The following is a 60,948-nucleotide window of genomic DNA, read 5'->3' on the forward strand; positions in this document are numbered from 1 at the left end:
TTATAGAACAATATAGTAGATAAAAAATAAATATTTCTCGTGTCCAAAAATCTTTTCCAAAGGAAGATTCTAACCCTTTGCTTTGTGGAGGCTTTTAAGTTGTATTTTTTTAATTTTTTTGAGGCTTTCATTGTCATTTTTTAAAACTTTCTAAGCCATCTTTGTTACATTTAAATTTATCTAAGGGTTTAGATCAATTTAAAAAGATTTTTGGGCACTGCCTACGTAGGGTGGGGACAAACAAATGAATCGCATCTAAATATGAGGCGCCACTTTACTTTTGTAAGTATACTGATGTATCATATAAAATTGCCACTTATCAAACAATAGAATAATAGACAAAAAATAAAAGATTACGCATTCCCCCGTTATCGATAGGTAATATCCCAAAAATCTTCTCTTTAAGATGATTTGTGAATGTTTTTATGTTGTCATTTTTTTATTTTTGTAGACTTTTATGTTGTTATTTTGAACTTTTTAAGTCGTCTATGTGACATGAAATATATTTTTAGGGTTTGAACCATCATATGGAGATGGAATTTTGGGAGCAGGCCTACAATGGTGAGGGACCAGAGTTTACATGCCACTAGATAGGGAGCCCAAGAACCAAATTATTGGACTCAAATTTACGTTTAATTTTGAGTCAAATAATTGGTTTTGGACTCACAACATGTTCACACAATCTCAAATGAACAGATCTCTCAGTGGGGCTTGTCTACAATACACGGATAAACCATGCTTGTATACCCTGCCATGGCCTCAAACCTAGGGCAATTAGGGCCTAGCCGATCCCTGTGGAGAACACCCCCAATGGTGGTTACACCCCATGCAGTACCAATGAAAATTGTGAGGTTCAACGCAAAACGAAAAGAACTAGGCCTAATATGGTAATATTATCTTGAATAAACCCTTAGGATCCTTGGTTACCCTGCTTGTATGGGTTACTAGGGATTGGCTAGGGTCAATAAACCTATATTTGACCATGAATTCGGGCCTAGGGCGTAGACATAGCAGCCCGGGACCACCCATTGAAAGTAGAAGTAAGGGGGGATATACCTCAGATGGCCTTGTGAGCTTTCGAGTGACAAATAACATCAACTACCCTGCACAAAATAACAACACCTTCAAATATTAATTAGTCTATCATCTACAAAATCTCTACAAAATCTCATAGAACATAGATGCATGAGCCCCACAAACAAGAACATACATAAGCCCCAGAAATAGGTACAAACTACATACATACAAAAGGCTCTTCATTCAGGCTTGTTCTAACACTTTTTCTCCATTGCCAAGAACTGGTCTAGTTACCACAAATCAGGATCCCACCTAATAAGTAAAACCTCTCTGGATGTCAGAAAATTTGATATAAAATGAATTACTTACCTCACCCACCTTGTTTGTGAGACTCCATGTATTTTCATCGAAATACACACTCATGTATCATACACACTTATGTATCATATAATATCATCACTTTATAAAACGTTAATGTTTTATATAAAAAATAAAAAATACTTGCATACTCTTGTTGTAGATAAGGTCGTGCCCCGAAAATTTTCACCATAGGATGATTTAAGCCCTTTATTTGTTAAGGGTTTATGTGGCAACTTTCTAGGTCGTCAATGTTACACTGAATTTATTATGTGTTTGAGGGTTTGTATCAACTTTGGGAGAATATTTTTGGGGCACGGCCAACCTATGATGGGGACCAACAAATGAATGACATCTAAATATGAGGCCCCACTTTTAATTTTCTTTTTCTTGTAGGGGATATATTTATATTACAATACACATCCATATTATATAAACCACTTATAGAACAATATGAGGCCCCACTTTTAATTTTCTCTTTCTTGTAGGGATATTTATATTAAAATACACATCCATATTCTATAAACCACTTATAGAACAATAAAGTAGTAGATAAAAAATAAAGATTAATTGCATACCCTCCTATAGATAGGTTGTTCCCAAAAATCTATTTCATATGATGATTCTAACCCTTTGATGTGGAGGCTTTTAAGTTGTAAATTTTTTTTTAAATTTTTTTGGAGGTTTTTATTTTTGTCATTGTTTTCATCTTTCCAAGTTGTCTATATCTAAGGGGTTGGATCATCAATTTAAAAAAATTTAAAAAGATTTTTGGGCACTGCCACTTATGGTGGGACAAACAAATGAACCACTTCTAAAAGTGAGGACCCTAAGCAGGTACGACCTCAAGCCTGGGCTAGTAGGGCCTAGTCAATCCAATGGAAAACACCACCAATGGTGGTTACACCGCATGAAGATTGGCGGCCTTTCATGGGTTGAATGAACCCTAGGATCTGTTACTCTGGCTGTACAGTTTACCCCCCCCCCCCCGCCTTTCTTGGGTTAGGGCCAAGACAGATACTGCCCAGGCCCCAGACCCTTTGTACATGACTACCCTGTACATTAGAGAAAAAACCTTCAAATATTAGTATCTTTACCTGGTGCAAATCAATAGAAAAAAATGAGATAGAGAGTTCTTAAACCAACCTTAATAGCCACTTTTTCAGTTTTACTCTCGGCTGCTTGAACAATATTCAAGAAGTTGTGTGCGGGAATTCCTGAAAATAAATGAAAAAAAGGAGAATTACAATGGAGGTAAAAAGGGTACTTGACAATGAGCCAAATAAATTTCAAGATTAAGAATCAAATGACCTCAACAGACCGAGCATTATCTCTCGTTGCTGCTGCGACTACTTCCAATTCCGCCGTGAGCTTTGCAAACCACTTTCAGTTTACTCTCAATCGCAGAAATCTTCAGCTGGAACTTAGACCCCCACACCATGAACAAGATGGTTTAAACCATTCACATAGACCTTACACAGTGTTACATAAGCTGTGATTCATACAACATTTATTATATACATAAACCACTCAAACTAAGAAAAAAATAGTTTAGACTTTAGACCACTCACACAGACCTTCATTTCATAGTGCTACATAAGTTGCGACTCATAGAACATACAGCCCCCCACAAACAAGAACATTAGCCCCACAAATAGAAACATACATACACAAACCCACAAAAACCTGTGTGGGGTGCTTTAGGGTCTCCATTCAAGCTTGTTCTACAATTTTTTCTCCATTGCCACTAAATACCACAAATCTGGATCCCATCTAATAAGTAAAACTTTTCTGGATGTCAGAAAATTTGATATAAAATGAATTACTGTATATTTTTACCTCTGCAGCCAACTCTCCTTGCAATTGATTTGCTCTCACCCATGACCTTTGTTTTTGAGTCCATGTATTTATGTCGAAATACACACTCACACATCATAAATATCATTATGCATCATAAAATATCATACCACATCCAAGGAATATATCATTACACCTCACGCATCATAAAATATAAAATCTTCACTTATAGAACAAAATAATAGATAAAAAATAAACATTACTTGAATTCCCTCCTTATATCATAGATCGTGCCCAAAAATCTTTTCCAAAGGAAGATTCTAACCCTTTGATTTGTGGAAGCTTTTAAGTTGTATTTTTTTTAAATTTTTTTGCGGTTTTTATTGCCATTTTTTTTAAACTTTCTAAGCTGTCTTTGTTACATTTAAATTTATCTAAGGGCTTGGATCATCAATTTAAAAAGATTTTTGGGCACTGCCTACCTACGGTAGGGAGAAACAAATGAATCACATCTAAATATGAGGCCCCCCCTTTACTTTTTTAAGTATATTGATTATTGATGTATTATATTTGCCACTTATCAAACAATAGAATAATAGACAAAAAATAAAGAAAAGTGCATTCCCCGTTATCGATAGGTCATGTCCCAAAAAATCTTCTCTTTCAGATGATTTTAACCTTCCTTCGATTTGTGGGTATTTTTTTTATGTTATCATTTTTTTTTTTGTGTGCAGATTTTTATGTTGTTGTTATTTTGAACCTTTAAGAGTGACATGAAATTTGAGGGTTTGAATCAGAAGAGGTAGATGATTTTTGGGACACAACCTACCTATGGTGAGGAAAAAAAATGCATGGCATTTTAATGTGAGGGCACAGTTCCTTTTCTGTTGGGCATGTATTCATATTGAGGTATACATTCCACATACCTCACAGCTTGTGAGCTTTTAAGTGACAAATAACCGCAACTACCCTACACATCAGAGAAAAAACCTTCAGATATTAGTCTATCATCTGCAAAATCACTAAAAAAGATGAGCAATAATAAAGTTCGACCTTGTGAGCTTTTAGTGACAAATAACCGCACTACCCTACATATCAGAGAAAAAACCTTCAGATATTAGTCTATGATCTGCAAAATCACTAAAAAAGATGATCTAGTTCGTAAACTAACCTTAGTTTTTACTCTCAGCTGCTTTCAAGAAGTTGTGAGAGAGAATTCCTGAAGATAGATGAAAAAGGAGAATTAATAAGGAGGAAAAGGGTACTTGAAATTGTGCCAAATAAATTTCAAGACTAAGAATCAAATGTCCTCAACATACCGAGGCATGATTTTGCCGCTGCTGCGACTCCTTACAATTCAGCTGTGAGCTTTACACCAAATAAATTTCAGTTTACTCCAGTTGTGACTCATACATACATAAACCACTCACACAGACCATCACACTGTTACATGAGTTGTGACTCACAGAACATACATACACTACTCACACAGCCCACACAAACATACATAAGTTGTAACTCAAAAGAACCTACTGTGGTGCTTTACGGGTCTCCATTCAAGCTTGTTCTTCAACTTTTTCTCCGCTGCAGAGTCTGTCAATGATCTACAATTACCACAAATAATCCCACCTAATAAATAAAATTTCTCTGGGTGTCAGAAAATTTGATATAAAATGAATTACTATACGTTTACCTCAACTGCCCAAATATCTCCCTGTATTTGATTTGCTTCTCACCCACATATTGGCCTTTGTCTGTGAGTCCATGTCACATAGTTATGAATCCAATTCGAATTCTGCATTAAGGATTTTACATCATTTATCAATAGAGAGAGAGAGAGAGAGAGATATATATATATATATATATATATATATATATATATATAGAGAGAGAGAGAGAGAGAGAGAGAGAGAATTTGCCTGCACTGCAAAATTCCAATATGAAAATTTGCCTGCAAACAAAGAAACAATGTGTACATTGTTTGGGTACACAATGTACACTCTTTCCTACAACTGATTTATGCACATTGGATGCCCAATTAAAAGAAGAAGATGGGCATATTAGTAGCATGATATTTTTGTTCCAAACCATAAACATCTAAAAATTGTAGTCCAGGATGTCTTAAAATTAAACTTCTTAGCCACAACAATTTTAGATAGGCATTTGCAAGTTAAGTGCAAAAATGTCTGAAAACATAACTCAGACTAAGAGAGTGAAAAGGGAGACTATGGACAAAAGGAACTGATATTATTTGTAAGCTGAATAAAAATTCAAGAAAGAAATTAGATGCAAAGAGAGGAATGCATATATAAAATGGATTTCAATTTAGAGAGTTGAGAGCTAGGGTCTTCATCTCAGCCCTCTTTTTATAATATCCTAGAATAAAAGGGTGTCTTGAAAGCCCCCAGAAGCTCTGGTAAAACACATACACATTCTAGAAGAAGAAAAAAACTAAAAAAGGTTACAGAAAGAAAACCCATCAACAGAGAAAACCAATGAGAATTCGAAGGGCTAGCAGGCTTAAAAGATTTCAGAAGAACCAGAGAAACATCATAAACTAAAGTGTTAATTGGGTTTAGAAACATGTAAAACAAAATGTTAGAACTTGTTGTCAAAATAAAGGAAATGTGAGAGAAAGTACCTCTTGTCCTTGACATCATGAAATCAAGGCTCAAGACCGATTTCAACTTCTTCCAGCATTTTAAATTCAAAACAAGGAGAGGCCAACGGTCAATTTCTTTTGAATTTTGACCATCCGATATTTAGAAGCTAAGGGCTAGAAAACACCTTTGGAAATTGTAGGGTATTTTGAATTTTTATGACTTTTTTCTTGAGCAAACGGTCAACTTTGTTTGAATTTGGATGGTTTAATTTTGAGATGATCTAACGGCTAGAAAGTTCTTTTTAGACTTGGATGGTTTAAGTTTGATTTTGAATTAATTTCTTGAAAAGATTAAGGCTACTGATGTTGGCACTACCATGTTTTGATAAATTAATCAGCTCAAAGGTTTTTACAGTTTCATAAAAAGCTAAGCCAATTAAAAACGCAAAGACATTTGAAGTGCAAATATCAGGAGCAATATATATTAGTCCCTATTTTCTTCCCTGGGCCACCCCCTTGTGGTGTAAATAGAGAGTGGTAACTAATACACTAGAGGGGGTTGGCTCTAACTAAATACACATCTAAAATATGGGGACCTACAAATGAACGACATCTAAATATTAGTCCCTCTTTTCTTCCCTGGGCCACCCCCTTGTGGTGTAAATAGAGAGTAGTAACAACTAACACTAGAGGGGGTTGGCTCTAAATACACATCTAAAATATGGGGACCCCACAAATGAAATAACATCTAAATATGGGGACCCCACTTCTAAATACACATCCATATTATATAAACTACTTATAAAACAATAAAGTAGTAGATAAAAAATAAAGATTACTTGCATACCCTCCAATAGATAGGTTGTGCCCAAAAATCTATTCCATATCATGATTCTAACCCTTTGATTTGTGGAGGCTTTTAAGTTGTAATTTTTTTTAATTTTTTTGAGGTTTTTATTTTGTCATTGTTTTCATCTTTCCAAGTTGTCTATATTACATTTAAATCTATCTAAGGACTTGGATCATCAATTTAAAAAGATTTTTGGGCACTGCCACTTACGGTGGGACGAACAAATGAATCACATCAATTTAAAAAGATTTTTGGGCACTGCCACTTATGGTGGGACGAGCAAATGAATCACATAAAAAAAGTAGGGCCTAGCCAATCCAATGGAAAACACCATCAATTTACATCCCATGGAGATTGGAGGCCTTTCATGGGTTGAACAAACCCCTAGGATTGGTTACTCTGGTTGAATAGTTTACCCCCCTACCTTATATAGTGCCTTTCTTGGGTTAGGGCCAAAGACTTGCCCAGGCCCCAGACCCATTATTGTACATGAGATGACCACTTGTGAGGATTTAACTGACAAATGACACAAACTACTCTGCACATTAGAGAAAAAACCTTCAAATATTAGTATCTTTACCTGCAAATCAATAGAAAAAAGACGAGAAAGAGAGTTCTTAAACTAACCATACTAGCCACTTTTAAGTTTTACTCTCAATTGTGAGGGAGAATTCCTGAAAATAAATGAAAAAAAGGAGAATTAATAAGGAGGTAAAAAGGGTACATGCATGCATAAGCCACACAAACATACATAAGTTGTGACTTAAAAGAACCTAGAGTGGTGCTTTAGGGGTCTCTCCATTCAAGCTTGTTCTACAACTTTTTCTCCATTGCCATAACTCTCACTGATCTAGAATTACCACAAAACAGGACCCCCCACCTAATAAGTAAAACTTTACCTCAGCTGCCCAAACATAAGTCTCACTGATCTTTGAGTCTCCTTGTATGACATAACATAAGCCCCACAAACAAGAACATACATAAGTTGGGACTCAGACATACATAAACCACTCTCACAAACCTTCACAGTTACATAAGCTGTGACTCATATAGAAGATACATACATGCATAAGCCACACAAACAAACATAAGTTGTGACTCAAAAGAACCTAGTGTGGTGCTTTAGGGGTCTCTCCATTGCCATAACTCTCACTGATCTAGAATTACCACAAAACAGGACCCCACCTTACACCATAGGTCGTGCTTTAGGGGTCTCTCCATTGCCATAACTTTTCTGGATGTCGGAATATTTACCTCAGCTGCCCAAACATAACTCTCACTGATCTTTGAGTCTCCTTGTAATTGATTTGCTCTCACCCCGATGTACCGCACTTTTGTCTTTGAGTCCATGTATTTACGTCGATATACACACTCTCGCATAAAAAAATTATCATTATCCAACAAATCTTCACTAATAGAACAATATAGTAGATAAAAAATAAAGATTACTTGCCTTACACCATAGGTCGTGCCCAAAAATCTTTTTCAAAGGATGACACTGATTTGTGTAAGTTGTATTAATTTTTAATTTTTTTTGAGGTTTTTATTGTCATTTTTTTAAACTTCCTTTTTTTTTTTAAATGGGTTTTTTTTTTTTAAATTTTGAAATGGCTTTTTTTTTTTTTTTTAAACTTTCTAAGCCCGTCTTTGTTACATTTAAATTTATCTAAGGGATTGGATCATCAATTTAAAAGACTTTTGCGGAGGCTTTGAAGTTGTATTTTTTTAATTTTTTTGAGGTTTTTATTGTCATTTTTTCAAACTTTCCAAGCCGTCTTTGTTACATTTAAATTTATCTAGGGCCTGGATCATCAATTTAAAAAGATTTTTGGGCACTGCCTATGGTGTAAGGCAAAAAATAAAGATCACTTCCATTCCCCGTTATCGATATAGGTCATGTCCCAAAAATCTTCTCTTTCAGATGATTTTAACCCTCCTTCGATTTGTGGGTATTTTTATGTTATCATTTTTTTGTGTGTGTGTGGAGATTTTTTTGTAGTTGTTATTTTGAACCTTTTAAGTCGTCTGTGTGACATGAAATTTGAGGGTTTGAATCATCACAGGGAGATGATTTTTGGGACACAACCTAGATATGGTGAGGAACAACAAATGAATGGCATTTTAATGTGAGGGCACACTTCCTTTTTTGTTGGGCATGTATTCATGTTGAGACATTCCAAATAATATAGGGGTTATAATATATCTCAGAGATTGTGAGCTTCTTCTAAGTGACAAATATAACCACAACTGCCCTACACATCAGAGAAAAAAACCTTCAGATAATGTCTATCATCTGCAAAATCACTAAAAAAAAGATGATCTAGTTCGTAAACTAACCTTAGTTACTCTCAGCTGCTTGACCATATTCAAGAAGTTGTGAGAAAGAATTCCTGAAGATAGATGAAAAAGGAGAGAATTAATAAGGAGGTAAAGGGTACTTGACAAAGCGGCAAATAAATTTCAAGACTAAGAATCAAATGTCCTCAACATACCGAGCATGATTTTGCCTCTGCTGAGACTCCTTACAATTCAGCTGTGAGCTTTACGCCAAATAAATTTCAGTTTACTCCCCCACTAAGAACAAGATGGTTTAAACCACTCACACAGACCTTATACAGTGGTGTTACATAAGTTGTTCCTCATACATACATAAACCACTCACACAGACCATCACACTGTTACATAAGTTGTGACTCATAGAACATACATACATTGATACATACAAAGGCCCACACAAACATACATATGTTGTAACTCAAAAGAACCTACTGTGGTGCTTTAGGGGTTTCTCCACTCAAGCTTGTTCTTCAACTTTTCTCTGCTGCAGAGTCTGTCAATGATCCCACCTAATAAATAAAATTTCTCTGGGTGTCAGAAAATTTGATATAAAATGAATTACTATACGTTTACCTCAAGCTGCCCAAATCTCCCTGTATTTGATTTGCTTCTCACCCATGTATTGGCCTTTGTCTGTGTATCTTCTCTCAGGTCAGAAAACAACAAACAAAAAATCTTAATCTCAACAAAGAAAAGAGAAATTGCAAATGCAAAATTTTACAGTAGACCCACCCACTTACAGAGAATGAAATAAAGAAACCATCATCATTCTAGAAGAAAAAAAAAACTAAAAAGGGTTTCGGAAAGAAAAGAGGTAATATCAATAGAGAAACCAATGAGAATTCGAAGGGCTAGCAGGCTTAAAAGATTTCAGAAGAACCAGAGAAACATAATAAACTAAAGTGTTAATGGGATACATTTAAAACAAAATGTTAGAACTTGTTGTCAAAACAAAGGAAATGTGAGAAAGTACCTCTTGTCTTTGACGCCATGAAATCAAGGCTCTCTCTCTCTCTCTCTCTCTCTCTCTCTCTCTCTCTCTCTCTCTCTCTCTCTCTCTCTGTTTTCAACTTCTTCCAGCCTTTGAAATTCAAAACAAGGAGAGGCCAACGGTCAATTTCCTTTGAATTTTGACCATCTGATATTTAGAAGCTAACGGCTAGAAAACTCCTTTGGAATTTTGATCAACAAATGAATGACATCTAAATATGAGGACCCCACTATTAATTTTCTTGTTCTTGTAGGGATATATTTATATTAATACACATCCATATATTTATATTAAAAAATAAAGATTACTTTGCATACCCAAAAATCCCTAACCCTTTGATTTGTGGAGGCTTTTATAAGTTGTAATTTTTATTTTTATTTTTTGGAGGTATTTATCTTTCCAAGTTGTCTATATTACATTCAAATATATCTAAGGGCTTGGATAATCTAAAAGTGAGGTAGGGGCGCTCAAGCCCGGGGCTAGTAGGGCCTAGCCAATCCAGTGGCAAACACCATCAATGGTGGTTACACCCCCCCCCATGGAGATTGGCTGCCCTTCATGGGTTGAATAAACCCTATTTACTCTACTTGTATGGTTACCCCCCACCTTACATGGTGCCAAGACATACTACTACCCAGGGCTCCGGACCCATTGCACGTAATCACAGCGGATAGATGACCAATTGTGAGCTTTCAACTGACAAATAACTGCAATTACCCATACATTAGAGAAAAAACCTTCAAATATTAGTCTCTTATCTGCAAATCACTAGAAAAAGATAAGAAAGAGAGCTCTTAAACTGACCTTACCAGCCCCCACTTTCAGTTGTCGTGAGTGAGAGAATTCCTGAAAATAGACGAAAAAATGAGAATTAATAAAAGGAAGTGTGAAGGAGAGAATTAATAAGGAAGTGAGAATTCCTGGAAATAGACAAAAATTGACAATGAACGCCAAATAAATTTCAAGACTAAGGAATCAAATATCGTCAACATACCGAGCATGATTTTGCCACTGCTGCCAACTCCTTCCAATTCGGCTGTGAGATTTGCTGCTAGACTTGGGTTGACTCATAAGTTGGGACTCAAACATACATCACACATACCTTCACAGTGCTACATAAATATCAAGACTAAGAATCAAATGTCCTCAACATACCGAGCATGATTTTGCCTCTGCTGAGACTCCTTACAATTCAGCTGTGAGCTTTACGCCAAATAAATTTCAGTTTACTCCCCCACTAAGAACAAGATGGTTTAAACAACTCACACAGACCTTATACAGTGGTGTTACATAAGTTGTTACTCATACATACATAAACCACTCACACAGACCATCACACTGTTACATAAGTTGTGACTCATAGAACATACATACAATGACTCATAGAACATACATACATTGATACATACAAAGGCCCACACAAACATACATATGTTGTAACTCAAAAGAACCTACTGTGGTGCTTTAGGGGTTTCTCCACTCAAGCTTGTTCTTCAACTTTTCTCTGCTGCAGAGTCTGTCAATGATCCCACCTAATAAATAAAATTTCTCTGGGTGTCAGAAAATTTGATATAAAATGAATTACTATACGTTTACCTCAAGCTGCCCAAATCTCCCTGTATTTGATTTGCTTCTCACCCATGTATTGGCCTTTGTCTGTGTATCTTCTCTCAGGTCAGAAAACAACAAACAAAAAATCTTAATCTCAACAAAGAAAAGAGAAATTGCAAATGCAAAATTTTACAGTAGACCCACCCACTTACAGAGAACGAAATAGAGAAACCATCCTAGAAGAAAAAAAAAAAACTAAAAAGGGTTTCGGAAAGAAAAGAGGTGATATCAATAGAGAAACCAATGAGAATTCAAAGGGCTAGCAGGCTTAAAAGATTTCAGAAGAACCAGAGAAACATAATAAACTAAAGTGTTAATGGGATACATTTAAAACAAAATGTTAAAACTTGTTGTCAAAACAAAGGAAATGTGAGAAAGTACCTCTTGTCTTTGACGCCATGAAATCAAGGCGCTCTCTCTCTCTCTCTCTCTCTCTCTCTCTCTCTCTCTCTCTCTCTCTCTCTCTCTCTGTTTTCAACTTCTTCCAGCCATTGAAATTCAAAACAAGGAGAGGCCAACGGTCAATTTCCTTTGAATTTTGACCATCTGATATTTAGAAGCTAACGCCTAGAAAACTCCTTTGGAATTTTGACCAACAAATGAATGACATCTAAATATGAGGACCCCACTTTTAATTTTCTTGTTCTTGTAGGGATATATTTATATTAATACACATCCATATATTTATATTAAAAAATAAAGATTACTTTGCATACCCAAAAATCACAAACCCTTTGATTTGTGCAGGCTTTTATAAGTTGTAATTTTTATTTTTATTTTTTGGAGGTATTTATCTTTCCAAGTTGTCTATATTTTTTGGAGGTATTTTTTGGAGGGATTTTTTATGTTTTCATTTTTTTATTTTTGTAAACTTTTATGTTGTTATTTTGAACTTTTTAAGTCGTCTATGTGACATGAAATATATTTTGAGGGTTTGAATCATCATATGGAGATGGAATTTTGGGACGAGGCCTATCGGTGAGGACCACACTTTACATGTTTTTTGTTGGGCATGTATTTATGTTGGAAGTATAACATGTGTGCCTATTCACGTCGAGAAGAGTAAGGACATGTTTGTTCAACTGATTAGGATCCCAAGAACCAATTATTGGACTTAAATTTACGTTTACTTTTGAGTCCAATATTTGGTTTTGGACTCACAATATGTTCACATAATATGAAATGAACAGATCTCTCTGTGGGGCTTGTCTACAATACATGGATAAACCATGCTTGTACCAATGGTGGTTACACCGCACGCGGTGCCAATGAAAATTGTGAGGTTCAACACGAAACTAAAAGATCCAGGCCTAATATAGTAATATTATATTGAATAAACCCTTAGGATCCATGGTTACCTTGCTTGTATGGGTTACTAGGGGGCTAGGCTTCGGGCCTCTAGGGTCAATGAACCTATATGGTTTGACTGACCGTGGGCTCGGGCCTAGGGCCTAGACATAGCGGCCTGGGACCCATTGAAAGTAATAGTATGGAGGATATACCTCAGATGGCCTTGTGAGCCCTGCACAAATAACATCACCTTCAGATATTAGTCCATCATCTACAAAATGACTAGAATAGATGAGAGAGAGTTCTAAAACTAACCTGAAGATAGACAAAAAAAAATGAGAATTAATAAGGAGGTAAAAAAAGGGTACTTGACAACGTGCCAAAAAATTTCGAGACTAGCATGATCTAGCCGGTGCTGCGACTCCTTCCAATTTGGCTTTGAGCTTTGCTACCAGATGAAGTAGACGGTCTGGACTTGAGATTTTTTAGAAACCACTAAGAACAAGATGGTTTAAAACCCTCACACACAGAGACCTCACACCAAGAACAAGATGATGGCTTAGACCACTCACACAGACCCTTTACATTGTTACATTGTTACATTGTTACATACATACATGAGCCCCACAAACAAGAACATACATACAAACAAGAACAAGATAGACCCCAGAAATAGGTACAGACTACATACATACACAAGCCTACACAATCATGCATAAGTTCTCCAAAAGGGTCTTCATTCAGGCTTGTTGTAACACTTTTTCTCCATATATTTGAGTTGCTCTCACCCACGTTGTCTGTGAGGCTCCATGTATTTTCATCGAAAGACACACTCATGTATCATATAATATCATCACGTTAATGTTTTATATAAAAAATAAAAATTACTTGCATACTCTTGTTGTAGAGGTTCGTGCCCCTAAAATTTTTACCATAGGATGATGATTTAAGCCCTTTATTTGTTACACTGAATTTATTATGCGTTCGGTTTGTATCAACTTTTGGAGAATACTTTTGGGGCACGGCCAACCACCTATGGTGGGGACCAACAAATGAATGACATGAGATATGAGGACCCCACTTTTAATTTTCTTTTTCTTGTAGGGATATTTACAGTAAAATAGACATCCATATTATATAAACCATTGGTAGAACAACAATAAAGAGATGAAAAATAAAGATTACTTGCATACCCATACACCCCCCCTCCTCGCTCTTCTATAGATAGGTTGTGCCCAAAAACCCTTTGATTTAGGGACCTTTTAAGTAGTAATTTTAATTTTAATTTTTTGGAGGTGTTTATTTTGCCATTGTTTCCATCTTTCCAAGTTGTCAATATTACATTTAAATATATCTAAGGGCTTAGATCATCAATTTAAAATGATTTTTGGGCACTACTTATGGTGGGACAAACAAATGAATCACATCTAAAATTGAGGGACCTATGCAGGTAGGGCCCCTCAAGCCTGGGGCTAGTAGGGCCCCTCAAGCCTGGCGCTAGTAGGGCCTAGCCAATCCAGTGGAAAACACCATCAATGGTGGTGTACCCTATGGAGATTGGCTGCCTTTCATGGGTTGAATAAACCCTAGGATTGGTTACTCTGCTTGTATAGCTACCCCCCTACCTTATATGGTGCCTTTCATGGGTTAGGGCCAAGACATACTGCCCAGGCCCCCGGACCCATTGTACGTAATCACAGCGGATATACCTTAGATGACCAATTGCGAGCTTTTCAACTGACAAATAGCTGCAAATATTAGAGAAAAAACCTTCAAATATTAGTCTCTTATCTGCAAATCACTAGAAAAAGATAAGAAAGAGAGTTCTTAAACTGACCTTACCAGCCACTTTCAGTTGTCGTGAGTGAGAATTCCTGAAAAAACCTTCAAATATTAGTCTCTCAGCTGCTTGAGAATTCCTGAAAATAGACGAAAAAAGGAGAATTAATAAGGAGGTGAAAGAGAATTAATAAGGAAGTGAGAATTCCTGAAAATAGACGAAAATTGACAATGCACGCCAAATAAATTTAAAGACTAAGAATCAAATATCGTCAACATACCGAGCATGATTTTGCCACTGCTGCCTTCCAATTCGGCTGTGAGCTTTGCTGCTAGACTTGGGTACTTTTTGCAAACCACTTTCAGTTTACTCCTACTAAGAACACGAGTGTTACATAAGTTGGGACTCATACATACATAAACCACTCACACATACCTTCCACAGTGTTACATAAGTTGTGACTCATAGAAGACATACATAAGCCCCACAAACGAAGAACATACATAAGTTGGAACTCATACATACATATAAGTCATAAACCACTCTCACATACCTTCACAGTGTTACATAAGCTGTGACTCATAGAAGATACATACATGCATATAAGCCCACACAAACATACATAAGTTGTGACTCAAAAGAACCTAGTGTGGTGCTTTAGGGGCCTCCATTCAAGCTTCTTCTATAACTTTTTCTCCATTGCCATAACTCTCACTGATCTAGAATTACCACAAAACAGGACCCCACCTAATAAGTAAAACTTTTCTGGATGTCGGAAGATTTGATATACAATGAATTACTATATAACTCAGCCGCCCAACAAATCTTTGAGTCCATGTATTTGATTTACCTCAGATGCCCAACATAACCCTCACTGATCTTTGAGTCTCCTTGTAATTGATTTGCTCTCACCCCCATGTACCCGCACCTTTGTCTTTTAGTCCATGTATTTACGTCGATATCCACACTCTCGCATGAAAAAAATACCATTATCCAACAAATCTTCACTTATAGAACAATATAGTAGATAAAAAATAAAGATTACTTGCTGACACCATATAGGTCGTGCCCAAAAATCTTTTCCAAAGGATGACCCTTTGATTTGTAGAGGCTTTTAAGTTGTATTTTTTAAAAAAAAAAAATTGAGGTTTTTATTGTCATGTTTTAAAACTTTCTAAGTCATCTTTGTTACATTTAAATTTATCTATTGGATCATAAATTTAAAAGATTTTTGTGGAGGCTTTTAAGTTGTATTTTTTTAATTTTTTTGAGGTTTTTATTGTCATTTTTTGAGCTTTCTAAGCCGTCTTTGTTACATTTAAATTTATCTAAGGGCTTGGATCATCAATTTAAAAAGATTTTTTGGCACTGCCTACGGACAAGTAAATGTATCATATAAAATCGCCACTTATAAAATAATAGAAAAAAAATAAAGATTACTTGCATTCCCCGTTATCGATAGGTCATGTCCCAAAAATCTTCTCTTTAATATGATTTTCCCTTTGATTTGTGGATATTTTTATGTTGTCATTTTTTTGGGTGGAGATTTTTATGTTGTTGTTATTTTGAACCTTTTAGGTCGTCTGTGTGACATGAAATTTGAGGGTTTGAATCATCACAGGGAGATGATTTTTGGGACACAACCTACCTATGGTGAGGAACAACAAATGAATGGCATTTTTTGTTGGGCATGTATTCATGTTGCGGTATACATTCCACATACCTCAGAGCTTGTGAGCTTTTAAGTGACAAATAACCGCAACTACCCTACACATCAGAGAAAAAACCTTCAGATATTAGTCTATCATCTGCAAAATCACTGAAAAAGATGAGCAATAAAGTTCGAGCTTGTGAGTTTTTACTGACAAATAACCGCACTACCCTACATATCAGAGAAAAAACCTTCAGATATTAGTCTATCATCTGCAAAATCACTAAAAAAGATGATCTAGTTCGTAAACTAACCTTAGTTTTTACTCTCAGCTGCTTTCAAGAAGTTGTGAGAGAGAATTAATAAGGAGGTAAAGGGGTACTTGACAATGCGCCAAATAAATTTCAAGACTAAGAATCAAATGTCCTCAACATGCCCAAGCATGATTTTGGCGATGCAAAGAGAGGGAATGCATATATAAAATGGATTTCAATTTAGAGAGTTGAGAGCTAGGGTCTTCATCTCAGCCCTCTTTTTATAATATCCTAGAATAAAAGGGTTTCTTGAAAGCCCCCAGAAGCTCTGGTAAAACACATACACATTCTAGAAGAAGAAAAAAACTAAAAAAGGTTACAGAAAGAAAACCCATCAATAGAGAAAACCGATGAGAATTCGAAGGGCTAGCAGGCTTAAAAGATTTCAGAAGAACCAGAGAAACATCATAAACTAAAGTGTTAATTGGGTTTAGAAACATGTAAAACAAACTGTTAGAACTTGTTGTCAAAATAAAGGAAATGTGAGAGAAAGTACCTCTTGTCCTTGACACCATGAAATCAAGGCTCAAGACCGATTTCAACTTCTTCCAGCCTTTTAAATTCAAAACAAGGAGAGGCCAACGGTCAATTTCCTTTGAATTTTGACCATCCGATATTTAGAAGCTAACGGCTAGAAAACAACTTTGGAAATTGTAGGGTATTTTGAATTTTTATGAATTTTTTCTTGAGCAGACGGTCAACTTTGTTTGAATTTGGATGGTTTAATTTTGAGATGATCTAACGGCTAGAAAGTTATTTTTAGACTTGTAGCCGGTTGGGGTGATTTGAATTAATTTCTTGAAAAGGTTAAGGCTACTGATGTTGGCACTACCATGTTTTTACAGTTTCATAAAAAGCTAAGCCAATTAAAAACGCAAAGACATTTGAAGTGCAAATATCAGGAGCAATATATATTAGTCCCTATTTTCTTCCCTGGGCCACCCCCTTGTGGTGTAAATAGAGAGTTGTAACTTATTACACTAGAGGGGGTTGGCTCTAACTCAATACACATTTGTAGATTTTTATGTTGTTATTTTGAACTTTTTAAGTCGTCTATGTGACAATGAAATATATTTGAGGGTTTGAATCATAATATGGAGATGAAATTTTGGGAAGAGGCCTACCAATGGTGAGGACACCCTCGGTCTCGATAGGTCATGTCCCAAAAATCTTCTCTATAAGATGATTTGTGGATGTTTTTATGTTGTTATTTTGAACATTTTAAGTTGTCTATATGACATGAAGTATATTTGAGGATTTGAATCATCATAATACGGAGATGGATTTTTGGGACCAGGCATATCCATGGTGAGGGACCAGACTTTACTTCTCTTCTTTTATTATGCCACTCGATAGGGATCCCAAGAACCAATTATTGGACTCAAATTTACGTTTAATGTTGAGGCCATTAATTGGTTTTGGACTCACAATAATCTCAAATGAACAGATCACTCTGTGGGGCTTTGTGTACAATACGGGGATAAACCATGCTTGTATAGTTACCCAACCTAGGGCTAGTAGGGCCTAGCCGATCCCGCGGTTCACCACCAATGGTGGTTACACCCCACGCGGTACCAATGAAAATTGTGAGGTTCAACGCGAAACTAAAAGATCTAGGCCTAATATAGTAATATTATCTTGAATGTTTCCTTTCGATCCGTGGTTACCCTGCTTGTATGGGTTTCTAGGGATTGGCTAGGGAGTAGACATAGCGGCCTGGGACCCATTGAAAGTGACAAATAACATCAACTACCCTGATGGCCTTGTGAGCTTTCGAGTGTCAAATAACATCAACTACCCTGCACAAATAACAGTACCTTCAAATATTAGCTATCATCTACAAAGTCACTACAATAGATGAGAAAATAACTTGTGAGAGCCACTTTCAGTTGTAATCTAAACTTAAGAGCCACTTTCAGTTTTAATCTCAGCCGCTTGAACATACTTGTGAGAGAAAATTCCTGAAGATAGACCAAAAAAATGACATTTAATAAGGAGGTAAAAAAGGGTACTTGACAATGTGCCAAAATAAATTCGCCCCACTTTAAATTTTTGTTTTGTAGGGGTATATTAAAAACACATCCATATTATATAAACCACTGCTATGAGGCCCCACTTTTAAATTTCTTTTTCTTGTAGGGATATATTTATATTAAAATACACATCCATATAGGGATATATGAACCACTTATAGGGGTAAAGTAGTAGATAAAAAATCAAGATTACTTGCATACCCTCCTATAGATAGGTTGTGCCCAAAAATCTGTTCCACATGATTATTATAACCCTTTGAGTTGTGGAGACTTTTAAGTTGTAATTTTTTGGAGGTTTTTATTTTGTCACTGCTTTCATCTTTCTGAGTTGTCTGTATTAAATTTAAAGGGCTTGGATCAGCAATTTAAAAAGATTTTCCATTTATGGTGGGACAAACAAATGAATCACATCTAAAAGTGAGGGCTCTACGTAGGTACGGCCTCAAGCCCGGGGCTAGTAGGGCCTAGCCAATCCAATGGAAAACACCATCAATGGTGGGGTTACACCCCATGGAGATTGGCGGCCTTTCATTGGTTGATTAAACCCTAGGATTGGTTACTCCGGTTGTATAGTTTACCCCCCTACCTTTATATAGGATTGGTTACTCTGGTTGTATAGTTTACCCCCTACCTTTATATAGTTCCTTTCTTGGGTTAGGGCCAAGACATACTGCCCAGGCCCCTTGTGAGCTTTCAACTGACAAATATCCCAAAGTAACCTTTAACTGCACATTAGAGAAAAAACCTTTAAATTTAGTATAAAGCCTGCAAATGAATAGAAAAAAGTTGAGGAAGAGAGTTCTTAAACTAACCTTACTCGCCACTTTTTCAGTTTTACTCTCAGCTGCTTGAACATATTCAAGAAGTTGTGAGCGAGAATTCCTGAAAATAAATGAAAAGAAGGAGAATTAATAAGGAGGTAAAAAAAGGGCACTTGACAATGAGCCAAATAAATTTCATGATTAAGAATCAAATGACCTCAACAGACCGAGCATCACCTCTCGTTGCTGCTGCGACTCCTTCCAATTCGGCTGTGAGCTTTGCTGCCGGAGAAAGCAATGGAAACCGTACAATAGTCTGGACTTTTTGCAAACCACTTTCAGTTTACTCTCAGTCGCAGAGGAGTGAAGAAATCTTCAGCTGGAACTTAGACCCCCACACCAAGAACAAGATGGTTTAAACCATTCTCACATAGACCTTACACAGTGTTACATAAGCTGTGACTCACATACAACATAAACCACTCACTCTAAGAAAAGAATGGTTTAGACTTTAGACACAGACCTTCACTTCGTAGTGCTACATAAGTTGTGACTCAGAGAACATACAGCCCCCAACAAACTCCATACATTAGCCCCACAAATAGGAACATACACACACAAACCCACAAAAACATACATCATAAGTTGGGACACAAAAGAACCTAGTGTGGGGTGCTTTTTCTCCATTCCCAAGTCTGTCACTAATTACCACAAATCTGGATGTCAGAAAATTTGATATAAAATGAATTACTGTACACTTTTACCTCAGCTGCCAAGTCCATGTATTTATGTCGAAGTATCATATTTTTGGGTATGCAAGCAATCTTTCTAAGTATTTTGATTTGCTTCACCCATGTATTTTGCTCTCAACGCATCATAGAATATCTTACACATCCAAGTATCATATAAAATCTTCACTTATTTATGGTAGATAGAAAATAAATACTACTTCAATAACATAGGTCGTGCCCAAAAATCTTTTCCAAAGGAATCTAAACCCTTTGATTTGTGGAGGCTTTTAAGTTGTATTTTTAAAATTTTTTTTTGAGGTTTTTATTGTCATTTTTTTAACTTTCTAAGCCGTATTTAAATTTATCAAGGGCTTGGATCATCAATTTAAAAAGATTTTTGGGCACTGCCTACCTACGGTGGGGACAAAACAAATGAGTCACATCTAATATGACCACTGTATCATACAAAATCGCCACTTATACAATAGAATAATAGACAGAAAATAAAGATTACTTGTATTCCCCCATATCGATAGGTCATGTCCCAAAAATCTTCTCTCTAAGATGATGTGAGGATGATTTTATGTTGCCATTTTATGTGTGGATGTTATGCTGTCGTTATTTTGAACATTTTAAGTTGTCTATGTGACATGATTTATATTTGAGGGTTTGAATCATCATACGGAGATGGATTTTTGGGACCAAGCCTACCCATGGTGAGGGACCAGACCTTACTTCTTTTCTTTTATGCCACTCGATAGGGAGCCCAAGAACCAGTTTTGGACTCAAATTTACGTTAATTTTCCAATAATTGGTTTTGGACTCACAATATGTTCACATAATCTCAAACGAACAGATCTCTGTGGGGCTTGTCTACACATTCATTAAACCATGCACGGCTAGGGCGTCAAACCTAGGGCTAGTAGGGCCTAGCCGATCCTGTGGAGAACACCACCAATGGTGGTTACAACTTACACCCGACGTGTTACCAATGAAAATTGTGAGGTTCAACACGAAAAAAAAGATCTAGGCCTAATATTTAGGGGTGCAACTCGGGTCGGTTTTTTGGAATTCGACCCGACCTTTAAATTGGGTCGGGTTTGGGTTGATTCCAATTCATTTTTCAATCGACCCAAGTTGCACCCCTACTAATATTATCTTGAATAAACCCTTAGGATCCGTGGTTTCCATGCTTGTATGAGGGAATATGGCTAGGCCCCGGGCCTCTAGGGACAATAAAACTATATTGGGGATATACCTCAGATGGCCTTGTGAGCTTTCGAGTGACAAATAACAGCAACTACCCTGCACAAACAGCACCTTCAAATATTAGTCTATATCTACAAAATCACTAGAATAGATGAGAAAGAGAGTTATACACAATCGCCACTTTCAGTTTTACTATCTATTCAAGAACTTGTGAGCGAAAATTCCTGAGGATAGACAAAAAATAAAGAGAAATAAGGGAGGTAAAAAGGGTACTTGACAATGTGCCAAATAAATTTCGAGACTAAGAATCAAATGTCCTCTACACGCCGAGCATGGTCTAGCCGCTGCTGCGACTCCTTCCAATTCGGCTTTGAGCTTTGCTACCAGAGGAAGCTTAATCGAAACCGTACAACAGTCTGGACTTGAGAATTGTTACAAACCACTAAGAACAAGATGGTTTAAAACCCTCACACACAGAGACCTCACACCAAGAACAAGATGGTTTAGACCACTCACACAGACCCTTTACATTGTTACATAAGTTGTGACTCTCATAGAACATACATACACAAGCTTAAGTTCTCCAAAAGGGTCTTCATTCAGGCTTGTTCTAACACTTTTTCTCCATTGCCAAGACCTGATCTAGAGTTACCACAAATCTCAGCTGCCAAAGTCTCCTTATATTTTGATTTGCTCTCACCCACCATGTCTGTGAGACTGCATGTATTTTCATCAAAATACACACTCATGTATCATATAATATCATCACGTTAATGTTTTATATATAAAAAATAAAAAATAAAAATTACTTGCATACTCTTGTTGTAGATAGGTCGTGCCCCTAAAATTTTCACCATAGGATGATTTAAGCCCTTTATTTGTTAAGGGTTTTACGTGGAGGATTTTAATGTTGTCATTTTCTTTTTAACTTTCTAGGTCGTCAATGTTACACTGAATTTGTTAAGTGTTTGAGGGTTTGTATCAACTTTTGGAGAATATTTTTGGGGCACGTCCAACCACCTATGCTGGGGACCAACAAATGAATGACATCTAAATATGAGGACCCCACTTTTAATTTTCTTTTTCTTGTAGGGATATATTTATATTAATACACATCCATATATTTATATTAAAAAATAAAGATTACTTTGCATACCCTAATCAGGTTGTGCCCAAAAATCTCTAACCCTTTGATTTGTGGAGGCTTTTATAAGTAGTAATTTTTATTTTTATTTTTTGGAGGTGTTTATCTTTCCAAGTTGTCTATATTACATTCAAATATATCTAAGGGCTTGGATCATCAATTTAAAAAGATTTTTGGGCACTGCCTACTTATTATGGTGAGACAAACAAATCACATCTAAAAGTGAGGTAGGGGCGCTCAAGCCCGGGGCTAGTAGGGCGTAGCCAATCCAGTGGAAAACACCATCAATGGTGGTTACACCCACCCCCATGGGTTGAATAAACCCTGCTTACTCTGCATGTATGGTTACCCCCCACCTTATATGGTGCCAAGACATACTACTACCCAGGGCCCCGGACCCATTGCACGTAATCACAGCGGATAGATGACCAATTGTGAGCTTTCAACTGACAAATAACTGCAACTACCCGTACATTAGAGAAAAAACCTTCAAATATTAGTCTCTTATCTGCAAATCACTAGAAAAAGATAAGAGAGTTCTTAAACTGACCTTACCAGCCCCCACTTTCAGTTGTCGTGAGTGAGAGAATTCCTGAAAATAGACAAACAATGAAACAATTTTAGCCATAAACATCTGAAAATTGTAGTCTTAAAATTAATCTTCTTAGCCACAACAATTTTAGATATGCATTTGCAAGTTAAGTGCAAAAGTATCTGAAAACAGAACGCAGATGAAGAGATTGAAAAGGGAGATTATGGACAAAAGGAGCTGATACTATTTGATAGATGAATAAAATTCAAGACAGAAATTAGATGCAAAGAGAGGAATGCATAGATAAAATGGATTTCAATTTAGAGAGTTGAGAGCTAGGGTTTTCACAGAGCCTTAATAATCTCAGCTCTCATTTTATAATATCCTAGAATAAAAGGGTTTCTTGAAAGCCCACAAGCTCTGGTGAAATGGGTTTTGGTAGAAACTAAACTGTTAATGGGTTTAGAAACATTTAAAACGAACTTGTTGTCAAAACAGAGGAAATGTGAGAGAAAGTACCTCTTGTCCTTGACGCCATGAAATCAAGGCTCAAGACCGCTCTCTCTCTCTCTCTCTCTCTCTCTCTCTCTCTCTCTCTCTCTCTCTTCAACTTTCTTTTCCTCTTCTTCCAGCCTTTCAAATTCAAAACAAGGAGAGGCCAAACGGTACCATCTGATATTTTGAATCTAACGGCTAGAAATCACCTTGTGAAATTTTAGCCGTCGGGTATTTTTAATTTTTATGACTTTTTTCTTGACCAAACGGTCAACTTTGTTTGAATTTGGGTGGTTTAATTTTGAGATGATCCAACGGCTTGGGGTGATTTTGAATTAATTCCTTGAAAAGGGATAGGCTACTGATGTTGGCACTACCATCTTTTGATAATTGCACTAACTCATCTTATCTTTTATTATTTATACAGCTGTCACAGGTTTTTACAGTTTCCTTTTTTAAGAAATTCTGCAGGTTTCTGCATTGCAGATGGCTTGCCATTTACACCTCTGCCTCTTTCATATTTAAGTTCGAGTCTCCTATTTGGTCCCATTTACACCTCTGCCTCTTTCATAATATATTTTCTTCTAAAGTGATACGAGGACACACCTGCGTCTGGGTTGGGAAAGGTCATAATTTCATGAGGGCGATGATTTTTTGTACCCCTGTAAGATTATGCGCCCCCCTTTTAACGGTGAATTGTGGGCATACTTTTAACAAACAATGAAATAATTGATCATGAGTACACTATGGATAAGTCGCTGAGAGAGAGAGGTCTAAGAAGTTAGCATAGTTGCGTCTTCCTAGCCGGGGAGTTTCCTTCACTAATGATAAAAAGAAAACACTTTCCAAAACGGGCTGTGGAATTGGCATTCTTTCTTTCGTGGTACGCCTTTGTTTATAGTTTATTACTTACCCAAATGTAGTATTAGCAGTCACCAAAGACTATTTAGGCTCCATTTCTTTCGACATAAAATGGGCAAAAAACAAATTTTACGCTCATTTTTCAACTAAAAAATGGGTGTAAATTTTGTTTAATGTAAAAATGAGCTAAAATTGGCACTAACTGGTAATTTCTAACAAATGAATCGCATCTAAATATGAGGGCCCCACTTTACTTTTGTAAGTATACTGATGTATCATATAAAATCGCCACTTATCAAATAATAGACAAAAAAAAAAAAAGAATCACTTGCATTCCCCGTTATCGATAGGTCATGTCCCAAAAATCTTCTCTTTAAGATGATTTGTGGATTTTTTATGTTGTCATGTTTTTATTTTTGTAGATTTTTATGTTGTTATTTTGAACTTTTTAAGTCATCTATGTGACATGAAATATATTTGAGGGTTTGAATCATCATATGGAGATGGATTTTTGGGATGAGGCCTACCAATGGTGAAGAACAGTGCATTCACTCGTTGTACGTACGTCATGCCCCAAAAATCTTATATCTATAGGATGATTTTTAAACATTTGATTCGGGCAATGATATTTTCACTCCCCCTGCAGTACGCATACTGCAGGGGGCGCATGCTCCCCTTTTAACTTGATCGGACATCAAAAAGAGTTAAGTTTCCCCACTGTTCACATTATAAAGGGGGCGCATGCGTACTGCTGGGGGGCTGAAAATATCATCGCCCTTTGATTTGTGGAGGGGTTTATGTTACTATTTCTGGTTGGTTTTATGCTGTCATTTTTTTTTTTTTTTTGAACTTTCTAAGTCGTCAATGTTACATAGATCAGAGGGTAATTTGAATCATCTTAGGGAGATGATTTTGGGGCATGTGCTTCCTATGCTGAGGACCAAAATTTTATGAAATCTAAAATATAAGGTCCCCACTTTACATTTTGTTGGCATGTATTTACGTCGAAATACACACTCATGTATCATATGATATCATCACTTGTAAATAAATAATGTTTTGTATAAATAAAACTAAAATTTACTTCCATGCGCTCGTTTTAGATAGGTTGTGCCCCTAAAATTTTCACCACAGGATGATTTTAATCCTTTTATTTGTGAAAGGTTTTTTATTTAATCATTTTTTTATTTGTAGAGTTTTTTTTTTTTACGTTGCCATTTTTTGAAATGAATTTATTGAACATTTGAGGGTTTGTATCATCATATGGAGAATATTTTTGGAGCACGACCAACCCATGGCGGGGACCAACAAATGAATGACATCTACATTCATATTAAAATAAAGATTACTTAAATTCCCTCCCCAAAAATCTTTTCCATAATATGATTCTAACCCTTTGATTTGTGGATGTTAAATTTTTTGCAGGTTTTAATTTTGTCATTTTTCGAACTTTCTAAGCTGACTATAAAGGGCTTGGATCATCAATTTGAAAATGATTTTTGGGCACAATGGGGACAAACAAATGAATCACATCTGAATATGGGGGGCCCCCATGCTGTTTGTTGTGGATGCATTTAAATTGAAATACATTGTTGTATCATATAAAACCGCCATTTAATTGATAGGCCATGTCCCAAAAATCTTCTCTATAAGATGATTCTAACCCTTTTATTTGTGGGATGTTTTTATGTTGTCATTTTTTTATTTTTGGAGATTTTTATGTTGTTATTTTGAACCTTTTAAGTCGTTTAAGTGACATAAAATATAATTGGGAGTTTGAATCATCATACATAGATGGGGATTTTTGGGACGAGGCCTACCAATTAATTGTGTTCGTTTAAGATTATGCCAAACGATTGTGAGCCCAAGAACGAATTGTTGGACTCAAACTTATGTTTGATTTTGAGTCCAATAATTGATTTTGGACTCATAATAGGATGACATAGTCTCAATTTTGAGTCCAATAATTGATTTTGGACTACAATGCATGGATAATTCTACCTTGAATAAACCATGCTTGTATATTTACCCTGCATGGCTAAGGCCTCTGAAACCTAGGGCTAGTAGGGCCTAGCCGATCTTGTGGAGAACCCCACCCCTACCAATGAAACTTGTGAGGTTCAATGCGAAACTAAAAGATCTATGCCTAATATTATCTTGACTAATCCCCTAGGATGGTTACCCTGCTTGTATGGGGGGTTGCTAAGGGATTGGTTAGGGTCAATGAACCTTGTATAGGCCTCAGATGGCAGCTTGTGAGCTTTCAAGTGACAAATAACACCAACTACCCTTCACATTAGGTAAAAAACCATCAAATATTACTCTATCATCTGCAAAATCACTAAAACAGATGAGAAAGAGTTCTTAAACTAACCTTAATAGCCACTTTCAGTTTTACTCTCAGTTGCTTGAACCTATTCAAGAAGTTGTGAGCGAAAATTCCTGAAGACAAAAAAATGAGAATTAATAAGGAGGAAAAAAGGGTACTTGATAATGTGCCAAATAAATTACAAGACTAAGAATCAAATGTCGTCTACACATCAAGCATGATCTAGCTGTTGCTGCGACTCCTTCCAATTCAGCTTTGAGCTTTGCTACCAGAGGAAGTAATCGAAACCGTACAACGGTCTAGACTTGAGAATTTTTACAAACCACTAAGAACAAGATGGTTTAAAATCCTCACACGGACCTCACACCAACAACAAGATGGTTTAGACCACTCACACAGACCTTTACATTGTTAGATAAGTTGTGACTCATAGAACAAACATACATGAGCCCAACAAACAAGTACATACATACATACTACACAATCATGCATAAGTTCTCCAAAAGGGTCTTCGTTCAGGCTTGTTCAAACACTTTTTCTCCATTGCCAAGAATCAGGATCCCACATAATAAGTAAAACTTCTCTGGATGTCAGAAATTTTGATATAAAATGAATTATGTTTACCTCAGCTGCCTGAGTCTCCTTATATTTGATTTGCTCTCACCCACCTTGTTTGTGAGACTCCATGTATTCTCATCGAAATACATACTCATGCACATATAATATCATCACTTATAAAACGTTAATGTTTTATATAAAAAATAAAAATTACTTGCATACTCTTGTTGTAGATAGGACGTGCCCCTAAAATTTTGACCATAGGATGATTTATGCCCTTTATTTGTTAAGGGTTTTATGTGGACGATTTTAACATTGTCATTTTTTTTTTAACTTTGAGGGTTTGTATCAACTTTTGGAGAATATTTTTTGGGGCATGGCCAACCTACAAATGAACGACATCTAAATATGAGGACCCCACTTTAATTTTCTTCTTCTTGTAGGGATATTATTTATATTACAATACACATCCATATTATATAAACCACTTATTGAACAATAAAGTAGTAGATAAAAAATAAAGATTACTTGCATACCCTCCTATAGATAGGTTGTGCCCAAAAATCTATTCCATATCATGATTCTAACCCTTTTATTTGTTGAGGCAAAAAAGTTGTAATTTTCTTTCCAAGTTGTCTATATTACATTTAAATATATCTAAGTGCTTGAATCCTCAATTTAAAAAGATTTTTGGGCACTGCCTACTTATGGTGGGACAAACAAATGAATCACATATAAAGTGAGAGCCCTACGCAGGTACGGCCTCAAGCTTAGGGCTAGTAGGGCCTAGCCAATCCAGTGGAAAACATCACCAATGGTCATGGAGATTGGCTGCCTTTCATGGGTTAGGGCTTTTAAGACATACTGCCCAGGCCCCGGACCCATTGTACGTAATCGCACAGGATATACCTTAGATGGTGTTTTCAACTGACAAATAACTGCAACTACCCTGCACAATAGAGAAAAAACCTTCAAATATTAGTCTCTTACCTGCAAATCACTTCAAAAAGATGAGAAAGAAAATTCTTAAACTAACCTTACAAGCCATTTTTTCAGTTTTACTCTCAGCTGCTTGAACATATGCAAGAAGTTGTGAGCGAGAATTCCTAAAAATAAATGAAAAAAGGAGAATTAATAAGGAGGTAAAAAGGGTAGCCAAATAAATTTCAATAATAAGGATCAAATGACCTCAACAGACCGAGCATGATCTCGTTGCTGCTCCAATTCGGCTGTGAGCTTTGCCGCTAGAGAAAGTAATGGAAACCGTACAATAGTCTGGACTCTTTGGCAAACCACTTTTAGTTACTCTCAGTTGCAGAGGAGTGAAATCTTCAGCTGGAACTTAGACTCCCCACCAAGAACAAGATGGTTTAAACTTTTAGTTACTCTCAGTTGCAGAGGAGTGAAATCTTCAGCTGGAACTTAGACTCCCCACCAAGAACAAGATGGTTTAAACCATTCACATATACCTCACACAGTGTTACATAAGCTGTGACTCATACACTAAGAAAAAAATGGTTTAGACTTTAGACTACTCACACAGACCTTCACTTCATAGTGCTACATAAGTTGTGACTCATAGAACATACAGCCTCACAAACAAGAACATAGATTAGCCCCACAAATAGGAACATACATACACAAACCCACAAAAACATACATAAGTTGGGACTCAAAAGAACCTAGTGGTGCTTTAGGGTCTCCATTCAAGCTTGTTCTACAATTACTACAAATCTGGATTGACTTCTCTGGATGTCAGAAAATTTGATATAAAATGAATTACTATACATTTTACCTCAGTTGCCCAAGTCTCCTTGTAATGATTTGCTCTCACCCATGTACCGACCTTTGTCTTCGAGTCCATGTATTTACGTCGAAATACACACTCACGCATCATAAAATATCATTACACATCCAAGTATCATATAAAATCTTCACTTATAGATCACTATAGTAGATAAAAAATAAATATTACTTGAATTCCCTCCTTGTACCATAGGTCTTGCCCAAAAAACTTTTCGAAAGGAAGATTCTAACCCTTTGATTCGTAGAGGCTTTTAAGTTGTATTTTTTTTAAAAAAAATTTTGAGGTTTTTATTGCCATTTTTTAAAACTTTCTAAGCCATCTTGTTACATTTAAATTTATCTCAGCGCTTGGATCATCCATTTAAAAAGAAACAAATGAATCGCATCTAAGTATGAGGGCCCCACTTTACTTTTGTAAGTATACTGATGTATCATATAAAATCGCCACTTATCAAATAATAGACAAAAAAAAAAAAAGATTACTTGCATTCCCCCGTTATCTTCTCTTTAAGACGATTTGTGGATTTTTTATGTTGTCATTTTTTTATTTTTGTAGATTTTTATGTTGTTATTTTGAACTTTTTAAGTCATCTATCTGACATGAAATATATTTGAGGGTTTGAATCATCATATGGAGATGGATTTTTGGGATGAAGCCTACCGGTGGTGTGGACCACACTTTACATGTTTTTTTGTTTGGATTAGTCACATGTCAAGAAGAGTAGGCCAACCGATAGGGATCCCAAGAACCAATTACTAGACTTAAATTTATGTGATAAATCCGCTCATTCTGATTACTTGGGACACCCAGCAGATGTACGTGGCAATCAACCCCACTGAATCCTTCTGATGTGAAGTACATCAGACCCTCTGCAGTCATTGACTGGGTGTCCCGAGTAATCCAAAGGGGCGGATATATCACTTCCCGTAAAAAAAATAAAGATTTCTTGCATACCCTCGTTATCGATAGGTCATGTCCCAAAAATTTTCTTTATAAGATGATTTGTGGATGTTATTATGTTGTTATTTTGTTTTTGTAGATTTTTTTTTTGTTGTCGCTGTTTTGAACATTTTAAGTTGTCTATGTGACATGAAATATATTTGAGGGTTTGAATCATCATACGGAGATGGATTTTTGGGACCAGGCCTACCCATGGCGAGGGACCAGACTTTACTTCTTTTCTTTTACTATGCCACTCGAGAGCCCTTATTGGACTCAAATTTACGTTTAATTTTGAGTCCAATAATTGGTTTTGGAATCACAATATGTTCACATAATCCGGCTAGGCCCCCCACAAACCATGCTTGTCTCTGCATGGCTAGGGCGTCAAACCAAGGGCGAGTAGGGCCTAGCCGATCCTGTGGAGAACACCACCATTGGTTTACACCCCATGCGGTACCCAATGAAAATTGTGAGGTTCAATGTGAAACTAAAAGATCTAGGCCTAATATTTGGTGCAACTTGGGTCAATTTTTTGGAATTCGGGATTAGTTTTAAATCGGGTCAGGGTCGGATTGATTCCAATTCATTTTTCAGCAAAAGCTCAACTCAAGCCAACCCAAGCTGCACCCCTACTAACCCTTAGGATCCATGGTTAGTACCTTGCTTGTATGGGTTACTAGGGATTGGCTAGGCCCCGGGCCTCTAGGGTCGATGAACCTATATGGTTTGACCGTGGACTCGGGCCTAGACATAGCAGCCCGGGACCCATTGAAAGGAATCCCAGGACCCCATTGAAAGTAATAATAGGGGGGGAATATATACCTCAGATGGCCTTGTGAGCTATCGCGTGACAAATAACAGCAACTACCCTGCACAAAATCAGCACCTTCAAATATTAGTCTATCATCTAAAAAGTTACTGCAGTAGATGCGAAAGAGAGTTTTAAAACTAACCTTAAATAGCCACTTTCAGTTTCTCTCAGCCACTTGAACATATATTCAAGAACTTGTGAGCGAAAATTCCTGAAGATAGACAAAAAAAAAAGAAGAGAATTAATGAGGCAAAAAGGGTACTTAACAATGTGCCAAATAAATTTTGAGACTCAGAATCAAATGACCTCTACACACCCAGCATGATCTAACCGCTGCTGTGACTCCTTCCAATTCGGCTTTGAGCTTTGCTACCAGAGGAAGTAATTGAAACCGTACAACGGTCTGGACTTGAGAATTTTTACAAACCACTAAGAACAAGATGGTTTAAAATCCTCACAGACCTCACACCAAGAACAAGATGGTTAGACATCTCTCACATTGTTACATAAGTTGTGACTAATAGAACATACATACATACCCCACAAACAAGAACATACACATAAGCCCCAGAAATAGCTACATACTACATACATACACAAGCCTACACAATCATAAGTTCTCTCCAAAAGGGTCTTCATTCAGGCTTGTTCTAACACTTTTTCTCCATTGCCAAGACCTGATCTAGAGCTACCACATATCAGGATCTCACCTAGATGTCAGAAAATTTGAAATAAAATGAATTACTAATATGTTTACCTCACCCACCTTGTCTGTGAGGCTCCATGTATTTTCATAGAAATACAAACTCATGTATCATATAATATCATCACTTATAAAACGTTAATGTTTTATATAAAAAATAAAAATTACTTGCATTGATGTAGATAGGTCGTGCCCCTAAAATTTTCACCATAGGATGATTTGAGCCCTTTATTCGTTAAGGGTTTTTATGTGGAGGATTTTAACGCTGTCATTTTTTTTCTTACTTTCTAAGTCGTCAATGTTACACTGAATTTTATTATGTGTTTGGGGGTTTGTATCAATTTTTGGAGAATATTTTTGGGGCGCGGCCAACCTATGGTGATGACCAACAAATGAATGACATCTAAATATGGGGACCCCACACTTTTAATTTTTATTTTTGGGGCGCGGCTAAATATTAAAATACACATCCATATTATATAAACCACTTTTAAAAGTTCTGGCAAAGAAACAGAGAAAGCCATACGACCCAGTCCCTATGTGCCCATACGCTAAGACGCTTAATGGGTATTTCGTCAGAGAAGGAGAGGCGGCGAAGCCCCCAATCCGTTGCTCTGTATTCTTTTCGGTACTGTCAGATAGGAAAAAGGGAATACAGTTCGTGATAGAATCCGTTGCAAAGGGAACCCGCTCCTCGATATAATAGAAGGTAATTAGCTTCTTAAGATCCCATGTAAGCGATAGAGGTTCAATCATCTCCAAGCTGAGGAGTAAAGGGAGAGGCCGAAATTAGGATAGCCTTCAGGGACATGATTTGGCTCGGACTCTTCTTCCGTTCAACAATGTTGGAATCCGACTTTTGAGCAATCAATAGTTGGACTTGCTGCTATCATTATGTATCAGATCATGTATAAATATAAAGAAAAAGAATCTTAGAGATTTATTTAGACCGAACAAATTGTGATTGTCCATATCTGCTATCCAGAAGAGCCCTATTCGTAAGGGCGCTAGCGCGCTACAACTATTTTATAGCCAGCTTCACAGAACTTTGCGCGGAGTTGTTCGCGTTGGAGGGCCCTCCCAAATCCCCCGTGGCCCTCCCCCCTGGCGCTGGCGGCCCATTCACAGAGCCAGAGCCCGATGAGGAATCCGGCAAGTAGCAGGAGCGGTTCGTAGGTTAGCTCGTTAGTAAAGCAGATTCTCATTGAGAGTCGGGAGGGAATGATGGCTATGCTTATCCCGCCGCTGTTATCCGTATTGGAAGCTGCTATAGATTGACTAGAAAGGCCCCCCCCCCCCCCCCCCCCCCCAGAAAGAACAACCCTTACTTTAGCGCTCTAGTAGATAAAAAAATAAAGATTACTTACATACCCTCCTATAGATAGGTTGTGCCCAAAAATCTATTCCATATGATGATTCTAACCCTTTGATTTGTGGAGGCTTTTAAGTTGTAATTTTGTTTTTTAATTTTTTGGAGGTTTTTATTTTGTCATTGTTTTCATCTTTCCAAGTTGTTTATATTAAATTGAAATATATCAAAGGGCTGATCATCAATTTAAAAAGATTTTTGGGCACTGCCACTTATGGTGGGACAAACAAATGAATCGCATCTAACCCTACGCAGGTACGGCCTCAAGCCTGGAGCTACTAAAGCCTGGAGCTAGTAGGGCCTAGCCAATCCAATGGAAAACACCATCAATGGTGGTTACACCCCATGGAGATTGGCTGCCTTTCATGGGTTACATTCCTAGGATTGGTTACTCTGCTTGTATAGTGCCTTTCTTGGGTTAGGGTCTGGACCCATTGTACCTGCCTTTCTTGGGTTAGGGTCCGGTCCCTACCTTATATAGTGCCTTTCTTGGGTTAGGGTCCGGACCCATTGTACATATATACCTTAGAGATAAAACCTTCAAATATTAGTCTCTTTGCCTGAAAATCAATAGAAAAAAGATGAGAAAGTGAATTCTGATTTTTTTTTTGTTGAGAAAGTGAGTTCTTAAACTGACCTTAATAGCCAATTTTTCAGTTTTACTCTATTCAAGAAGTTGTGAGCGAGAATTCCTGAAAATAAATGACAAAAAGGAGAATTAATAAGGAGGTAAAAAGGGTACATGAAAATGAGCCAAATAAATTTAAAGATTAAGAATCAAATGACCTCAACAGACCGAGCATTATCTTTTGTTGATGCTGTGACTCCTTCCAATTCAGCTGTGAGCTTTGCTGCAGCAGAAAGCAATGGAAACCGTACACAATAGTCTGGACTTTTTGCAAACCACTTTCAGTTTACTCTCAGTCGCAGAGAAGTGAAGAAATCTTCAGCTGGAACTACTGTGTTACATAAGCTGATGGTTTAAAACATTCACATAGACCTTATTACACAGTGTTACATAAGCTGTGACTCATACAACATTTATATACATAAACCACTCACACTAAGAAAAAAATGGTTTAGACTTTAGACCACTCACACAGACCTTTGCTACATAAGTTGTGACTCATAGAACATACAGCTCCCCACAAATACACAAACCCACAAACACATACATAAGTTGGGTCTCAAAAGAACCTAGTGTGGGGTGCTTTTTAAGGTCTCCATTCAAGTTTGTTCTACAATTTTTCTCCATTGCCAAGTCTGTCACTAATTGCCACAAATCTGGATCCCATCTGATAAGTAAAACTTTTCTGGATGTCAGAAAATTTGATATAAAATGAATTACTGTACATTACCTCAGCTGCCCAAGTCTCCTTGTAATTGATTTGCTCTCACCCATCTAGCGACCTTTGTTTTTGAGTCCATGTATTTATGTCTACACACTCACGCATCATAAAATATCATTACACATCCAAGTATCATATAAAATCATCACTTATAGAACAATATAGTAGATAAAAAAAAAAAATTTCTCGTGTCCAAAAATCTTTTCCAAAGGAAGATTCTAACCCTTTGCTTTGTGGAGGCTTTTAAGTTGTATTTTTTTAATTTTTTTGAGGTTTTTATTGTCATTTTTTAAAACTTTCTAAGCCATCTTTGTTACATTTAAATTTATCTAAGGGTTTAGATCAATTTAAAAAGATTTTTGGGCACTGCCTAAGTAGGGTGGGGACAAACAAATGAATCGCATCTAAATATGAGGGCGCCACTTTACTTTTGTAAGTATACTGATGTATCATATAAAATTGCCACTTATCAAACAATAGAATAATAGACAAAAAATAAAAGATTACGCATTCCCCCGTTATCGATAGGTCATATCCCAAAAATCTTCTCTTTAAGATGATTTGTGAATGTTTTTATGTTGTCATTTTTTTATTTCTGTAGACTTTTATGTTGTTATTTTGAACTTTTTAAGTCGTCTATGTGACATGAAATATATTTTTAGGGTTTGAATCATCATATGGAGATGGAATTTTGGGACCAGGCCTACAATGGTGAGGGACCAGAGTTTACATGCCACTAGATAGGGAGCCCAAGAACCAAATAATTGGACTCAAATTTACGTTTAATTTTGAGTCCAATAATTGGTTTTGGACTCACAACATGTTCACACAATCTCAAATGAACAGATCTCTCAGTGGGGATTGTCTACAATACACGGATAAACCATGCTTGTATACCCTGCCATGGCCTCAAACCTAGGGCTATTAGGGCCTAGCCGATCCCTGTGGAGAACACCCCCAATGGTGGTTACACCCCATGCAGTACCAATGAAAATTGTGAGGTTCAACGCAAAACGAAAAGAACTAGGCCTAATATGGTAATATTATCTTGAATAAACCCTTAGGATCCTTGGTTACCCTGCTTGTATGGGTTACTAGGGATTGGCTAGGGTCAATAAACCTATATTTGACCATGAATTCGGGCCTAGGGCGTAGACATAGCAGCCAGGGACCACCCATTGAAAGTAGAAGTAAGGGGGGATATACCTCAGATGGCCTTGTGAGCTTTCGAGTGACAAATAACATCAACTACCCTGCACAAAATAACAACACCTTCAAATATTAATTAGTCTATCATCTACAAAATCTCTACAAAATCTCATAGAACATAGATGCATGAGCCCCACAAACAAGAACATACATAAGCCCCAGAAATAGGTACATACTACATACATACAAAAGGGTCTTCATTCAGGCTTGTTCTAACACTTTTTCTCCATTGCCAAGAACTGGTCTAGTTACCACAAATCAGGATCCCACCTAATAAGTAAAACCTCTCTGGATGTCAGAAAATTTGATATAAAATGAATTACTTACCTCACCCACCTTGTTTGTGAGACGCCATGTATTTTCATCTAAATACACACTCATGTATCATATACACTTATGTATCATAAAATATCATCACTTTATAAAACGTTAATGTTTTATATAAAAAATAAAAATTACTTGCATACTCTTGTTGTAGATAAGGTCGTGCCCCGAAATTTTCACCATAGGATGATTTAAGCCCTTTATTTGTTAAGGGTTTATGTGGCAACTTTCTAGGTCGTCAATGTTACACTGAATTTATTATGTGTTTGAGGGTTTGTATAAACTTTTGGAGAATATTTTTGGGGCACGGCCAACCTATGATGGGGACCAACAAATGAATGACATCTAAATATGAGGCCCCACTTTTAATTTTCTTTTTCTTGTAGGGGATATATTTATATTACAATACACATCCATATTATATAAACCACTTATAGAACAATATGAGGCCCCACTTTTAATTTTCTTTTTCTTGTAGGGATATTTATATTAAAATACACATCCATATTATTTAAACCACTTATAGAACAATAAAGTAGTAGATAAAAAATAAAGATTACTTGCATACCCTCCTATAGATAGGTTGTTCCCAAAAATCTATTCCATATGATAATTCTAACCCTTTGATGTGGAGGCTTTTACGTTGTAAATTTTTTTGGAGGTTTTTATTTTTGTCATTGTTTTCATCTTTCCAAGTTGTCTATATCTAAGGGCTTGGATCATCAATTTAAAAAAATTTAAAAAGATTTTTGGGCACTGCCACTTATGGTGGGACAAACAAATGAATCACTTCTAAAAGTGAGGACCCTAAGCAGGTATGACCTCAAGCCCAGGCTAGTAGGGCCTAGCCAATCTAATGGAAAACACCATCAATGGTGGTTAGACCGCATGGAGATTGGCGGCCTTTCATGGGTTGAATGAACCCTAGGATCGGTTACTCTGGTTGTATAGTTTACCCCCCTGCCTTTCTTGGGTTAGGGCCAAGACAGATACTGCCCAGGCCCCAGACCCTTTGTAGATGACTACCCTGTACATTAGAGAAAAAACCTTCAAATATTAGTATCTTTGCCTGGTGCAAATCAATAGAAAAAAATGAGATAGAGAGTTCTTAAACCAACCTTAATAGCCACTTTTTCAGTTTTACTCTCGGCTGGTTGAACAATATTCAAGAAGTTGTGTGCGGGAATTCCTGAGAATAAATGAAAAAAAAGGAGAATTAATATGGAGGTAAAAAGGGTACTTGACAATAGCCAAATAAATTTCAAGATTAAGAATCAAATGACCTGAATAGACCGAGCATTATCTCTCATTGCTGCTGCGACTACTTCAATTCTGCTCTGAGCTTTGCAAACCACTTTCAGTTTACTCTCAATCACAGAAATCTTCAGCTGGAACTTAGACCCCCACACCAAGAACAAGATGGTTTAAACCATTCACATAGACCTTACACAGTGTTACATAAGCTGTGATTCATACAACATTTATTATATACATAAACCACTCAAACTAAGAAAAAAATAGTTTAGACTTTAGACCACTAGTGCTACATAAGTTGCGACTCATAGAACATACAGCCCCCCACAAACAAGAACATTAGGCCCACAAATAGAAACATACATACACAAACCCACAAAAACTTGTGTGGGGTGCTTTAGGGTCTCCATTCAAGCTTGTTCTACAATTTTTTCTCCATTGCCACTAAATACCACAAATCTGGATCCCATCTAATAAGTAAAACTTTTCTGGATGTCAGAAAATTTGATATAAAATGAATTACTGTATATTTTTACCTCCGCAGCCAAGTCTCCTTGCAATTGATTTGCTCTCACCTATGACCTTTGTTTTGAGTCCATGTATTTATGTCGAAATACACACTCACACATCATAAAATATCATTATGCATCATAAAATATCATACCACATCCAAGGAATATATCATTACACCTCACACATCATAAAATATAAAATCTTCACTTATAGAACAAAATAATAGATAAAAAATAAATATTACTTGAATTCCCTCCTTATACCATAGATCGTGCCCAAAAATCTTTTCCAAAGGAAGATTCTAACCCTTTGATTTGTGGAAGCTTTTTAAGTTGTATTTTTTTTAATTTTTTTGAGGTTTTTATTGCCAGTTTTTTAAAACTTTCTAAGCTGTCTTTGTTACATTTAAATTTATCTAAGGGCTTGGATCATCAATTTAAAAAGATTTTTGGGCACTGCCTACATAGGGTGGGGAGAAACAAATGAATCACATCTAAATATGAGGCCCCCCCTTTACTTTTTTAAGTATATTGATTATTGATGTATTATATTTGCCACTTATCAAACAATAGAATAATAGAACAAAAATAAAGATAAGTGCATTCCCCGTTATCGATAGGTCATGTCCCAAAATTTTTCTCTTTAAGATGATTTGTGGTTGTTTTTATGTTGCCATTTTTTTATTTTTGTAGACTTATTATGTTGTTATTTTAAACTTTTTGACATGAAATATATTTTGAGGGTTTGAATCATCATATGGAGATGGAATTTTGGGACGAGGCCTATCGGTGAGGACCACACTTTACATGTTTTTTGTTGGGCATGTATTTATGTTGGAAGTATAACATGTGTGCCTATTCACGTCAAGAAGAGTAAGGACATGTTTGTTCAACCGATTAGGATCCCAAGAACCAATTATTGGACTTAAATTTACGTTTACTTTTGAGTCCAATATTTGGTTTTGGACTCACAATATGTTCACATAATATGAAATGAACAGATCTCTCTGTGGGGCTTGTCTACAATACATGGATAAACCATGCTTGTACCAATGGTGGTTACACCGCACACGGTGCCAATGAAAATTGTGAGGTTCAACACGAAACTAAAAGATCTAGGCCACTCGATAGGGAGCCCAAGAACCAGTTATTGTACTCAAATTTACGCTTACTTTTTGAGTCCAATAATTGGTTTTGGACTCACAATATGTTCACATAATCTCAAACGAACAGATCTCTGCGGGGCTTGTCTACAATACATGGATAAATTCTACATTGAATGAATCAAGCATGATTGGTAGGGCGTCAAAACCTAGCTGATCCTGTGGAGAAGACCTATAATAGCAACTTCCAATTACCCCGCACAACAGCACCTTCAAATTAGTCTATCATCTACAAAATCACTACAATAGATGAGAAAGAGAGTTCTACAAAATTGCCACTTTCAGTTTTACTCTCTATTCAAGAGCTTGTGAGTGAAAATTCCTGAAGATAGACCAAAACAAATGAGAATTAATAAGGAGGTAAAAAGGATACTTGACAACGTACCAAATAAAATTTCGAGACTAAGAATCAAATGTCCTCTACACACCGAGCATGATCTAGCCACTGCTGCGACTCCTTTCCAATTCGGCTTTGAGCTTTTCTACCAGAGGAAGATCGAAACCAGACAACGGTCTAGACTTGAGAATTTTTACAAACCACTAAGAACAAGATGGTTTAAAACCCTCACACCAAGAACAAGATGGTTTAGTCCACTCACACAGACCCTTTACATTGTTACATAAGTTGTGACTCTCATAGAACTACATGAGGCCCACAAACAAGAAACATACATACATACACAAATACACAAGAACATATGTACAAACAAGAACAAGAAGGTTTAGACCCCAGAAGGTACATACTACATGCAAACACAAGCCTACACAATCATGCATAAGTTCTCCAAAATCATTCATGCTTGTTCTAACACTTTTTCTCCATTGCCAAGACCCACTCTAATAAGTAAAACTTCTCTGGATGTTAGAAAATTTGATATAAAATGAATTACTGATATGCTTACCTCAGCTGCCAAAAAGTCTGCTTATAATTTGATTTGCTCTCACCCACCTTGTCTGTGAGACTCCATGTATTTTCATCGGAATACACACACTCATGTGTAACATATAAAATTTTGGAGAATATTTTTGGGGCACGGCCAACCCACCTATGGTGGAGGGACCAACAAATGAATGACATCTAAATATGAGGACCCCACTTTTAATTTTCTTTTTCTTGTAAGGATATTTATTTATATTAAAATACATATCCATCTAAATATAAACCCCTTGTAGAACAATAAAGAGATAAAAAATAAAGATTACTTGCATTACCCCTATAGGTTGTGCCCAAAAATCTATTCCATACGCTTTTAAGTTGTAATTTTTATTTTTATTTTTTGGAGGTGTTTATTTTGTCATTGTTTCCGTCTTTCCAAGTTGTCTATATTTACATTTAAATATATCGAAGGGCTTGGATCATCAATTTAAAATGATGTTTGGGCACTGCCTACTTATTTATGATGGGACAAACAAATGAATCACATCTAAAAGTGAGGGACCTATGCAGGTACGGCCTCAAGCCCGGGGCTAGTAGGGCCTAGAAAATCCAGTGGAAAACACCATCAATGGTGAGATTGGCTGCCTTTCATGGGTTGAATAAACTCTGTTACTCTGCTTGTACAGTTAGCCCCGGGGGGGCGGGGGGGTTGTGATTAGGGCCAAGATACATAGGTCCATTGTCTGTAATCACAGCGGATATACCTCAGATGACCAATTGTGAGCTTTAAACTGACAAATAAGTGCAACTACCCTGCACATTAGAGAAAAAACCTTCAAATATCTCTTTATCTACCAATCAGTAGAAAAAGATAAGAAAGAGAGTTCTTAAACTGACCTTACTAGCCACTTCCAGTTGTCCTGAGTGAGAATTCCTGAAAAAACCTTCAAATATTAGTCTCTCAGCTGCTTGAATATTCGAGTTGTCGTGAGTGAGATTTCCTGAAAATAGACGAAAAAAGGAAAATTAATAAGGATGTGAGAATTCCTGAAAATAGAAGAAAATTGACAATGCACGCCAAATAAATTTCAAGACTAAGAATCAAATATCGTCAACATACCGAGCATGATTTTGCCACTGCAACTCCTTCCAATTCGGCTGTGAGCTTTGCTGCTAGACTTGCGTACTTTTTTGCAAACCACTTTCAGTTTATTCCATCTTTCAGTTGGGACTCATACATACATACATTAACTCACACACATACCTTCCACAGTGTTACATAACTTGTGACTCATAGAAGACATACACAAGCCCCACAAACAAGAACATACATAAGTTGGGACTCATACATACATACATAAACCACTCTCACATACCTTCACAGTGTTACATAAGCTGTGACTCATAGAAGATCATGCATAAGCCACACAAACATACATAAGTTGTGACTCAAAAGAACCTAGTGTGGTGCTTTAGGGGTCTCTCCATTCAAGCTTGTTCTACAACTTTTTCTCCATTGCCGTAACTCTCACTGATCTAGAAATCTCACAAAACAGGACCCCCCACCTAATAAGTAAAACTTTACCTCAGCTGCCCAAACATAACTCTCACTGATCTTTGAGTCTCCTAGTATGACATACATAAGCCCCACAAACAAGAACATACATAAGTTGGGACTCATACATACATAAACCACTCTCACAAACCTTCACAGTTACATAAGCTGTGACTCATATAGAAGATACACACATGCATAAGCCACACAAACAAACATAAGTTGTGGCTCAAAAGAACCTAGTGTGGTGCTTTAGGGGTCTCTCCATTCAAGCTTGTTCTACAACTTTTTCTCCATTGCCACTGATCTAGAATTACCACAAAACAGGACCCCACCTAATAAGTAAAACTTTTCTGGATGTCGGAAGATTTACCTCAGCTGCCCAAACATAACTCTCACTGATCTTTGAGTCTCCTTGTAATTGATTTGCTCTCACCCCGATGTACCGCACCTTTGTCTTTGGGTCCATGCATTTACGTCGATATACACACTCTCGCATAAAAAAAATATCATTATCCAACAAATCTTCACTAATAGAACAATATAGTAGATAAAAAATAAAGATTACTTGCCTTACACCATGGGTCGTGCTCAAAAATCAAAGGATCATAATCCAACAAATCTTCACTAATAGAACAATAGAGTAGATAAAAAATAAAGATTACTTGCCTTACACCATAGTTCGTGCCCAAAATCTTTTCCAAAGGATGACCCTGATTTGTGTAATTTGTATTTTTTTTATGAGGTTTTTATTCTCATTTTTTAAAAACTTTCTAAGCCCGTCTTTGTTACATTTAAATTTATCTAAGGGCTTGGATCATCAATTTAAAAGATTTTTGTGGAGGCTTTTAAGTTGTATTTTTTTAATTTTTTTGAGGTTTTTATTGTCATTTTTTCAAACTTTCCAAGCCGTCTTTGTTACATTTAAATTTATCTAAGGGCCTGGATCATCAATTTAAAAAGATTTTTGGGCACTGCCTACCTAGGCGCCACTTATAAAATAATAGACAAAAAATAAAGATTACTTCCATTCCCCATTATCGATATAGGTCATGTCCCAAAAATCGTCTCTTTCAGATGATTTTAACCCTCCTTCGATTTGTGGGTATTTTTTTAATGTTATCATTTTTTTTTTGTGTGTGCAGATTTTTATGTTGTTGTTATTTTGAACCTTTAAGAGTGACATGAAATTTGAGGGTTTGAATCATCACAGGTAGATGATTTTTGGGACACAACCTACCTATGGTGAGGAACAAAAATGCATGGCATTTTAATGTGAGGGCACACTTCCTTTTTTGTTGGGCATGTATTCATATTGAGGTATACATTCCACATACCTCACAGCTTGTGAGCTTTTAAGTGACAAATAACCGCAACTACCCTACACATCAGAGAAAAAACCTTCAGATATTAGTCTATCATCTGCAAAATCACTAAAAAAGATGAGCAATAATAAAGTTCGAGCTTGTGAGCTTTTAGTGACAAATAACCGCACTACCCTACATATCAGGGGAAAAAACCTTCAGATATTAGTCTATGATCTGCAAAATCACTAAAAAAGATGATCTAGTTTGTAAACTAACCTTAGTTTTTACTCTCAGCTGCTTTCAAGAAGTCGTGAGAGAGAATTCCTGAAGATAGATGAAAAAGGAGAATTAATAAGGAAGAAAAGGGTACTTGAAATTGCGCCAACTAAATTTCAAGACTAAGAATCAAATGTCCTCAACATACCGAGGCATGATTTTGCCGCTGCTGCGACTCCTTACAATTCAGCTGTGAGCTTTACACCAAATAAATTTCAGTTTACTCCAGTTGTGACTCATACATACATAAATCACTCACACAGACCATCACACTGTTACATGAGTTGTGACTCACAGAACATACATACACTACTCACACAGGCCCACACAAACATACATAAGTTGTAACTCAAAAGAACCTACTGTGGTGCTTTAGGGGTCTCCATTCAAGCTTGTTCTTCAACTTTTTCTCCGCTGCAGAGTCTGTCAATGATCTACAATTACCACAAATAATCCCACCTAATAAATAAAATTTCTCTGGGTGTCAGAAAATTTGATATAAAATGAATTACTATACGTTTACCTCAGCTGCCCAAATATCTCCCTGTATTTGATTTGCTTCTCACCCACATATTGGCCTTTGTCTGTGAGTCCATGTCACGTAGTTATGAATCCAATTCGAATTCTGCATTAAGGATTTTACATCATTTATCAAGAGAGAGAGAGAGAGAGAGAGAGAGAGAGAGAGAGAGAGAGAGAGAATTTGCCTGCACTGCAAAATTCCAGTATGAAAATTTGCCTGCAAACAAAGAAACAATGTGTACATTGTTTGGGTACACAATGTATCTTTCCTACAACTGATTTATGCACATTGGATGCCCAATTAAAAGAAGAAGATGGGCATATTAGTAGCATGATATTTTTGTTCCAAACCATAAACATCTGAAAATTGTAGTCCAGGATGTCTTAAAATTAAACTTCTTAGCCACAACAATTTTAGATAGGCATTTGCAAGTTAAGTGCAAAAATGTCTGAAAACGTAACTCAGACTGAGACTATGGACAAAAGGAACCGATATTATTTGTAAGCTGAATAAAAATTCAAGAAAGAAATTAGATGCAAAGAGAGGGAATGCATATATAAAATGGATTTCAATTTAGAGAGTTGAGAGCTAGGGTCTTCATCTCAGCTCTCTTTTTATAATATCCTAGAATAAAAGGGTTTCTTGAAAGCCCCCAGAAGCTCTGGTAAAACACATACACATTCTAGAAGAAGAAAAAAACTAAAAAAGGTTACAGAAAGAAAACCCATCAACAGAGAAAACCAATGAGAATTCGAAGGGCTAGGAGGCTTAAAAGATTTCAGAAGAACCAGAGAAACATCATAAACTAAAGTGTTAATTGGGTTTAGAAACATGTAAAACAAAATGTTAGAACTTGTTGTCAAAATAAAGGAAATGTGAGAGAAAGTACCTCTTGTCCTTGACATCATGAAATCAAGGCTCAAGACCGATTTCAACTTCTTCCAGCATTTTAAATTCAAAACAAGGAGAGGCCAACGGCCAATTTCTTTTGAATTTTGACCATCCGATATTTAGAAGCTAACGGCTAGAAAACACCTTTGGAAATTGTAGGGTATTTTGAATTTTTATGACTTTTTTCTTGAGCAAACGGTCAACTTTGTTTGAATTTGGATGGTTTAATTTTGAGATGATCTAACGGCTAGAAAGTTCTTTTTAGACTTGGAGCCCGTTGGGGTGATTTTGAATTAATTTCTTGAAAAGATTAAGGCTACTGATGTTGGCACTACCATGTTTTGATAAATTAAACAGCTCAAAGGTTTTTACAGTTTCATAAAAAGCTAAGCCAATTAAAAACGCAAAGACATTTGAAGTGCAAATATCAGGAGCAATATATATTAGTCCCTATTTTCTTCCCTGGGCCGCCCCCTTGTGGTGTAAATAGAGAGTGGTAACTAATACACTAGAGGGGGTTGGCTCTAACTAAATACACATCTAAAATATGGGGACCCACAAATGAACGACATCTAAATATTAGTCCCTCTTTTCTTCCCTGGGCCACCCCCTTGTGGTGTAAATAGAGAGTAGTAACAACTAACACTAGAGGGGGTTGGCTCTAAATACACATCTAAAATATGGGGACCCCACAAATGAAATAACATCTAAATATGGGGACCCCACTTCTAAATACACATCCATATTATATAAACTACTTATAAAACAATAAAGTAGTAGATAAAAAATAAAGATTACTTGCATACCCTCCAATAGATAGGTTGTGCCCAAAAATCTATTCCATATCATGATTCTAACCCTTTGATTTGTGGAGGCTTTTAAGTTGTAATTTTTTTTAATTTTTTTGAGGTTTTTATTTTGTCATTGTTTTCATCTTTCCAAGTTGTCTATATTACATTTAAATCTATCTAAGGACTTGGATCATCAATTTAAAAAGATTTTTGGGCACTGCCACTTACGGTGGGACGAACAAATGAATCACATCAATTTAAACAGATTTTTGGGCACTGCCACTTATGGTGGGACGAGCAAATGAATCACATAAAAAAAGTAGGGCCTAGCCAATCCAATGGAAAACACCATCAATTTACATCCCATGGAGATTGGAGGCCTTTCATGGGTTGAATAAACCCCCTAGGATTGGTTACTCTGGTTGAATAGTTTACCCCCCTACCTTATATAGTGCCTTTCTTGGGTTAGGGCCAAAGACTTGCCCAGGCCCCAGACCCATTTATTGTACATGAGATGACCACTTGTGAGCATTCAACTGACAAATAACACAAACTACTCTGCACATTAGAGAAAAAACCTTCAAATATTAGTATCTTTACCTGCAAATCAATAGAAAAAAGATGAGAAAGAGAGTTCTTAAACTAACCATACTAGCCACTTTTCAGTTTTACTCTCAGTTGTGAGGGAGAATTCCTGAAAATAAATGAAAAAAAGGAGAATTAATAAGGAGGTAAAAAGGGTACTTGACAATGGGCCAAATAAATTGCAAGATTAAGAATCAAATGACCTCAACAGACCGAGCATTAACTCTCGTTGCTGCTGCACGACTCCTTCTAATTCGGCTGTGAGCTTTGTTGCCGGAGCTTTGCAATAGTCTAGAAACCGTACAATAGTCTGGACTTTTGCAAACCACTTTCAGTTTACTAGTCGCAGAGGAGTGAAGAAATCTTCAGCTGGAACTACTGTGTTACATAAGCTGATGGTTTAAACCATTCACATAGGGTCGCCACACCAAGAACAAGATGGTTTAAACCATTCACATGCAGTGTTACATAAGCACTCGTACAACAATTATATACATAAACCACTCACACTAAGAAAAAAATGGTTTAGACTTCAGACCACTCACTTCGCTTCATAGTGCTACATAAGTTGCGACTCATAGAACATACAGCCCCCAAAAAAACATACATAAGTTGGGACTCAAAAGAACCTAGTGTTCTCCATTCAAGCTTGTTCTACAATATTTTCTCCATTGCCAAGTCTGGATCCCATCTAATTATAAAAATTTTCTGGATGTCAGAGAATTTGATATAAAATGAATAAACTGTACATTTTTACCTCAGCGGCCCAAGTATTTAAATTTATCAAGGGCTTGGATCATCAATTTAAAAAGATTTTTGGGCACTGCCTACCTACGGTGGGGACAAACAAATGAATAACATCTAAAGGAGATTTTTGGGCACTGCTCCACTGCTGTATCATACAAAATCGCGACTTAAAACAAAAGAGATTACTTGCCCGAAAAATCTTCTCTTTAATATGATTTGTGGATGATTTTATATTGTCATTTTGATTGAACTTCTTAAGTCATCTATGTGACATGAAATATATTTGAGGGTTTGAATTATGAACTTCTTAAGTCATTTATGGAGATAGATTACTTGCATACCCTCGGTATCGATCAATAAATCATTCACACATACCTTCACAGTGTTACATAAACTGTGACTCATAGAAGATACATACATGCATAAGCCCCACAAATAGTAACATACATACACACAAGCCCACACAAACATACATAAGTTGTGACTCAAAAGAACCTAGTGTGGTGCTTTAGATTCAAGCTTGTTCTACAACTTTTTCTCCGTTGCCATAACTCTCACTGATCTAGAATTACCACAAAACAGGACCCCACCTAATAAGTAAAACTTTTCTGGATGTCAAAAGATTTGATATACAATGAATTACTATATATTTACCGCAGCCCGAGTCTCCTTGTAATTGATTTTTGCTCTCACCCCCATGTACCGCACCTTTGTCTTTGAGTCCATGCATTTATGTCGACATAGACTTGCATAAAAAATATATCATTACACATCCGAGTATCATATAAAATCTTCACTTAGGGCCCGTTTGGATACCTCCCATTTTGTATTTGTATTTGGAATCGAGTTTTGAATACAAATTGAATAGATCCGGTAGCTCATGTAGAGGGAGGCATAGAGGGAAGGGGGTACTTCCTAGTGTCGAGGGGAGAGGTTGAGGACCAAACAGGGTGAACGAAACTGCCAGATCTGTGGATTTCCAATTTCTTATTTAAACAGCAAACTTAGAAATCTGATTTTTTTCACTGTCAGCTGCTGAATTAGAAATCCAAGAATTTGATCCGATCCAAATTACAATGCAAAAAGGGCTAGAAATGTGAGAAATCCAAATCAAAATCTTCTTGGCATCCAAACGGGCCCTTATAGAACAATATAGTAGATAAAAAATAAATATTACTTGAATTCCCCTCCTTATACCATATAGGTCGTGCCCAAAAATATTTTCCAAAGGAAGATGATTCTAACCCTTTGATTTGTGGAGGCTTTTAAGTTGTATTTTTATTTTATTTCTTGAGGTTTTTATTGTCATTTTTTTAAACTATTAATCCGTCTTTGTTACATTTAAATTCATCTAAGGGCTTGGATCATCAATTTAAAAAGATTTTTGGGCACTGCCTACCTAGCAAACAAATGAATCGCATCTAAATATGGGGGCCCCACTTTACATTTTTTAAGTATACACACACACTGACACACACACACACACACACCACTGATGTATCATATAAAATCATCGCCACTAATAAAACAAAAGAATAATAGACAAAAAAATAAAAATAAAGATTACTTTGCATTCCCCGTTATCGATAGGTCATGTCCCAAAATTCTTCTCTTTAAGATGATTTTAAACCCTTCGATTTGTGGATGTTTTTATGTTGCATTTTTTTGTGGAGATTTTTTATGTTGTTATTTTGAACCTTTTAAGTCGTCCGTGTGACATGAAATTTGAGGGTTTGAATCATCATAGGGAGATGATTTTTGGGACACAACCTACCTATGGTGAGGAACAACAAATGAATGGCATTTTAATGTGAGGGCACACACACTTCCTTTTTTGTTGGGCATGTATTCATGTTGAGGTATACATTCCAAATAATATAGGGGTGGTTATATACCTCAGAGCTTGTGAGCTTTTAAGTTACAAATAACCGCAACTACCCTACACATCAGAGAAAAGACCTTCAGATATTAGTCTATCATCTGCAAAATCACTAAAAAGGATGAGCTAGTTCGTAAACTAACCTTAGTTTTTACTCTCAGCTGCTTGACCATATTCAAGAAGTTGTGAGAGAGAATTCCTGAAGATAGATGAAAAAGGAGAATTAATAAGGAGGAAAAGGGTAATAGAAAACATGCATAAGTTGACTCATGAAATTTGATGGTTTGAATCATCATAGGGAGATGATTTTTGGGACACAACCTACCTAATGTGAGGGCGAGAGAGAGGCATTTGCAAGTTAAGTGCAAAAGTATCTGAAAACAGAACGCAGATGAAGAGATTGAAAAGGGAGATTATGGACAAAAGGAACTGATACTATTTGATAGATGAATAAAATTCAAGACAGAAATTAGATGCAAAGAGAGGAATGCATATATAAAATGGATTTCAATTTAGAGAGTTGAGAGCTAGGGTTTTCACAGAGCCTTGATAATCTCAGCTCTCATTTTATAATATCCTAGAATAAAAGGGTTTCTTGAAAGCCCACAAGCTCTGGTGAAATGGGTTTTGGTAGATCTGAAATGATAAAGAAAAAAACCCATTTGACAGCTATTATATTCCTCAAAATCAAAGTAAAAAATAAAAACCATGGTTGTATCTTCTCAGGTCAGAAAACAACAAACAAAAAATCTTAATCTCAACAAAGAAAAGAGAATTGCAAATGCAACATATTACAGTAGACCCACCCACTCACAGAGAATGAAACATCATAAACTAAACTGTTAATGGGTTTAGAAACATTTAAAACGAACTTGTTGTCAAAACAGAGGAAATGTGAGAGAAAGTACCTCTTGTCCTTGACGCCATGAAATCAAGGCTCAAGACCTCTCTCTCTCTCTCTCTCTCTCTCTCTCTCTCTCTCTCTCTCTCTCTCTCTCTCTGTTTTCAACTTTCTTTCCTCTTCTTCCAGCCTTTCAAATTCAAAACAAGGAGAGGCCAAACGGTACCATCTGATATTTAGAATCTAACGGCTAGAAATCACCTTTTGAAATTTTAGCCGTCGGGTATTTTTAATTTTTATGACTTTTTTCTTGACCAAACGGTCAACTTTGTTTGAATTTGGGTGGTTTAATTTTGAGATGATCCAACGGCTTGGGGTGATTTTGAATTAATTTCTTGAAAAGGGATAGGCTACTGATGTTGGCACTACCATCTTTTGATAATTGCACTAACTCATCTTATCTTTTATTATTTATACAGCTGTCAGAGGTTTTTACAGTTTCATTAAAAGCTCGCAAAAGCCAATTAAAAACGCAAAGACAAGGATCATGAGTTTTTCTAAGAAATTCTGCACCTTTCTGCATTGCAGCATGGCTTGCCATTTATTTTTCTAAGGTTTGTCATCTCCTCTACTTCAATCTGGATGCTCGAAACGCAAGTAAAATTTTCTAAAATTTTCATAAGAATCTCTCTACATTGATTTTTTTGAAGGGTGCTTCATCCCTCGACATTGGAAGGTTTTCTATGGGCTGTGGAATTGGCATTCTTTCTTTCGTAGTACGCCTTTGTTTATAGTTTATTACTTACCCAAATGTAGTATTAGCAGTCACCAAAGACTATTTAGGCTCCATTTCTTTCAACATAAATTGGGCAAAAAACAAATTTTACGCTCATTTTTCAACTAAAAAATGGGTGTAAATTTTGTTTAATGTAAAAATGAGCTAAAATTGGCACTAACTAGTAATTTCTAACAAATGAATCGCATCTAAATATGAGGGCCCCACTTTACTTTTGTAAGTATACTGATGTATCATATAAAATCGCCACTTATCAAATAATAGACAAAAAAAAAAAAAAAAAAGATCACTTGCATTCCCCGTTATCGATAGGTCATGTCCCAAAAATCTTCTCTGTAAGATGATTTGTGGATGTTATTATGTTGTTATTTTGTTTTTGTAGATTTTTTTTGTTGTCATTGTTTTGAACATTTTAAGTTGTCTATGTGACATGAAATATATTTTGAGGGTTTGAATCATCATAGGGAGATGGATTTTTGGGACCAGGGACGAGACTTTACTTCTTTTCTTTTACTATGCCACTCGAGAGCCCAAGAACCAATTATTGGACTCAAATTTACGGTTAACTTTGAGTCCAATAATTGGTTTTGCAATCACAATATTAATCCGGCTAGGCCCCCCACAAACAGATCTCTGTGGGGCCTAGCCGGATAATTCTACATTGAATAAACCATACTTGTATAACCCTCCATGGCTAGGGCCTCAAACCAAGGGCCAGTAGGGCCTAGCCGATCTTGTGGAGAACACCACCATTGGTTTACACCCCACGCGGTACCCAATGAAAATTGTGAGATTCAACGTGAAACTAAACGATCTAGGTCTAATATTTGGTGCAACTTGGGTCGATTTTTTGGAATTCGGGTTGGGTTCGGGTTGATTACCTTTAAATCGGGTCAGGTTCGGATTGATTCCAATTCATTTTTCAGCAAAACCTCAACTCAACCCAACCCAAGCTGCACCCCTACTAACCCTTAGGATCCGTGGTTAGTACCTTGCTTGTATGGGTTAGTAGGGATTGGCTAGGCCCCAGGCCTCTAGGGTCAATGAACCTATATGGTTCGACCGTGGGCTCAGGCCTAGACATAGCAGCCCGGGACCCATTGAAAGCAATAACCGCTGATCTAGCCGCTGCTGCGACTCCTTCCAATTCGGCTTTGAGCTTTGCTACCAGAGGAAGTAATCGAAACCGTACAATGGTCTGGACTTGAGAATTTTTACAAACCACTAAGAACAAGATGGTTTAAAATCCTCACAGACCTCACACCAAGAACAAGATGGTTAGACCACTCTCACACTGTTACATAAGTTGTGACTAATAGAACATATACATACATGACCCCACAAACAAGACCATACACATAAGCCCCAGAAATAGCTACATACTACATACATACACAAGCCTACACAATCATGCATAAGTTCTCTCCAAAAGGGTCTTCATTCAAGCTTGTTCTAACACTTTTTCTCCATTGCCAAGCCTGATCTAGAGCTAGATGTCAGAAAATTTGAAATAAAATGAATTACTAATATGTTTACCTCACCCGCCTTGTCTGTGAGGCTCCATGTATTTTCATAGAAATACAAACTCATGTATCATATAATATCATCACTTATAAAACGTTAATGTTTTATATAAAAAATAAAAATTACTTGCATTGATGTAGATAGGTCGTGCCCCTAAGCCCTTTATTCGTTAAGGGTTTTTTTATGTGCAGGATTTTAACGTTGTCATTTTTTTCTTACTTTCTAGGTCGTCAATGTTACACTGAATTTTATTATGTGTTTGGGGGTTTGTATCAACTTTTGGAGAATATTTTTGGGGCGCGGCCAACCTATGGTGGTGACCAACAAATGAATGACATCTAAATATGGGGACCCCACTTTTAATTTTTATGTGCTACATAAGTTGTGACTCAGAGAACATAAAGCCCCCCACAAATACACAAACCCACAGAAACATACATAAGTTGGGACTCAAAAGAACCTAGTGTGGGGTGCTTTTTAGGGTCTCCATAGAAGACATACATAAGCCCCACAAACAAGAACATACATAAGTTGGGACTCATACATACATACATAAACCACTCTCACATACTTTCAGTTGGGACTCATTAACTCACACACATACCTTCCACAGTGTTACATAAGTTGTGACTCATAGAAGACATACATAAGCCGCACAAACAAGAACATACATAAGTTGGGACTCATACATACATACATAAACCACCCTCACATCACAGTGTTACATAAGCTGTGACTCATAGAAGATACATGAATGCATAAGCCACACAAACATACATAAGTTGTGACTCAAAAGAACCTAGGGTGGTGCTTTAGGGGTCTCTCCATTCAAGCTTGTTCTACAACTTTTTCTCCATTGCCCCCCCCCCCCCCAATAAGTAAAACTTTACCTCAGCTGCCCAAACATAACTGTCACTGATCTTTGAGTCTCCTTGTATGACATACATAAGCCCCACAAACAAGAACATACATAAGTTGGGACTCATACATACATAAACCACTCTCACAAACCTTCACAGTTACATGCATAAGCCACACAAACTTACATAATTGGGTTATTCTTGTTCGCATAATTTAGTTGTTTTGATTGTTGGGTCTTTGGTCATTGGGTTGTCAAGGCCGAGTTACACAATTTGGATCTTATTCCTCTCTGTTTTACTCTGGCTAGTATGGAATAAAAGGAACGTGACATTTTTAAAATGTTTCTCAAAAAGTTTTCGTATCATTCTAGGAACCAAATGATTTTTGCGACTCCAATGCGGATGAGAAGTAGGATCTTCTCAAAGAGATCATATGAATGGACCACACCTCCCTAGGCTTGCTCATTCTCGGATTCTCTTAATAGGATATGGTAGATTAAGACATTTCTCCAAACAAGCATGAAACAAGCCCAATAGTTTGCAAACATAACTGTAGTGAAAAAATAAATGTTCAATTATCCCCTTCACTAGGAGGCATGTAGTGCAATGGATTACAAAAATTCTACCATAAATATGCAGGTGATTAATAGTAAGTATCTTATAAAAAATGAGAGGGTGTCCTTCTAACAACAAGCCTTTTGAAATCAGAATCACCTTGGCAAATTCTTGAGCACAACATAGTGTTCTCACGCTTCCCTTTCGGAGTTTTTTGTGCGTGCTTGAACAGATAGAGATAGAGATAAAGATAGAGAGAATCTTTGATTTTCCCTCTCCTACAACTATTTAAAGGGATGATTACGTTCAGGCAAAACCAACCAAATTAGTAGGGGTATCTTGTTATCTTGTTATCTTCAACCGCTAAATTAGCAAGTGTAAAATTGAATGTTAGCTGGAACATTGGAGGTTAGTGGAAAGTTGAAGATTAACTGTAAAATATAATTAACAACAAAAAGCAGAATTAGGGGCGGCAAACCCAGATTAATAGGGGCAAAAGGTGATTTTGTTGGAAAATTCAACTAACAAGACGACAAAACCCAACTAATTAAGTGAAATTTGATTTGTGGGGGCTCGGGTGTTAAAATTAAAACCAATTTAGGGCAGGCCCAAATTAATAGGGGAAAATCAATTTTGTTGAAAATTTGAATTCTTATGGCTACAAAACTAAAATTAACTGCAATAGAAAATTCAATTTTCTAGAGGCGGCAGACCCGGATTGATAGGGGCAAAAACAATTTTGTAGGGGGAAATCTTTTCTAAAAAAAAATTCTTGGAAAAGGCGAATGACAACAGAATGCTTAGCATAGATTTTAGATAGTGTAGACACCCCATTTTTCCAAAATTGGACTGATGGTAGTTTTGGCGCAATGATGGTTCTAATGATGAATCCATGTCTGGAGGATAGTGTGTATCCTTGTGGTATTGCATCCTTGGCATGAGAACCGGAAGGCTTTGGTACTTTTTGAATGATAGAATTATGGTCTATTATAGGCACTGTTAGTTGAAAAACTCCCAACTCATTACTTTTGATCTAAGAACATCATTCAAACACAATACAAACTTGACCCGAACCAGATTGCAGTTACAGCCCTTGGCTTGCATACCTGAGATCCCCGAGATCGAGCCCACAAACCAACAAAACAACAAAAAGCAAGCTTGTTTCCGACCCTGTCAGTTGGCACCATTTTCTTATATTTTTAGACATACGAAATTCCATTTCGTACAGAAATTCGTACCTATGAAATTCAGTTTGTTCGATACCCCAATTCGTACTAAAATTCCCAATTTCATATGAAATTTAAATTGTAGGAAATGCAGGTCTGTTACCAACCTTTTTAATGAGCGGGAATTTCCCCTCTCATTGTTGCCTATAAAAAGGCCTTAGTTTAGTTCATTTGAAGAGGAGAAAATTCTTGAAAAACTTAAAAAAAAATAGAGGGAAATCCCCTTCCCTTTTGTGAGAAAGTGAGAGAGAAGGATCTCGTCGGAGTTCACCGGATCCGACAGGAAACTTCAACGAAAGAATTTTTAGAAAAGATTAAGGTTTTAAAGGCCTTATTCAATCTTCTCACTTGATTTCTCTGTCGAATTGGCCAGAAAGATCGATTGAGGAGTCAGAGTGCCACCAAAGGTTCATCGGAATTCTCGTCGTAGCACACTTCAAAATTCACCAGAATCTTCTATAATCCAGGTTTTCTTAGAAGATTTTCGTTTCTTTTCAAATTCCATTTTGAAGTAACAAATGTAGAGAGGAAGCCTAGAAAATTAGGGTTTCAATCCTAACTTTAAAGGTTTTCTCTCAAATCTAGCATGTTTAACTTAGGATTTTCGTAATTTAGGTAGATCTAAATTTAAATTCCAAATTCCAATGAGATCTAATGATAGATCTTGGGAATTATGGAGAATTTTTCATAATTTCCAAGTTTCTCTAAGAATACTCAATGTAATTTGAAATTTAAAAAAATCTGGTGGGTAATTTAGTAGAGTTAGGCTTTCAATAATCCCTAATAACGACATTAGGATTCAGATCTTGAAATTTCTAGAGAATTGCACAAAAATTCTCGGAATCTAGAATTTCGTATGAATAAAACATTAATTTTTGTACACTCAGTTTCGTAAGAAAATTTCAAATGCGTATGAAAATTCCATTTCCCAGAAAATATTTCAAGTTTTAAATTCATACGAAAATTTGTATGAAAATGTCTTCTGGTTTGTACGAAATTACAAAACGGAGCAAATTTGTACGAAATTTTGTAACATATTAAAAAAACATCCAATTCTTTAAGATTCTAGAAGATATTTTCAAAATAGGTAGATCTGATTCATAAGACCAGGATTTCTTAGGCGTGAATGGTGACTAACCCCTCCCATTCATGTAACCTAAAATAACCTAGCGCTTTGGTTAGAACGAAGTCTTTTACTGAGTCAATTTAGGGCCCTAGGCCCATTCCTAGGTGGCGACTCTACAATCCTTGTCAGATTTGGTTTTGATGAGGATCTTGATTTGATTTTTTAAGAAGGTTTTCACAAAACTTTTGAATTTCAAATCATTTAAAAAATAAGAAATTAAAGGACTAAAACTGTGGGGCTCTTACCGCGCTACAGATAGATAGATTGATGTAAAATAGATAGATCATATACATACGGGATTTGCTAGGCAATTTCGTTGAAAGCCGCACGTCCGAATTTTGCATGAGAGAACAAATACGTCAGATGATAAATGAATAAGACAAAATCTATTAAAAAGTGAGCCTGTATGGATATTCTCTCATGGGTTTCAGTGGTGGGCCCACTATCAAAACATGAGGTGTAAAATGGCAAGCCGGTCCATGCTATAAATGATGAAAAAATGTTGGGTCCCACCCCATCATAGTATGAGGGGTAAAATAGTGGGACCCACCAAATGCAGGGTTTGGATAGAGATTGTGGGCCCACCTGATCTAAGTGTAAAAAGGTGGCTGCCTCTCATCCTATGTTTGGGTATAAAATGTTGGGCTCACCCTATAAAAACAAAACATGAGAAAAGGTTTTTCTTTATAACCCACAGAGGCGTTGGCTCTTCGGCATAAAGTCACAAGTTTGCTCCCTGTTGACGAGTGTTCGAATTCCACCCCCGACTTACCTGAGACACGTGGTGAGTGGGTCGTTGCGTGTATCCCTAGGGACTAGTCCTACCCCCGAAGGGGTTGGGGGACATCCTACGTCATCAAAAAAAGAAAAGAAACGGTTTTTCTATAAAGTTTTATCTTGGAAAAAATGTGAATGACTCAGCTCAACTCAACTCACCTCAACTCAACTAAGCCTTTGTCCCAAACTAGTTAGGGTCGGCTCCGTTTGGTTGCCGGAATTTTTTTGGTTCTTGGGACTTTTGTGGAATTTCCGCAGGAAACCCACGTTTGGTTGCTGGGCCCAAAATAATCCCAGGAACCAAAATAACCCCGCACGAAACCCTACCCTGGAGAAAATAAATACTCCCAGGAGCCAAAATAATCCCAGGAACCAAAAATAAGCTTGCAGAAGAATTTTTTTCTTCCCAACAGTTCAAGTAACCAAACAAAGCATATTTTCCCACCATAGTCCGGTCAACCAAACATGGGATTTTTATTTTACCTGGATACTTCCAGGGAGTTTTTTTTTCCACCAATCTCCCAGGGAGTTTTTTGTTCCATAGAAATCCCAAGAACCAAAAAAATTCTGGCAATTTTCATGAAAAAATGTGAATAACAATGGAAAGAATTATGCTTAGATTTGAATAGACATGAAGGACCCCACATATCAATAACATTAGGGGTAAAATGGTGGACTCCACCTTATACATAGATTTGGGTAGAGGTGGTGGGCCCCACCCGCCAAAAGAGGAGCAGTAGTTATTGTCCTCATCTAAAACCATTTAACCCTTTTCCAAAATGGAATGAAAAAGCAGAAGATGAGCGGGAAGAGCTCTTACCACAATCCCTCCTCGTCTGCCCCCTCTTCTGAGCGGAAACCCAGTTGGGAATCGGGAAAACCAGTCGGGAATCTCATTCCTTTTAGTGATTCCAAACCCTCCTCCTCCCTCCTAATGAGGCATAAATACGGCGCCACTCCCAAATCTCGCCACGTGTCATCCATGCACTAGCAGAGCCCCGCCATCATGAAGAAAGGCGTAGGGAAACGGCAAGGCAGCGCAACCACAACACGTGTCACCTTCTCGTCTTCCAAAACCCATCATCACAAATTACAGAAGAGGTTATCCTACTAAACCACGCGCGGCGTCCAGACAGAGGGACGGCCCAATCCCGCAAAAGAGGATTATCTCTCCATAATGATGAGGAGGCCCGCGAGCCACCCTTTAAAAGGGAGGCAAGATGAAGAAGGGAGGTATCTTTTCTTTTTCTTGCTCCTCACAGAAACAACCGGAAAAAAGAGGCAGGACAGCGACAGAGGAGGTTGGGAACTTAATCCTATTCTCCCCGTTAGTCCCCTCCGACCCATCCACCCACACGCCTAGAAAAGAATCTGCGCCTTGGTCCTGGTAAACCTGGCCAAAGCCCTCTCCCTTTCTTGCTGTCCTTTATATTGTTTGGTCGAAGGATCTGACTTGGGTGTAGAAGTGGTCGTCTGGGACCCACCCCGGACCCCCTGACCCCCTTTTGTTTGTGATTGCAGACCCCGCGGAGGCCCTCTACTGACCGCGCGACCGCAGACCCGGATTCAGACGCCATCATATTGGCGCCATCCGTGGGACTCGTCGAGTACTGAACGCCGTATGACGATGAGAAACCACACCCAACAGCAAGAAATAGGGGTGATGACCAGGAGCCAAGCCCAACACGCGCAAACCCACACTTCAAGCTCCCGGGAGCCAAACTCACCGCTCTCGGGCCGACGCCAGCCCTCCTCCGACACACCACAAATGGTCCCCACCATGGAAATGTTCAACGAACTCCGCCAAGAGCTACTCCAACGCCTGCCCCCGCCGGAGCCCCCGGCCCCGGGGAGGCCCCCCACAGCACATGACTAGACGGAAGCCTATGGCGAAGGTGACGAGGAACAGTCGGGAGAGCATCATCCCCGGCGAAGACAAGCACCAGCCCGCCGAACACCCTCCCCATCGACCAATAGTCTCTTGCCTCCCGCAGCCAGGGGGCACCAGCGAACCGACGGAAAGCAAACGATGTTCAATCGCGCTCCCCCCTTCCGGCCGGCTCGCCATCAGGAACCGCCCCCGGCCCGGACAGAAGAGGTAGCAACCTCCGCACAACCCGCAGGGCCAGACCCGATAGCAGACCTACAAAGGCAAATCCGAGAAGTAAGACTGGAAATGAAAAAACCCTATGCCCACGGCATCCTCGACGAATGGGAAAAAGAGACAACATCTCCATTCACATCTGAGGTCTTAAAGACCCCGGTGGAAGCAGGAATAGACCTTTCCCGTTTCGGTCTATACGACGGAAGCACAGACCCTCTCGAATTCCTCCAAACTTTCAAAAGGGTAATGACGCTCCGCGGCGCGTCGGACGGATTCATGTGCAGAGCCTTTGCATCCCTATTAAGAAAGACTGCCAACGATTGGTACATGAGGCTAGAGCCTGACTCCATTGCATCCTTCCACGAATTCGGAAGGAAGTTCAATGCAAGGTTCGCCAACAACCGCCTGCGCCACGATCCGGCAGATGCCCTCTTAGCCCTAAGACAAGGGAAAAATGAGACCCTAAGGGACTTCATGTTGAAATTTAACGTTGAACTGGCCCAACTCTCCAACATGGACGTCGCAACACTGAAGCATGCAACCACCGACCTGAATCTCAAACTACACCTCACCCTCAAGCTGCCCCGGGATCTGCAGGAACTAGAATCCAAGGCTGATAAGTTCGTACGAGCAGAAGAGGCCTGCGTACGAGAGCGGAGCCGAGCCGACCCCGAGGAAAGAAAAGGCGACGATGGCCGAAGGGTACCGAGGCCACGAGCCGGGGAAGGGCCAGCCAACCGGAACACCATTCCCGTCTTCGAAAGGCTTGGAAGTGCCCCCCTAAAGGCTCCCCTCTCCCATGTCCTACTCGCCATCAGAAATCAGGGTCTCCTGACCCCCCCAAGAGAATGGCCACGGACCCAAAGAAGCGGTCCATCAAAAAATTCTGCGAGTTTCACGGAGACCACGGCCACGAGACCGACCATTGTTTCCACCTCCGGATCCAGTTAGAAAAACTTGCCGAAGAGGGACACCTAAACCAGTATCTCCGGAACCCCGTTGAGAACTTGTACGAGGCCCCCCATCACGACGACGAGCCTAGAAACAAGCGCCCGACGCGGAGCAGATGCCGGTCAGGTAACCGGCACCGATCCAGCAACCGACACCGATCCCCCAGCAGGTATCGCTCCCAGAGCAGACACCGGTCACGCAGCAGGCATGACTCACACCGCCACCAGTGCCCCAAGAGAGAGGAGCCAACCGAACGCCCGCAGGCCCGGGAAGAGCCACCCACCGTCATCGGAAAAATCAACGTCATCGCGGGTGAGCCCGCAGCAGGAGGACCGACGACAGCCGGCCGACGAGCGTACGCAGAACGGGTGTTTTCCTTGGAGATGCCTTCCAAAAAGGCCTGGACAGATCCCCCGCATAAAGATCAGGTCATCACTTTCTCCTCAGAAGACCTCGAAGGACTACAAGTCCCACATGACGACGCACTGGTCGTCAGGCTAGTCGTCGCCAACTTCAACGTAGGAAAAATCCTGGTCGACATGGGGAGCTCCGTCAATGTGCTGCACCTCGAAACCTTCGAAGAAATGAAACTAGGTGAAGAGAGACTAGGACCTGCGGAATACTCCATCTACGGGTTCTCTGGAGCTTCGGTGCGGGTCAAGGGCAAAATAGACCTACCCGTAACCTTCGGGACGTACTCCCTCCAGAAAACCATCTTGACGACCTTCATGGTCATAGACATACCATTCACCTACAGCGCCATCATAGGACGCCCCGCCCTGAGAGACTTGGGAGCAGTAGTCTCCACCCCCACCTCAAAATAAAATTCCCCACTCCAACCGGGATAAGGGAAGTCCGAGGGCAGCAGATGATAGCACGCCAATGCTACGCGACGAGCCTGAAAGGAAGCAACGCCCCGGCCAAAAACTTCACAATCGGGGGTGAGGACCCCCGGGAGCGGGCTCGGACGATCAGAGGAGAGCCCGCCAAGGAGCTAGACTCCATTCCTATAGCCAAGGATCAGCCGGAGAAGTTGGTCCGTATCAGCTCCTTGTTAAGAGGCGCCTTACGAGACTAGATGATCAATTTCCTCAGAGCCAACAAAGACGTGTTCGCGTGGTCCGCTCAGGACATGCCCGGGATACCCAGGGAATTGGCTGTTCACAAGCTAAACGTAAACCCGACCCTCAAACCCATCCGGTAGAAAAAAAGGAATTTCGCAGTAGAGCGCCAAGCCCACATAAAAGCCGAAGTGGAGAAACTACTACAAGCCGGATTTATCAGAGAAATCCGGTACCCCGAGTGGCTGTCCAACGTGGTCATGGTCAAGAAGGCCGGCGGGGGCTGGTGGGCCTGTATAGACTTTACAGACCTGAACCGAGCCTGCCCAAAAGATCCCTACCCTCTGCCACGTATAGACCAACTCATCGACGCCACGTCCGGACACGAACTCCTCACCTTCCTGGACGCCTTCTCCGGCTACAACCAGGTGAAGATGCACGAATCAGACATCCCAAAGACCGCATTCATCACCGACCAAGGCGTCTACTGTTACACCGTCATGCCCTTCGGTCTGAAAAAATGCGGGGGCCACATACCAGCGGCTCGTAAACAAACTGTTCCGGGAACAGATCGGGAGAAACGTCGAAGTATATGTTGATGATATGTTGGTGAAAAGCTTGGAAGCCTCCAAACACATCTCCGACCTTCAGGAAACCTTCGACACCTTGCGGCGAGCCCGGATGAAGCTAAACCCCGCAAAGTGCGCCTTCGGGGTAACCTCCGGGAAGTTCTTAGGATTCATGGTCAGCCAGAGAGGCATCGAAGCCAACCCCGAGAAAATCCAGGCCATCCTAGACATGGAACCCCTGGCAACGGTGGTAGAGGTGCAGCGACTCGTGGGACGAATCACCGCCCTCGGTTGTTTCATGCCCAAGTCAGCTGAGAAATGTCAGCCCTTCTTCAAACAACTGAAAAACATACAAGAATTTGAGTGGACCCTGGCCTACCAAGAAGCCTTCGACGCCCTGAAACAGTACCTCCAAACACCGCCCGTACTGGCCA

General features: G+C 38.0%; 1 protein-coding gene and 3 long non-coding RNA genes across 4 annotated transcripts; 1 reads left to right on the top strand and 3 right to left on the bottom strand.

The window, feature by feature from the left end:
- Positions 1–8,223: 8,223 nt before the first annotated feature.
- LOC143887035 (uncharacterized) lies at positions 8,224–11,068 on the bottom strand. Its single transcript, XR_013253995.1, has 6 exons — positions 10,946–11,068; positions 10,756–10,797; positions 9,534–9,601; positions 9,116–9,453; positions 8,961–9,013; positions 8,224–8,875 (listed from the first exon to the last, which is right to left on the bottom strand). It is a non-coding gene; the product is annotated as an uncharacterized LOC143887035 (long non-coding RNA).
- Positions 11,069–28,062: 16,994 nt separating this feature from the next.
- LOC143887384 (uncharacterized) lies at positions 28,063–28,909 on the bottom strand. Its single transcript, XR_013254148.1, has 3 exons — positions 28,439–28,909; positions 28,287–28,356; positions 28,063–28,199 (listed from the first exon to the last, which is right to left on the bottom strand). It is a non-coding gene; the product is annotated as an uncharacterized LOC143887384 (long non-coding RNA).
- Positions 28,910–42,856: 13,947 nt separating this feature from the next.
- Positions 42,857–43,439, bottom strand: LOC143888475 (uncharacterized). The gene is made up of 3 exons (XR_013254602.1): positions 43,232–43,439; positions 43,072–43,142; positions 42,857–42,905 (listed from the first exon to the last, which is right to left on the bottom strand). It is a non-coding gene; the product is annotated as an uncharacterized LOC143888475 (long non-coding RNA).
- A 15,342-nt stretch (positions 43,440–58,781) lies between these two features.
- On the top strand, positions 58,782–59,708 carry LOC143888328 (uncharacterized). The gene has a single exon (XM_077392703.1). It carries the CDS (start codon positions 58,782–58,784, stop codon positions 59,706–59,708), a length of 927 nt encoding a protein of 308 aa, XP_077248818.1.
- Positions 59,709–60,948: the final 1,240 nt, after the last annotated feature.

This window comes from Tasmannia lanceolata, unplaced genomic scaffold (assembly GCF_043159265.1).
Source record: "Tasmannia lanceolata isolate RefF3 unplaced genomic scaffold, GAP_Taslan_0.1 ptg000012l, whole genome shotgun sequence".
In the NCBI taxonomy this organism is placed as follows: domain Eukaryota; kingdom Viridiplantae; phylum Streptophyta; class Magnoliopsida; order Canellales; family Winteraceae; genus Tasmannia; species Tasmannia lanceolata.

Coding starts and splice junctions, on each gene's coding strand:
- LOC143888328 (XM_077392703.1), top strand. CDS start 58,782: ATGGCCACGGACCCAAAGAAGCGGTCCATCAAAAAATTCTGCGAGTTT.